This window comes from Colossoma macropomum, unplaced genomic scaffold, assembly GCF_904425465.1.
Source record: "Colossoma macropomum unplaced genomic scaffold, Colossoma_macropomum, whole genome shotgun sequence".
Taxonomy (NCBI): domain Eukaryota; kingdom Metazoa; phylum Chordata; class Actinopteri; order Characiformes; family Serrasalmidae; genus Colossoma; species Colossoma macropomum.
The window spans coordinates 221,124-292,931 of NW_023495312.1; the positions used below are offsets into that span (position 1 = coordinate 221,124).

Genomic DNA, 71,808 nt, shown 5'->3' on the forward strand with positions numbered 1-71,808 from the left:
TGCATTTGCCCTGTCCAATGTAATATAATTGTGGGCAATATACATCCTACCACCTGCAATAGAAATAGTCTCATCAATCATCTGCCACATCATTCACTTTTCCCTTCATATTTGAACTGGAATTTCAATTGGGAGGAAAAAGAAGTTATATACAAAAAGGAAAAAAAAAAGAAAAAAGGGAACATTAGATAAAACATCAAAGAGGGATCTCTCAGTGCCATGACTAAAGAAACTTTTACCATATGAGGCTATGGAGGTGACTGTGGATGGTAGGATAGCCATGAGAGTAAAAGGAGAAAGGTAAGGGGCAAATACTTTGTTGTTGGAGAAGGAGCCTCGGATGTATCACATGTATTTAGACTCATTACTGCTGTTTTAGGAGAGCGGAGGTGAATGCTAACACACTAAAGTTCACACAGATACACCAGAGAATACTCACCTTTCACCTTTATTTCTGTCTCTCAATCCACTCAGAAATAAATTCCTACAAGGCTCTTCGCTTGAACATATAGTTCTAGGGAAAACTAGGAATGCGCTGATATGGGAATTGTGGGCTGATGCCAATATATGATATTTATCAATATTTAATGAGGTATGCTAATGCCGATACATAAACATTTATAAAATATAGAAATCAGGATAAGATAGACCTTGATTAGCATTATGGAGATTTGTTTGTTTGAGGTTACAAATGCAGTAAAATGAATTAAAGGCAGATGTTTTAGCACAGAAGCCCTAAGTCACCTAAACGTCCTGTCTTCTGGAGTACAATAAAGTCATCATTGGTTTAAAATATAGGTCAAATCTAAAAATCTGTCCAATATTGTTTTTTAAGCAAATATCTGCTGATACTGATCTCATAAACGGAACCTTTAACTGGTATAGAACCTTTCCAATATCTAGTTCTTCATACAAAAAGTTTTTCACATTCACACTCATTTACAAAATTGGTTCTTTATAAAGCATTAAGTCAACGCTCCTTCCATAAAGCAAAGAGGCATTTGTGTACAGGGTGTCGGGAAGGATCTCTGAGTTAGCTGAGTGTTTTCACTCAATGATAGGTGATACGAGGGGGAGGTGGAACATGATATTGTTGTTTAATATTATCCTTCCCGTCCTGCTGGTGCACGCTGATGTGATCAAAACTTAGAAAATGTTACCAATGTGGGCAAAGGTCATTACATTTTGATGGAAGATTACAGAGAAAATAAGACTTTTGTTTTTTATATGATATGAGTCATGCTTAAAGGGACATTCCAGCCTAAAACTAGCTTTTAGTGTCATTTAAGTTATGTAACATTCAATAAAGCATTTCATCCCTCAGCCTCATTGGTTTGACAGAATTCAAGGTTTTGTCTTCTCTCACTACATTACCCAACATGCATTATACAACAATTGGGAACTCACAGGCACTCAACAAATCCTGTTTATGAGGCGCAAACTAGCACTGATACAGCACGGACCTCAACTAGTGATCAAACTTCTTTGTTTGTTAAAGGAACAATTCAGTTTAGAAATTTCAAAACAGCCTGAAAGTACCACACCAAAGCACATCATCCTCAGAAGGGGCTTTCCTAGTCTTTAAACCAGAAAATCTCACTTTATAGACTTTACGGGACCACTGTGAGAGGTGAGTAGGCATACCTGCAACAGATGCAGTAATGGATACATTTTTCTTTTTGGCCGGACTGTCCATTTAATATGACCAAGTACATAAAAGTTATAAAGGTAAAAGGTCCATTTTGATTTCAATTTGACTTTAAAAAACAAGCTCTTCACGCTATATGATGCCCTCAAGTTGTGCTTACTCACAAAAAATTACTGTGAAGTACTTTGCCTTACATTTTTTGACTTTTAAAAAAAATAAAAATAAAAAAATAAACAGGGATAGGAACCAGAAGTCGTTATTCTATGGTACAAAACTGCTTTTTTTAACTGCCAAACTGATTCATGGACAATGAACAGAGAACCTTTGCCCCCCACAAGTTTTCTGTCCACAGCTGTTTTAAAATGTATACATGACATATCAGAACAGGGTGTGTGTGTGTGTAAACGTAAGGAGTCAGAGTCTCCACATATTTTGGCACTGCAATGAGAGATTCCTCTACAACACACACACACACACACATACACACACACACACAAATCCATGTACACTGTACGTGTGATACGACCTGCCAAAGCAAGGACAACAGCACCTTCTAGTGTACCTACACTTCAATCTCCCCAGCTAAGGAAAAGTCCTATAGGAGCCCTGAGATGGAACTGGATCTGCAGGTGGCTCAGGCTTGCGGAGGTTTTGTCTTATAGGACGTTTCTCTGGGAGGATGAGAGGTTTTCACAAACCACTTCACGGTGGCCACTGGTAAACATTGCACTGACCAAGGGCCAGTTTTTGCCTTTTACATTAAAACCTCATTTTGAGATGCACTGGCTTCAGCTGAAAACTTTTGTAAAAGACTCTCATTGCAAAAGTGAACAAGACGAATGTTTTTGCTTGTCAGAGGTGATATATTTAGACTATAATAATTATATTAAGGGTGGGCACACCCTCCCCCCGAAGAGCCATGTTCACGCAGATGGCATCGGTGAAAACACCAAGCCAACTGAATCATCTTCAAGTCAGTATTCACCAGAAGTTGCATTCAGTCACCTGAAGTCACATTCGCATACAATGTGCTTGTACACCACCAGTCAAAAGTTTGGGCTAAGTGTTTAACGTTTTTACTATTTTCCACACTTTAAAATAATAGTGATAAGACATCAAAACTATTAAATAAGGAATGATGTAGTGGCTATATTAAGTGTTAAACAAATTTAAATCTACGTTAGACTCTTCACAGTGGCCCCTTTTTTTCTTTAATGTAGCTTTGCAAACTCTAGGCATTCTCTCAAGCAGCAGAGCCAGCATCCTGGGATACCTTTCCAACAGGCTTGAAAAAGGTAGATATATCTAAGGTAGATATATATTTAAAAACTGCTTTGGAAATATAGGTTTACATAGAAATCAACATAACTGTTGATATTTGTCTTTGAAACATTTAAGCATACGATTTAAGACATTTAATCAGACAGGTTAGAACTTTTGAAAGGTACTGTATATAAGCTGAACCTCTGGTGTATACCTCAGGTGGATGATACTTGAAGACTTGCGTGACGCCTGCAAAAAGTCCGACCTCCATGAACGAGGGAGCACAGTCTTTTGTTCCAGCTATAACCAAACAATAAGTCTGATTTAGCTAATCAATACTGATAGTGCTTAGTGACCAACAGAATCAGACGTCTGATTGGTCCTTCTGGAACAAAATCTGGTACTACTCGCTTATGGCTAAAGGTGCCTAAAGGTGTTCTTTGGAGTGATGCAATAGAACATAGGTCTTTGAATTCAGCTTCCAGTCCCAGATTCTTTTAATCATTGGTATGGTATGGCACAGTCAATAGCAGGCCAATCATCAGTTCAATTAATTACCAGTGACTACCAAATCCAGGGCTGGAAGCTGGATTACTATATCAGCAAGCTTATCCACAATGGGACAGTGTGACCGCTGGCTTTCAATCCAATCAAGCACCAACACACCTGATTCCTCTCAAATTAAATCAGCTGGCCTCACTCTTCATACAGTCGATTAGATATATGAGCTGTGTTCCAGCTTGGTTGAAAAGAAAACCTACGGTTACATTGGCTCTTTGTGGGTAAGACTGGTGACCCCTGTTTTACGGCATATTTTCAAAAAACACTTTTGGCACCTATTATTTAAATAGTGTAACGCCCTCTAGGGGTGAAGGGTAGCCTGTACGTGTCAATATGTAATAATACATTCAACCAAAAGCCCTAGAAGAGGAAGTCAAATGCCCTTAAAAGCATGTCCAGCAAAAAAGGGAGGGTTCAGGGGTGTGTTCAGGCAGTTAGGCAGCAAGTGCGTAACACTGAACAAACTCAAGAGAGCCGGTTTTGGGGAGGCGACGAGGGCGGCGGCAAGCTGTGTGTGTACGGCGAACAAACTCCAGGAAGGGGAGGGATAAAAAAGGAGGGAAGGAGTCAAGGAAGGGGGGAAGGGCAAGCGAGATCGGCGATATTCTAGGTGGGGCTCTTGAGCGAAGTCCACATCTGCCAAGCCTAGAGACACTGGACAGACTGACACCCAAGCACTCTTCACCACAGCAACAGCTCCATCCAAACACTTCTTCCATTAAGCACAGTGGTTCCCAATCCTTGTCCTGGAGAACCCCTGCCCTGCACATCTTAGTAGAGCAGTCGCTAAATCTAGTTCTAGAGAGGTACTTTTCTGCGGGGTCCAGTTCCAACCATAATACACGACACCCGCTCAAGCTAATGAATGTTTTCAAATGTCCCCGACTGACTGGTTGAGTTACATTAGTGTTGGGTGAGAAATGGGTCAGCTGTGTGTTGGAACCAAGAGTTTCAAAGCTGGAGGAAAAAAGTGAAAATGTCTACCTAAAGCCCCAGGTAGACAGGGTGTTCAAGGGGCTTTGATGTGCAGACTGCATCTGCACAAGAGCAGGTTTGGTGACCACTATTTTAGTGTTTTCCCTGCTTTTTGACAGTGTTCCCCAACCCAGTCCTTGTGGACCTCCAAAAGGTCGATATCATTGCCTTGTCCAAGCTCTCAACACATTTGACCCAAGAACTAAATATCCAGTTTGGGACCCATATCCATAAGGTTCGTCTGTGCCTGTCGATACAAAAGATCTGATCCTCAATCAGCACTCATACTCTGATAGGCTTTATAAATATGGCCCTGGGGCAAAGCAACAAATCTGGAGGTCTCCAAAGACCAGGTTGGGAAACACTTCTCTTACACAGTGGCTCTCAACTACAGTCCTAGGAACTCACTCTTCTGCACAGAACTATTCCCTGCAATGATGTGATACAGCTCATAAAGGGTCTGACAATTAGCTGATTAACTGGTTCAGAGAATACTTGAAACCTTGCACAACAGTGGGCCCCCAGGACTGGGGGTTAAGAATCCTTCCTAACAACAACACACTCATTTCAACATAAGAGAGGCTCGTTAATGAGCTTATTAGTTGGATCAGATGATTTTGAGCATTGAAAACACCAAAATGTGCAGGGAAGGGAGGGATTCCAAGACAAGGGTTGGGAATTACTGCTTTTTAACACTTCTCACACTCTGGTACCATTGGTTAACTTGCTTATTCCTTCATCCTGGCCCCTCCACACTCACCCTTCACTCACAGCAGCACAAACATCAGCCCAACAGCAGCAGCAGCAGCAGCATCAAACCATCAGCCCCTGCTGTCACTCAAGCTGACGGCACAGCAAAACTGGTCAGTTGTTGTGTTTTTTCGGCAGCAACTTATTGTGGCCACAGAGGAGCCCAGTTGGCTGTGGCAATGTTGACGGTGGAGTGGAGACTAGAGGGGAGGTGGGGTGGTGGGAGAGAAGGGCAGGTGTTCGGTAAAGGCGCAGGCGCTATTGGGTGGACGACAGGAAGAAGGGGGGGCGGGGGGCGAGGCACTGTGCTTTTACCTGGATGGAGAGAGACAGAACTTCCTGTGCATTGCGGGACGCTAAATGTCCTCCCCCCACCAACACCGCATGGTGTCCACCATTCTGTTCCTTTGGGGGACCTAGTTCAGTCGGGACAAGGGAGTCAGAAAGCTTTGCTTTTGGGTTTTGAAATAGGAAAAAAATGTAACATGCACAATAAAAGAGATGTCACAGAAACCAAAGAGAGCTGAATTATCCATGCTCCTCACGCAACTGTTGCCAGGTCAGACAAGCTTTACAGAATATTTGCAAGTTTCCTATCCAACCTAATGAGAAACTCTAGCACAGCTCTTTTTGTAACACCTAAACCTAAAGCGTGTTTTTATTTTCAAATGATGTTTATCATTGTTTGTATCACTATTTCTATGAGTGAGAGGTTATACTGTCTGTGACTTTATGCAGGTTGGTAAATTTGACAGTCATTTCCATCATGCCATATTTCACTTTAGGCTGAACAGCATTTTTTACCACATTCTACAAAACATTCTTGTCCAGCCTTGCAACAAGCATGATGAAATCAAATTAGTGGGTGGAGCATGGACAATTCAAAACTATTGTTAAGCCCCACCAGGGCTGCCAAAAAGACCCTGTGAGGCACAGCATTTAAGAGTGCTGGTGTTTTCCTGGTACGCACAAAGCTTCACCACATCCCAAAACCAGTGCTGTTCACATCTTCACAAAAAAACGAAGTAAATATCTGCCAGTATAGCCAACTCAACACTCATACTGTAGAGGTTTTAATGGGCGGCGCTGGGTAGTTATTTAGTGAAGGGTTTGCAGCATTGGGTAGCGCAGCTCCTTTGGAGCCAGTTGAGTGAATTTTTGGTAAAGCTAAGGGGACAGAGGGAGGGTCACCCCCAACTTACCCCATCCACAGAAACACAGAGGGACATGGGGGCAGTCTCTAGTCCTTTCACTTCCTCTCAGGGCTCCAATTCATTTGAGTCTGGGCGTTTCACAGAAGAAAAACAATCATGAAACATCATCAAAATAAAAAGTGTAAAAATAAATAAATAAAAATAAAATAAATGTTCTCCCTTTACTTTCATAATGATTGAAGACATTCTTTATTTTATGGTTGAATACATTTTTTTCTAAAGGTCATGCATAGACTCTTTTCCTACGAAAACATCTGAAGCAAAAACAGTGCTACCGCGACACAAACTACACAAATGAAGACATTTCTTACAGTCAGTTCCATTAAACATGGCCTCTTCACTGTGTAGGTATGTGTAAGGTACTGAACCACTGATGAGGAGTAGATGATGACACACAGTCAAAGGCAGATGCAAAGAAAGATGGAGTGAGAGAGAGAAAGAGAAAGAGAGAGATAGATGGAGGGGGATAGTCCAGAGAGCCTGAGCAGCGAATGAAAAAGAAGACTGAAAGAAACTGATAGCGATCTCCCAATTCTTTTAATCCCATGCCACAGCACCACATAGCATACAGCACTTTTCCTGCGCACCGTCTTCTATCCAGTTTCACATTTAAGACTACAATCGAGAAATAGCAAACCATGATACATTTCATTTACTAAGGCATAAGAATCATAAGCCACTGGCAAACACGATTTTGGCTGATCTTAAGAAAAGAAAATTTGGCTATAAACATAATCTGTAAAAAGCTACAAGATGGAAAGCTACGTTTTCCTCATTCATGGCTGTAAACAAAATTTATGGAGAGTATTTAACAGTATTCTGTTAAAAAATGATATTTGAGTCCCTTTTACTATAGTTATAAAAACATGATAGGCATCATCAATAAGACACTTGCAAAAATCATCCACTATGCAAAATGGCAGTTCTGTTAGTCAGTGAAGACCAAGCCCCGTTACACAAAGAGGCAGGCCAGAGGACCAATCCCAGCTAATGGCAACTAGCTACAACATTTTTAATTTAAAAAAAAAAAAAAAGTGTTTAAATTGTTTAGTTCCCATTTATCACTGTGGTGATATCTGTAGCTACATTAAAGTAGATAAAAGTAGGAGGGGAGAGAATTCACAGTGTCTTTCAGCTTTCAGGATGGGTGACGTGGGATGGGAGGGTGATAAAGATCCTCACTGACCATTTATTTTTTCTCTTCAATTGGGATGTAACGGGGGGAGGTGTGTGTATGCACCGTGGTAGAAAAATCAAGGCATTTTCCCTAAATACATTTGTGTGTGTGTTTCTGTGTGAATGTCTGTCATTGCAACCAATGGGCCTAACATGAAAAACACATATGCTGCCAAAGTCCCAAAGACAAAAGACAAACACAAACAAACACACACACATAAACATGTAAAAACAGCATCCAACCCTGGTCCTACACTTCACACACCTCCAGAGTAAACATTACATTCAATTTATCAAAGTGTTATCAACCTCTAATCGATAATATGCATGTATACACACACACACACACATATATATATACGTAAACTGGTTAATAGTTCACATAACTATTCCAAGCAAATCTTAAAAATCTCAAGTACAGTATTCATTCATAGGCTACTAACGTATATAAAAAAAGCATTAAAAAAAATAGAACACATGGCTAATGTCTAGCCTACACCTTAAAACTGTCTACAGGTTTAAGGTTTTAGAGACTTTAAACAGAGCGACTACGTGTGTATATTTTATCGTGTATGAATGAAAGCGTGCAGTTTTCTCCCTTTCGCTACCCTGGATCGCTACACTGGGTGTGTGTGTGAACAGAACCAAGGTCAGATATTCCAGTCTTTATAAAATAAAATAAAATGATCAAAGGCGCCCACCCTCTTAGAACCTGCACATAAATGCACATTTACATACATACACCTCTATCTCCCCCATAAACACAAACCACTCACACAGAGACAGACAGACACACACACACCCACACCTACATACACACACACACACACACACACACACACACACACACACACACACACACACACAGTGTCACAGACATGGCGCGAGGTGGGGGCACAGCGGGGGAAGTAAGAGCAGACTATCGGAAGGGCGTTTCAGGGGGGTGCAGGGCGAGTTCGGAGCGGCGGAGGAGGGGCTCCTTGCGCGACGGCGGAATCGGCGGAGGCTCATACACGCGGGGCGTCGCCACGGCGATGGCGGCAGCGGCAGGCACGGGGGCGGCGGGCAGCACTGGCCTGAGGGCGTCCAGCGCGGCCACCGAAGAGGCGGGAACACCGGGGAGGGCAGAAATGGCAGGTACCGCGGCGATGGGGTTAGGGGCCGGGTAAGGGACTGCTGGGTACTGAGGGTACTGAGCAAGCTGCTGGTACTGCTGGTAGTACTCTGCATAGTATCTGAAAGAGGAAGTAATAAGGACACATAGAGACAAACACGGACACAAACCCCCCACAATAAATAAATCAGTACCGAAAAAAACAGTTAGCGTCACTTTGCTTGGTTACATGCAAGACATACACTGTTACATACACAGTCCATCAAAGGTTTTTGGGGACACCCAGCTTTTATAAAAAGATTTTTTGTCAGTTTACAATAGGGCTTTAGTCAAAAACACCTTTGATGTGTCTACTAGTCAAGACAGAGTCTAAAGGAGGCTGAGACCAAGCCAAAAGTCCAAAAGACTATGAGACTGAGTCAAGACCCAAAGAAAAAAAAAATCCACTTCAAGACCAAGCCTTAACTAGTCTTTACCTTCTTCCAGTCCAGATTTCTTGGACTTTTCAAATTTGTTGAGTCATTTAACAATGAATTATACCTCTGCAGTTTCACTTTAGCCAATGGCAATTCAAAATCAAAAAATAAACACAAAAGATTTGTTTTGAGCTGCTTGAGTACGAGTCAGTGTGCGTTGGTAACTGGTAAGGGAAAGAAAATACAAATAAAGTAAAAAGTAAAAATAAATATTTACATAAAGCAGTTGGTTGACTAAAATACATTTAAATAAATGTCTTGATAATGGACTCTAGTACTACAGCACCAGTTCACAATAAGAGTATCAATAGAAGTTATAAATAACTTTTATTATGAAAAAGAAGAAACTACAAAAAAAAAATAATAATTAAAAAAAAAAAACTATATGCCTCAAAATCTCTCCTTTATCAGTAATTTAAGTATCTTAAGTTACTGAAAATCATCTTTTAAAAAATTGCTTATCTGTATTAAAGATACTCGGAAAAGATAGATGTCCCCAAACTTTTTACAAGAACAACGATGTGATCAGAAATATACAATCTAATTGACCCACCTGGCGACAGAATCCTCCTCCTGGCTCGCAGCTTCTTCCCGGCCTGCAGGAGTAGGCAGTAGCGCCCTGCGCTTAGCCCTTTGGTACATGAAGGGCTTCATAACTGGGTCAGGCAGTAGGGGTGCAGATCTTCTGAGAGGGCTCCTGTCCCTCTCTCCAGACTTTGCGCTAGCCTGCTGCTGCTCTGCTAGCACTTGTTGCCCCTGCGCGAAGTAATGTGCCCTTGCTGCTTCAAAAATGGCTGCTGGGTCAGCTGCTCCCAGGGCACTGTAGGCCGGGCTGGCCGTGTAGATGGCCGGAGCTACTGTGTAGGCTGGGTTAACAGCGGCGGCTGCAGCTGCAGGAACCTCCATGCTTGGCGCCGCAGCTAAGAACACAGGGTTAGCGACTGCAGGCGTGTAAACCTGCGGCCCATAGGCGGCACTTGCGGCTGCAGCAGCTGCTACTGCTCCATTTGCCACTTGGCCATAGAGGGCAGGGTTAACAGAGCCGTAAACTTGTGCAGCCGCACTGGCACCGGTGTTGAGTGCTTGATTAGCCACCGTGCCCCCGTAAAGCTGGTTAGCGACCGTTCCGTAAACTTGGCTAGCTAGCGCTCCGTAGACCGCAGGGGCCACTGCAGTTCCACCTTCTGCCCTCGCTCCAGCAGCAGTCAGTCCAGTCAGAGCAGCGTAGGTGGGGTCAAAGGTGGAGGTATTGTAGACTGAGTTGTGAACACTCTGTTGTACCTGTAATGGAAGTCCAGCGGCGGCGGCAGCAGCAGCGGCTAAAACAGCTGCTTGACTCTGATACTGCTCCAGGGCAGGTTTCCCACTCGGGCACTCTCCAGCATAATGACCCTGCTTTCCACAGCTCACGCAAGGGATCTTTCCAGTGGGGGTTTGCTTGCTGGGCTGAACCTTAGAAAGCTCCACAGAGAGTGGACGTCCCTTGAAGGAAGTGCCATGCAAAGCTTCGATGGCCTGCAGTGCGTCTTCCTTGTTCTCCATGTGCACAAAGGCATAGCCTGTAAAAGATTAGTGCCAAGTTGTCATTAAGCAAACATCAGTCACCAAGGTTGTCAAGGTGTGAAATACAGGGGGTCCTATGGGGTCTGGGAGCCCCTAACTGACCTCTTGAATGTCTCAAAATCAAAAGTCTAAGGGGTTCCTGTAAATAGATTTATGACATTATGCGATCCATTAGGGAAAAACAGACACTCAAATACAAATTCAGGGAAAGAACATTGTTCAGCTGCTTCACCCACGAATCTGTGAGCTTCTGTCTTTGGTGTTCTTAACTAACTAGAGATGTAGCACTGGTCTGCCTCAGGGTGGCGCTGTAGCAAATTGGTTCAGCCAGTTAGTACCTCATAGCTTAGCAATTGTAACTATTCCCAAGAAACTTCTGAAAAAGTTTACAATATGTTGTAGCAAGTTTGTAACCTGACAACCTGCCCAATTTCCCCAGACATGTGTGGAATATCACATTACCAAACTAGAAAAGACCATTTCCAAAAGAAGAATCGTTGAACCTTCTGTTGCCATTGTTGCTAGCATCAGTGTGACTATGGTGATTGAGTTAGCAGCCAGCCAACGCTGGAGTAGACAGCAAACATGGGACCTCCTTAATACCAGGAGGTATTTCGTACACTGGATATAGCAAATTGGCTTCTACAGAATTCCTCATCTTTTGTAGCTCTATGACATGCCAGCAGCAGCAGAAGTGACATATTCTTCAATGCCTTCTTTAACTAGTTTAAACCTGACTTAGCAGCTGGCAGCTAGCCTAAACACACAATTTAAATAAACCAAATTACTGCAAAAAAGAGATGTAAAATGGACATGTCCACCAATCCTCATGACATGACAGTGGATGGCAAGACTCTAAAATCTGACAATATCTGTTTGATAATGAAAGCTCAGATAAAATTTATTAATCATTTAATGAAACCAGCAAGAATAAACAAGGAAATAATGAGTAACACTGCGTTTTCTGAACAGATGCAGTCCATCTGTGACATTATTCTCATTCTGACCACATTTCCTAGAGAAATTCCACAACCTGTGTGGATCCTACTCAGGCACAAAATTCCCTGAGGGCAGAAAATGCAGAAAGTGCCTGATTTCTGCACTGGTTGTAGGGTATCCCTCTTGTTTTGACCAAATGGACAGGCTACCAACTACTATCAACAGTCTATTAAAATGCAAGCAATTTATAAATATGCAAGCATACAGAGGAGGGGTGCAAAACTGTCCAAATGTCTTCAAAATTTGATTCTATAATAGGTCTATTAGGGAAATGTGTTTTCATGTGTGAATTGCGGGTGAAGGGACAACATCTTTAAGATAAAGCACTAGATTTGGTCGTATGCAAATGACTGAATATCTGTGGTTAAATTACATGGTTTGTAGATTTTCTAAGTAAAAATAAGTTAACATATCTTCTACAGGGAACAAACTTAAATATGCCATCTTGCAACAAAATTTAGTGCATAACTTACATTTTTTTCCCCAAAACTGAAATTTAGCAGTTGTGCAATGAAATGTGTGTTTGTGTTCTCTGTAAAATACGTTGTGCAATTGCTTTCACTTAGAAACTCAACATAAAATCTCATTTGCCCATGACAGCCTAAATTTGCTTATGGCTAAATGCTTCACTTTGACTTCCAAGCCCACTGGCATGTTTGATAATACTGCATGGCCTTTAGTCCAAAAACACACAGTGCAGTGTCATAAATCGAAGGATTTGCTCGTGAGGTCTGCCATTTAAGGTCAGAGACTCTTAAGACGAGAGAGAGAGAGCGAGAGAGAGAGAGAGCGAGAGAGAGAGAGATTTTTTTAAATTAAAGGGTGCCCAATCCTGGTCCTGAAGAGTTCACAACCAACACACCTGGCTCTAATACTTAAACGCCCCTAAAGGCCTTTATTAGTTACTTTCGGGTTGGAGATAAACTCTGCAGGGTAGTAAATCTCCAGGATCCATAATTGGGCAGCCCTGCTTTTGGGCATTTTATTTTAACGTGTTGGCAACGTCTCGACAAAAATATTGCCTATGCCTTCTTTCAAAAACTTTTCTTACCTTTAACCTTGTCACATTCCAAGACTTTCCCAAAGGTCTGAAAGAGTTCCTTGAGGTCTTCTGTGGTGCACATGCCACTCAAATTACCCACAAACACTTTAGTGGAGTGAAGTGGGCGTCCCCGGGACTCCTCCACTACCAGGTTTCGACCTTTAAATTCGCGGCCATTGAGCTCGCGTATTGCCCGCTCAGCAGCACCCTCTCCCTGCAAGTGAACGAAGGCGAACTGCCTGAGGACGCTGCAACTCACCACCTGGCCATAGGCCTCAAAGATTGCAGAAAGTTCTTCTTGCGTGGTGTCCAGGGCCAGGTTCCCCACAAAGAGCTTCACTGTATGGCCCTTCTCCATCACGCTGGAAAGAGAGGCAGAGGGTCTTGATTAAAGCGAGAACAGTTAACCCCTTAATTTGTAGGTTTAGTATTCAGTTATCAGTCTACAAACTTGTTATTTCAGGAACTACTGTGAACTGTCCAGTAGCTAAGGACTCTCTCACACCTTGTTTGGTACAGACTAACCAAACTTTTTCTTTGGTTTGTTTTAACAGGTGTGAGTACTCCACCTGTACTCAGACCTGCACCACTGGTCTCAGTACACTTTCATGTGAACCCTGGTCCATTCTGCTGCTGGTGGAAATGCAATTTTTACAATAATCCTCAGCAAAAGGGGGAATTCAACACCAGATCATGCTCTTCTCTTCTTCTAAAATCAGGTCAGCACTGTACTGTCCACATAATCTGTCTAATCTAAATCTTTACAGCTCATATCTGTGTTTTTGATGCAGCTAAAGATTAAGCATCTGTATTTTTATGCAACATACAGGTTGGATTATAATGCCTTTTATCAAAAGTTTTTTAGTGGGAAAGATGTGTATTTATACTAAGAAGGGACAGTAAAAGTTGACACAAAAATAGGTTGTTTTCTGGCACTAATGGAGGCAAATGTCTATATAACAGAGTATCCCCACCAAGTTCCTGACCAATCAAAGGTCACCCACATATATTATCACAACAAAAACCCAAACTTTGATGCAGACTTCAGCAAACCAACCAGGTGAGACCACAGTTGTATAGTTATAAGAGTGAGACAATGAAAAGTAGACCCACATCCAGGCCTTTGGGAGGGTTTCCCCAGACACTGGTTAAAACTAGTCTTAGACTAAGTTGCAGCGCCAATGGTGAATCATCACTGAAAATTCGTATTAGTCTAGGCTTAGCTTTAATCTGTGTGTGGGAAACCAGTCCTCAGGGTTTACAGGGGTTAAGGCAAAGAAAGGGAGAATGAAGGAGAGCAGGAGAAAGGGCAGCAGACTGAGACAGTTGTCATATCTTATCAGCTAAAGCAGAGGAAGCCACAAAGTCCATTCTGTTGTGCTGAAACAGGGCTTTCCCAGTACTAACAGGCTGATTTCACTATCTGAAATGCCTGTGGGTGTGTTAATGCAGCACTAATAAAAATGCCCTGCCTGTTCTGTTGCTTTCTGAATTGTACTTTAATTTAAGAAAGCCACAGGTGATACTCATATCAGTGTTTTTATTTTTCAAATCCGTGCTCTGAATATCAAACAAAACTGATGGTAAATCAATATCCGATACTCTTCGTGGTATATTAGTTTTAGCCTAAATAAGATTTCTGGGTCGACCTAATGACCTGTTTATGAACAATTAAAGACTTTTTAACCACAACATAACAGCACTATGGGACAAACGGCTTCTTTTGGACATTTTCCGAGCACAAATCCCCCCACAAAGAAACTGAAGCTGGTCTACTGACGCAGTGGCGCACAGTGTAAACACACTTCGCCACTTCCTCAATGCCTCACGAAAATGGTTCAAAACTCGTCAGAGCTGACCAGCGGTCGCCTTCCTCGACACCAGAGAGTGGAAAAGCTGTGGTTTATACTTGCCATAACACATTAATGTCTGAAAAATGCTTACCAGTCGTTCCCTTTATAGCCAGCTGGCGTCAACAACACACGCCTGGAACGACTAGCATAGCACGAATGGTCAAAGCAACAAGAGGGTTATCTGTGAACGCCGAAAACAATTCTGACACCACACGGGCTGAAAACACACTCCCTCATTACACAGAAGGTGATAATAACTCGACAGGGCATCACTACGAAGATATTAACTGTGTTTTCGTGTCTCGTGTTCGCCGTTTGTCACCAATCCCCTGTAAGGGGAGGATTTTTCGGGTGCCCTCTCCCCCAAACCTCTGCCTTCGCCTCTCTATCTCTCTATTGCCCGTCGCGCTATGAATTCGGCAGCGAACTGTCGCCATGGATACAACAAAACCCGTTCACATCTCATTTGAAACGGCCAGACAGTCGATTAAAAAGCAGATTCGGTAAATCTTTGAATTATAAACACACAGAGAAGCAAAAATCAGAAATCTTCCATCTTACCTAAGCGGTGCAGGGTTTCAAAATGGTCGGTCCACTTCCGTTCTTCAGTAAAGACGGGCATTCTTTCCCAATGAGAGCGAGAGAGAGAGAGAGAGAGAGAGAGAGAGAGAGAGAGAGAGAGAGAGAGAGAGAGAGAGAGAGATGACTAGTCTTGTAATCGCTTTGTCAGTACTTCATGTTAATCAGCCGCCGTGCTAGTAAAACCCTCTCAACTAAATAAACAGTGAAGTGCGACAATGATAGAGGAAAAAAGACAAAGAAAGAAAGAGTGTAAGGGAATATGACTGTCATCTTGTGATTACTCAGCCATATTGGCAGTCGTGCCAACTGAACCGAGAGAGAAAGAAAGAAGAAAGAGTAAGAGAACATGACTGTCACCTTCTAACTGCTCTGGCAATTATACAGTAATGCTGAACTGAACTGAGAGAGTAACAGAAAAAAAACAAAAAAGAAAGAAAGAAAGAATACTCATCTTGTAAATGATTGGGTCGTACTGCATGTTAAGCAGTCATGCCAATAAAGCCCAGTAAACTAAGAGGGAAAAAAGGAAAGAGAAAAAGAAAGAAGAAACATAAAAGAAGAAGAGATATAAAGTGAGAGACAATAAGACTGTCAATTGTAACTGCTTTGGCAATATGGAAAGCAGTAAGGCCAAAAAAGCACACTGAACTGAGACAGAAAGAAGGAAGGAAGGATGAAAGAGAATGAGTCTTATAACTGTCTTGGCAATAATGCAGTCACGCTGAACTGAGTGACAGAAAAGAACAGAAAGAAAGAAAATGACATCTTGTAAAATTTTTCTTTTGAATAAAGAAAAAATGAAAGAAAAATAGATACAAAATGAAAGAGAATAAGTCTGTCATCTTGGTAATGCTTTGGCAATACAGGATGTAAAGCAGTCATACCAAAAAGCACACTGAACTGAGAGAGGAAGGAAGGAAGGAAGGAAGGAAGGAAGAAGGAAGAAGAAGAAGAAGAGAGAGAGAAAATATATCTGATCTTGTAATTGCTTTGGCAATATGTAATGCATGGCATGACAGTAAAGTCCACTAAAATGAAAACTAAACTGAAGAAGAAGAAGAAGGAGAGATAGAGATAGATGGAGATATAGAGAGAGAGGCAAACACACATTCCAAACCATTTTATTCATTAACACAGAAGAATGACAGCTGGACCAGCAAATAAACTAATGCTATTTTTCCTCATATGAGTTCTAAACTTCACCAAAAGGAGTTAAACAAAATACACAACACTGCTTATAACATGTCTATGTTCCTTTAATTATCAAATGATAATGAGATGACAAGAATCTTCATAACAATCACACAGAATATTAAAGCAAGTAAAAAATTAAGACACACTTAAGGGTACAATCATTCTGAAGATGATTCAATCAAACTACAAGGAGGCATTTTAACTTAGACTAAACGTCTTATTTAAAGCTGAAATTCATTTTGATTTAACAAGTAAGTTGAAGAAACTACTGTTTGTTCCCAGCTTAACTCAGTCACATTCCTACTCTATCATTTCAAGGCTAGCTGGCACATTAAACGCTTCCTTGACAAAAACTCTTTATCTGTGCGTGTGATTTCAGCGACTACAAAGTTGCAAAGATACACAAAGAGCAGCGTCAGCTTTCAGCTGCAGAAAACAAAAGTGAACATACAAGCCCATCTGTGGATGGTTAAAACTTTACCTGCTTGGGACAGGAAAACTATTACTGAAACAGACATGATGATTACAAAAAACTACACAGCAGACCTTGACAAAATATTACTAGACCAACAATGTTCTATCTATATCTTTACTTGAGTAGAAGTACAAAAGTACTTGCTTGTGAATGTACTTAATTGCATAAGTAAAATTTACTGTGTAATATTTTTGTGATTTTCAACTCTGTTGTCATATCTGCAGTTACACGCTTCCCTATAGAACTCATCAATCAAAACATATAACAATATCTACACTAACTCACAGTACTCCTGATACAGTGTATTCAATCTAACTTAAGGACAGATATATTACCCTGATATACTGATCATGATCAATTGTCATGATAATGTTTCATGAACGTCCTGTACTTATCAACTGACCAACTGCCTACTTCATTAAAAAGAGATTTAAGTGGCTGAGCTGTGCAGGGTTTCGCCATATGTTTGAAACCCAATGATGCTGGAAGTCCATGAGAGCATAACTAGCTCTGTTTAACTGGATGCATAGAAAGATACAAAGAACAAAAAAAAAGTTAATTATAGATTTGACAGCATTGTTTTAAATGTGGCACTGCTGGCATCTGTCTCACAATGGTGGATCACTTTTATTGGGATACATCAACATAGCAACCTATGCTGCACACCTAACCTGCTCCAGGGCTGGTTCAGTTTGGGATTTTGGATCATAAACAGCTCTTCAACCAATCACCGACTGGCAGAGGTGGATTCCACTGGTACTTTTTTTTATTTGTGACATTTGTGCCATCAAGCACATTTTTTTTTGCAAAAGAAACAAATCATACTACATAGATATGAAGGACTAAAAGAAATTATTACTGCAATACGCAAACACAGTGGCAGTGCTTTTATACTGCTATAAGTGCTTTACTTTTTTTACATATATGCAAATTTCTTCTTGCTTCTTTGAGAAACAAGGTGCTCAATTCCTCCTCATGTTTCTTGTGATTGGTTGTTCATCATAAACGTGATGCTTTCATGTGCACACGCACAAAGATTAATCATAGCTGGAGTATCTAAACCTGAGCTGACAGGGGAGGTTGCTGCCTTCATAAAATGAGTTTAATTTCCATTTTTTAGGTTTTGTGAAGCTGAAACTTAGTCGGGAATCCTGTCTAAGGTTAAACTTGCTTCGTGAGAAAGAACCCTGGAGTACTGTGTCTGTTCCAACTTACAAACCAACAACAAATGAGAGCCAACATTGTAATGGGAATAAAAGAAAAGCATTTCTTTGTATAACAATGATTTCCAAATAGCACTGTGAACTTAACTTCCAGAAGCCACACCAGTAAAACCCCAAGCTTTATATTTGCATGGTCAGAATAAACTCAACTTACATGTACACTCAGAAACTAAGAAACAGCTCAGGTTTTTACATGAATTTGAATGTCACATGTGGCATCTCAGCCAAAGTTTAAGTGAATGAAAACCCTCACTGGTTCCACAGCAGGACAATGTAGAGCATTAGGGTCAAACTGGGTTCCTTCTGGGCCACAGTTCTGCAGAGTTTAGTACTCTGCCTCATTAAACAAAGCCTTCATGACCTTAACTCAAAGGCCCCATATCTAGGGTGAGGCCAAACAGTTCTGAAAACCATTCCAGTGGCACAGTTCAATGACGTAGCTATTCACTGATTTGTTCTATGTTTATGTCGGTATTGTGCCACCACACTCTTTGTTATTCAGGTCTCTTCAGTTTCTCTGTAATCTATTGTTTTTTCTTATTCAATCCATCTAATCTTTTTCAATCCATCATTTATAAATATCATCAATTAACCAACAATTGCTAAACGTTCAACAGTGCTGCTACTACGATAGAGGAGCTGGTTAGCATCGGCGGAGCATGCTAACAGCACTGCTCACTACAGAACAGGTTCAATTCTGGCTACCTGAAGAATCACTGACACAAGTTTAAATGACAGTGAGTCAAATCTGAGGGAGTGATGTTGAACGGCTGGAGCTGCAACGACAGAAAGCTGAAATTAAAAGTGTTCTGTGTGGATCTGTATGTTACGTGGCTCCTCTCCAAGTTAGCAGCACTCCTAATTAGCATTCAAAGGTTTTTCTTGGCTGCATCTTTAGCTTTGAGACACAGCTAGTATCTCTGCAAACCCAGTTCGACACCCCAGATATACAGGGTCCAAGGCAAGGAGATAGTTTGAAGGGTTTCAACAATTCAGCAAGAATTTTTGGTCTCTTCAGTCTGTCTGTACTCTTTTGTTTTCTCTCCTTCTCTAAGTGCACTCTGTGCTCATCATTATTCACAGCTGCTCGTACGGTCATAAATTGGCCGTTGGTGTGTCTGTGACTCTGCGTCCTTTTCCCGCTATAGGCCGATCTCTCTCCTCCCACAGAGTGACCCCGTCACATGCACAGATCTGTTTAGGGTTCTGAAACAGTCCTGCAGAACGAGCGATGATTCCACACGCCAGCCTAAAGACAGAGAGAGAGAGAGATAGGGAGGGAGAGAGAGAGGGAGAGAAAGGGAGAGAGAGAGAGAGAGAGAGAGAGGGAGAGAAAGGGAGAGAGAGAGAGAGAGAGAGAGCACTTATAAATAATGTATAAGTAACCTCTTTTCTTTTTTTTTTTTGTACTCAACCTTTTGTCTTCAAATTGGTCTCCTCATGCACCTGTAACTACTGCTGCAAGGTCGGAAAATTATTAAGGAATGGTGGCAAAAATCCTAGTCAACATAATGAGACACAGTAGCGATCTCTGGAGTCAATACAAAATGGATCCAGTTTAAAATGTTACGCTACTGAGCCAGACTATGTTGGTGTTGCTAATCTAAACAGGTTTGAAAGGGCAACAAGAATTTGCCATTATTGTAATATTAGCTTGATTACATGGCAAAGAACAACATCCGATCTGCCAATGTATATATGCAAAAGTTTGGGCACCCCTGGTCAAATAACATTTTATCATTAGTACACATTGTCTGCAGAAAATACACTTCTGCACTTTTTAATGCACATTTACTGTTTAATTGCTGAATTTAATATATGGGTAAAAACAAGTTATGGCACAATTTATTATTTACGTTTTTTTTCCAACATGTTTAACTTAATAAATAAATAAATAAAAAAAATTACACTGCAATTTGCAGAAAAATACCACATATAAGTGTGTTCTCTGTAGAAGATGTGAACTTTTTTTCACCTAGAAAATAAAAAAAAACATGTCCTTTGGCCAGGGGTGCCCAAACTTTTGCATATGTCTGTAGAAGTGGTGGACAGCTTTCGCCCGCTTGGATAAGATATTAAAAACTATGGATCCTTTAGTGCTGGACAAGACTTTTGAGAGTGTGTTTGAGGGCACAAAAACAAACAAGTGGATTCTTGACCAAATCAAGTCTCACCTCCCACTTGAACCCCAGATAAACAGAGTGACGCTCTAATTTTGGACAGATTCTGAGAAGAACCAATTCACTGGAAAAGACAATTATGCTTGGAACATTTGAATGTAAAAGACAAATAAGACAACCAGCTACAAGATAGATGGAGACAATCAGAGCCAAGCATTTGTAAATGTTATTAAATATTTCAAATTTTGAGTTATTAAATACTATAAATTCTATACTGTAATGATCTATTTATAATACATGTTTGCTGCTGTAATGATCTATTTATAATAACTTTTGTCAAGTTATCTACCTCAAGATGTGATCACCAAATATGAGATATTCTGGTTAAATTATAACTTCATTCTCAATATTTTACAGATTTCTCAGTCATAATGGAATCATTAGCTCAGTTTATCATTTTGGGCATCATTTTGAAAACACTGACAGACACAGATACAGAATCTATAGCCACAAAATTTCATGCAGTTTAGGCAAATGAAAACTGTGGCCTGTGGTCAGCTGAGATTTCACTACACACAACAGTTCATCCACATCATTGCATGTGTCTACAGCGGCTCCACTGCCACGGTGGTGGTTTTACATAAAGAATGAACAGCCACCTTTTGTATCAGTTAAACAGTAGAAATCTAGTCATGGTGGTCGTTGTGTAGGCCTGTGTGCTGTAACTGTTTCAAACTGTTCCTCCCACCTCTGTCCTGAGTTTCCTGTTTGTCTGGACAGCGGGTGATTTCCTCGGCCAAGGTCATCTTCCCCAGAATCCACCACCAGTGAGCGACCAATCACATCCCACACCTGTCAGAGCCAGTGTGAGTGAAAGATGCATGAGACACTGAAGAAAATACTTTTGTATCATCAATGAGGAAAATAGGGCACAGAAGAAGAAAGACTTAAAACAATTTTAATCACAAGGACTTCTGTATTATCCTGCACTCCAACACACCGCACATCAGAGCTGATCTTATCTTCACACTGGGTTAAAGACGACAGCAGGAAATGATGTCATTACGGAATAAAAAGGGTCATGAATGGAGGAAGCAGAGGAAATATCTGTTGTATAATAGGCAATTAAAGAGATATGAGATTCTCAAATAGGGATGAAACGGTTACGTTTTAATGATAGACTACAAAAATTCAGATTATAATCACATTGTTCCAAATGCGAGAGGGTGGCGCTAAACTGCTGTAAGTCGAATAGGCAGATATATGTAAATGGGCTGGTTTTCATGACATAACAAGAACAAAAAAGTCAAGAGTCTGTTTTTTGCAGCTCATTTTCCATATATGGACTGGGGAGTGAATGGTATGATTTAAAACTTTAACAGCATCAAACTCTTTTAGTCAAAAAAGTGAGGAAAATTTGGTTTTCCATGATATGGGCCCTGTAATGTACTTTCAAATATGCATATAAATATGTTCATAAATGTTATGTACTTTGTTCTATTGCTGAACTGTTTAAATAGTTACAATCTGAACAGTAAATGTTAGTAGTGTCTGATCATTTCATATTTATTTAAACTGTAGTTGATGAAGAATTAGGTAACACTTTGTTTGGATAGTCCACTTTAGATGCTTTGTAGATACTTACATTACTTTTAATTTACATTGAATTAAATATCAACTAAATTGACCATAATCTTCTTTAACTCTAAACCTGGCTCTAATCCTAACCCTAACATTAACCTCAACTCAAAACCTAAACCCAACCCTCACCCTGGTCCTAGCCCTAACCCTAGTCCAAATCCTAACCCCAACCCCACCACTGTTTAGAATCAAATGTGTTTCACAGATAGTTTGTTAACAATTTGAACATCTGCAGATAATCTATAGGGGACTATCCAAATAAAATGACAGCAAGAATTATAAAAGGTTCAATAAAAAACCAACATAGTACCAGAGGTGCATTTGATTGAGCTTTTTAGATTATTTTCAGTTTATTTTCTAGTCAACCTGACACTAAAACTGACCTTTGTTAGCCTAGTCATGTCCAAAATTCATGACAAAATTCTTCTTTTCTCATCATCCTCCATCAAAACTTTTGCACTGCCTCTACGTCTTCTGATTTTTAATTTACACCACTGTGTACTAGCGGGTGGGGGAAAAATGATATTAACCAATAGTATCATGTTTCATTTCCACCTCCCACCACCCTGACCTACCCATCATCACGATAAACTCTAACCCTAGCTAGTTCAGAGACCCTCCATGTTAAGAGTTTTTCATGCCAAAATAGATCATGATTAATACCACAGTAATAACAAATACCATGATCCTTCTGGCCACTGATATCATGATGTGAAATCCCTGATCTCAGTGCAGTTGTTTATTTGTATACAGATGACAGCATAAGCTAAAACATGCCTGTCATCAAGAATAAATAATATTCATCTGTAATGAAGTACTGACTTTGAAACCTGTACAGTGCAGACTCAGCTTTATATATAAGTTACCTTTAGCTGGGAGTCTTCCAGTCGGAATGTGGCTCTGCCATCTGATCCTGCCTGGACATTACCCAGGTCACCCACATGCTGCTCAAGAGACACAACACAAGCTATTAGAGCATATATTTATCCATCAATTTATAAGTAATTTCAACATATTTCAAACTGTGTTAACCAATTTCCCACCAACTAGAAACCCTAATATATATGGGGGAATTCCACTTTTAACCCTCAGAAGTTAGAATTTTTGGAGACACTAACCACAACATGTTGTATATTATTTCTCACCTATAACTTCTAGCCTATAATATCTATTCCGATTTTAGATATTTACAACCTAATGCATTACAACCTAATGCATTAGTAGAGATAGTAGAGAAAACTGTACAAAATCATCACTTATAGGGTTTTTTTTTTGTTGGGAGGTGTCTGTCCCAAACTCTAACCCCTAACTTTCAACTTGTGAAAATAACAGTATTTTTAGATATTTTTCAATGTTATTTTTTTAATGTTTAGATTTGTCATTAGTTTAATTTATAAACAAAACATTTTGTTTAAAAATTGCTGTTGCACGATTTCATGCCACTACCAAAACAAGAAGAGTCCACAGGTGGAGCTATATTTCAGCCACACCACTGCATTTTAGAGCAGGAAGTGAGACTGCATCCCTGTCCCTCATGGCCACACAGTGAGAAGTTAGAGCCCATTGTTCTGAAGTAAACGTGTCCCAAAGTCTGAAACTCAATGTGTAACATTAAGAATTGTCTCTACAGAATTGTTTTAATGAAAAATATTATGATTTTATGTGTGTACAGCTGTTCAAATCTGTGTTTATTAGTAATGTACTGGCTAGCATTTTTGAGTTATGCTCAAAATTAGCTAATCGTCTTTAGTAATGATGCTCTTTAAATGTGCCTGAACTCATGACATTAGCAAACAGCACTGCATGAAGTTCTGCTAAAATTTCACTGAGTCAAAAGTAACTATACCCTCTCTGTGTCCTCCGGGCCTCCGTGTTGTTTTCCAAAGGGGTTATAGTGCTCTCCACAGCTGTGGGAGAGAGAGAGAGAGAGAAAGAGAGAGAGAGAGAGAGAGAGAGAGAGAGAGAGAGAGAGAGAGAGAGAGAGAGAGAGAGAGAGAGAGACAAAAAGGACAGAAGGGGACTTGTGTCTTTCTTGCATACATTCTAAAGGCCACTGAGATAATCAGCACAGTTCCAGTTTCCCATCAATGTTCTCAGTCATGCGTGGTCCACATGATGGAATGTTTGCATTCACATGACTTTAGAGAGAGTAACTGTGTCAGATTCTCAGTCATGGCTGAAGAACATGTCGTGCTAATACACTATTTCTAACAAGGGTATTCAAGGACTTCAAATGTATGTATGATTTCCACATGAAAAAAATATCAACATCAACACAAACTTGTTCTTCTCTTACAAACATCAGTCAGTTCAATGGCTAATTATCAAACCCTCAAGACTAGATAACTAAACATAGACTAGATAACTAAACATCAACAGTAAGTGATGACAAGGTAGGACACTTTATCCAATAGTCCTCAGCACTGATGGTTCACTTCTCATTCTCAGTCTAAGATAAAAGCAGTTATTCTACCTCATGCAGTCCTGTGTGAGATCTCCGAGTTCATGTACATGCAGCCCATGTGCTCCGGGCTCCAACCCGTCAATTGTCCCGTCAATCAAACAGCGATCCTTTGACAGCTGCAGGAATCGAACCACACCCTGCACTCGCCCCACCCCACTCAGCATCGCCACAGCAGCGCCCAGATCTGACATGCACACACAGAATACAGTGAGCTTGGTGCCTTGTTCTAACTTCAGGAACAGGAATTTAATTAACAGAACTCTCACCTCAAATGTACTTGATCTGCCAACTAGGCCAGCCACAATCATGAAATTTTTACTGGCAATTAATTGCCATTAAAATAATTGCAATTGCCCAGCTGCCCACTATGTGTCTCAATAAAGGCATTTCATTTACAAGTATTTACTTACTTTGTTTCATTTACATGCATTTGCCTCAACTCCAATGATGAAAACATACCCAGTTCACATAGTTTGCTGCGATGTAAACACATGACAATAAAAGCTAACATACACCGATCAGGCATAACATTATGATCCTTGTTTCTATGCTCATTGTCCATTTTATCAGCTCCACTTACTGTATAGGTGCACTTTGTAGTTCTACAATTACAGACTGTAGTCCATCTGTTTCTCTGCATTTGTGACCCCCATGGACCCTCACAGAGCAGGTACTATTTGGGTGGTGGATCATTCTCAGCACTGTAGTAACACTGATGTGGTGGTGGTGTGTTAGTGTGTGTTGTGCTGGTACGAGTGGATCAGACACAGCAGTGCTGCTGGAGTTTTTAAACACCTCAGTGTCACTGCTGGACTGAGAATAGTCCACCAACCAAAAATATCCAGCCAACAGCTTCCTGTGGGCAGCGTCCTGTGACCACTGATGAAGTACTAGAGGATGACCAACACAACCTGTGCAGCAGCAGATGAGCTATCCTCTCTGACTTTACAAGGTGGACTGACAAGGTAGGAGTGTCTAATAGAGTGGACAGTGAGTGGACACAGTGTTTAAAAACTCCAGCAGCACTGCTGTGTCTGATCCACTCGTACCAGCACAACACACACTAACACACCACCACCACCACGTCAGTGTTACTGCAGTGCTGAGAATGATCCACCACCCAAATAGTACCTGCTCTGTGAGGGTCCATGGGGGTCCTGACCACTGAAGAACAGGGTAAAAGGGGGCTAACAAAGTATGCAGAGAAACAGATGGACTACAGTCTGTAATTGTAGAACTACAAAGTGCATCTATATAGTAAGTGGAGCTGATAAAATGCACAATGAGTGTAGAAACAAGGAGGTGGTCATAATGTTGTGCATGATCAGTGTATGTGGAAAACAATCATCATCAAGCAATTTTGTGACCAGCCTGCTGCCAAGACTGTCCTTTAGTTTTACACTGAAGCTATGAAGCTAAAGTAGCTTACAAGTAATGAAAGCTTACAGCTTCATAAACTGCACAGAGCTGTCTGAGTTGTTAAGTAATCTCAATAATCTTGCTGATGTAGTTTCTGATACTGTATGATATTCTGTTATCTATAAAAGTGGACAAAAGTATAAATCAGTAGCAGCCATACTGAAGTCTGATTTTTTTGTCACTTGTTAGCTAAATCAGCCTCATAACTCCAGTGCAAAACTAAAGAAGGACACTTAAAAAACATTAACATGTCTTAGCTGATCTACTACATTTGGAGTAATGGGGACAATGGCGTAAATGAGGTTTCTAGGTAAACAGAGATGGACCTGGTTCTGATCCGCCCATTCCCTTCAGTACGGCTCTCCTGCCTGTGCTCTCTATCAGCCCTTGAACCTCCTGAGTGCTCAGAGACGTCTCCACCAGGACCTCCTCCCGAGACAGGTCAATCTGTACCGAATGCACTCCTGTAAACACAGACAAACACACACATACACTAACATTCAAAACAGCGAAAGCACCTCACTGTGTATACAATAATAACTTGTAGATTTACATATTATTAGTCACATATTAAAATATATTTTTAAATGACGTATTAAATATTTAAAGTATTCTGGGGAAAAAAATATAAGATATTATATGATTATAAAAACACTGTAATAATATATACAAGACTGTGCAACTGTCAGAGACCATCATTCATTTATTTAACTTCTAGTCAGAAGAACCATTAAGTTATAAATTTTTCAGTGTCAGGAAAAAAGCAGAAAAACTATATTTAACAAAAAAATGAAATAAGATGGCTCAGTAATTATAAATACTATAAATATTATAAATACAGGGTGATTCAAAAGATTCATCCGATTTCAAAGCGCTATATTTTTTACAACCATGAGGCGCCTAGGAACCAATCACATATCAATTGAATGCTCAATCGAGTATGGGATGAATTTGACTATGGCGTTGATGTTGTCTGTACAGCTGGAGGAGGTCATAATGAGCACTTGTAAAATTACATAATAAACTTTATGCTCACTTAAACCATTTACAATTTACTGCATTGTTCTGTAATGATTTACAAGTGAAAAAATCATTTTGAAATCAGAATAATCCTTCTGAATCACCCTGTATTATATTTTTCAGTATTTATTTTTTCCACTCTTTAACTTTATCACAGTTCTAATTTTTTCAACAAAATCTGCAGGGATATTTTTCCACACTTCCAAAGTTCAGTCTTAGAGGTTTGTTGCATTTTCTGCTTCTCACAGTCCAAACAATCCCAAACACATTCAGTGATGTTGAGGTCTGGACTCTGGGGTGGTCAGTCCATTGATCTGAGAACACCAGCAGCTTCTTTGTTTGATTTGCAAATTTTCTTCTTTTTGGTTCTCAGGCTTCTTGACAGCTACACATCCTTTCAGACTCATAATGCTTGTACTGATGACTTTTCTTGCAGTAGAAACATGAGTGGAGCTTGATTTTCTCCTTTCTCTCTAAGATGAAAGCCTCAAGTACTGTTTATCTGATGCTGACCGTCTTGGTGGTCTACCAGGTCATGTGCGGTTGTGAGGAGTCCCATTCTCTCTATATTTTAAAATTTATTTTAGTATTGGAAACTCCTGTTTTTTTTTTGCTTTTCATTTTCTCCTTCTTTACACATGCGTATTTTCTTATATCTTATCTCTTCAGAAACACCTCTTGGAAAATGAGTAACACAATAGCTGTTTTAAATGGAAATTAAATAAATAAAGGATAGCCTCCAGACTTCTGCAAAGTAGTGTACAATAAAATGTTTGTCACCTTATATGCCTTAAGATTTTTCCAGCACTTTTGAACTATGACAGAGGATGATCGTCTTATTACAACTTAACTTTTCATGTTGTACTCCTCACTCAGTCATTTTAGAATCGTCCACAGTTCTGTTCATCATTCTTTAAACATCCATAACTTCTTTCTTTTTTAATCCCTACTAATTATTCAAAACCTATACATTGTACAGCTCGAATATTACACTCATTTTATCAATTTATTTATTGTCAAACTTTTTATTACCATTATAATAATACTTATTATTATTATTATTATTATTATTATTTAAAAGATTTACACCAAACTGTTGAACACCGGTGTGTTATTACATTTGTAAAGCACAGGCATTCGCACAAATGTAAGTGTTTCCAAATCTGTCTAATACATAGCCTAAACCCACAATGACCCAAATACTAATTCTAACACTTGATTCATTCAAGCACTTATTTGGAGCTGTGACTGTGAACATTTGTGACTTGTTTTTGTGCTCATTTGCATATTGCAGGCTTTAGTATTACAAAGGCCAATATTGGCAAATCATACACAAGTTCCAAACAGAAAGCACACAAAAAGAGAGACAATCACTGAATCCCACACGGCTATTTAATTACACTATATTGGTCATGAAATACTGGCCCCTGCACCCAAACCATGTCTGTCATTTGGGGTTCAGTCAGATTCCAACTGGACATATATTCACTGTTTAGGTGTAGAAACCATTGTTTTATGACTTACATAGTGCACTATACAGAGAACAGGGATCCATCTGTTTCCATCCATGTTTCACCCAGCCAGACCTAGCTTTAGTGAACACTCTGCTTACCGGGCTGTTTCTCCAGTGCCCCTTTCACTGCATTAACACAGCTTTCACATGTCATCTGCACCGCAAACTCAAGCTGTGAGGGTGAAAGAATGAGGATAGATTATCAGCAACTGTCCCGCCAGATAGCCGCACTGTGTATTACCAGGTCTGATGTATATGCATGTTGATGACGCACAGCTGGACGTGCCAAAGTAAAGAATATTATCGGTTGAACCAGAGACCAAAACTTATATTCTTGCATGCCAACATGGTGAGGATATATGACGATATCAGAATCCTATCAATATTGGAAGATATTTGTTTAAAAAAACTGTCATGAACAGATGTTTAGATTTAACTGATATTTCAAACTGATATTTGATGATATATTTATTGTACTCCAGAAGAGCAGACTGTTTAGGTGATGCTGAACTGCTGTGTTAAAACATGCATTTTATTCATTTAACCCTGCAGAAAAATTATATTTCTTTGTAATGCTAATCTACGTGGATCCAGTACCAATTTCTGCTTTTTATAAATGAAGGGTTTTGTAATAAAATGTGTTAAATGCCACTTTGAAGATTTTTCTTTCTTTTTTTCCATGATATACATTGCTGGGAGCAGGATTTACATATACAACAAACCTCAATGCTAGACTAAGATTAATACCACCTTTACTGGAGAGTCTAAAATACGTTTCTGTTCAAACCTCTCCTCCCCTTACAGAAGAGTAACTTGCATTTCACATGTTCACAAGTAAACACGTGAAAATGTGAACAGTATGCCATCACGTGACAATGTGAATAACGCAATCACATGTGACAGTGAATAATGCGATCACATCTGACAATGTTATTCAGTTACATTCAGAGGCATCAGAATGTAACTGAATAATATGATCACGTGACATATGAATGCTACCACATGTGACGTGAATAATGTGATCACATGTGACATAATATGAATGCCATCACGTGACACAATGTGAATGTGATCACATCTGATATATGAAAGCTATCACGACATAATGTAAATGTGATCAAATGTGACACAATATGAATGCAGTCACATGACATGAATACATGATCACATGTGACAATGTGAATGTGAACACACGTAAAATAATGTAAATACGTGATCACATGTGACGTGATCACGTGACATTGTGCATAATATGCGCTCACATGTAACAATGTAAATGTGATCACATAGGACATATGAATGCCATCACATGTGACACAATGTGAATAATGTGATCACCTTGACATATGAAAGCTATCACATGACGTGAATGTGATCAAATGTGACACAATATGAATGCAGTCACATGACGTGAATACATGATCACGTGACAATGTGAACGTGATCTCGTAACATAACGTAAATATATGTGATCACGTGACATTGTGCATAATATGCGATCACATGTAACATAATGCAAATGTGATCACACATGACATAATATGAATATGTGATCACATGTGACATAATATGAACATGTGATCGTTCACATTATATCTGAGGTGTCAGAATGTTACCGCTGCACCATTTAAGGTGGAACGGGAAAATTAGAACAAGAAGCGGGGGAACAGGACGCCGATGTCGACGTTGTAGACTAAACTAACTCGCAGCTAATTCAACAAGAGCTCAAAGTCCGGGCTGTGACGCTGCTGCTGTTCTGAAAAGAGTCTCCACAACGTAACGTTAACGTCTTAATCTGATCCGCCTTTTACTGAAAGCCCCGCATTTACACAGCACATTAACCACATCTCTGTTCAACTGACACAGAGAAAGAAAACTCACTTTAGCCGCTCGATCCGTTTCCATCTTTACTGACACACCTGAGGGACACGCTCAGCGCCGTGAAGCAAAGCGCAGCCTGTTTCAAAACAACGCAAACTTTTCGGCTTTCAAAATAAGAGTCTCCACCTAAGAAAGGACCAACTTGCGTCAAAAAAATAATATGAATTTTTTTATATAACAATAATATTACAGATTTTCATTTATTTTAATGTAACAATTACGTATACTAAGAGGGAAGAAGGAATATTTCTGATCATATTTCTTTCTCAGTTCCATTATAGCTTTACTTTCAAATTCTCTTCTTTGTTTCATTTCTGTTCTGCTTTGCTGTTGCTAACAAGCTTCAGCTCGTTTTCATTTTTGAACAACTTCACTTCCGAGCTTTAGCATTTCATTTTAGACCAAAAGAATAAAAAAAAAGAGATGAAGAACACCCACCAATCTTCAGTTTCTATGCTGCTCATAGATGCTGATGGCACTAACAAGTTCTGTACAATGTTTTGAATCTGCTATTTTTGAAACTTTCTAACAAAAGTTTTTTGGTAGCTACTTTTTCTTCTGCTTGAGTCATTCATTCATTTCAGTGACATAACAACACTTTTAATGGAGGATGGTTTTTGGCTCCTTTTGCCACTTCTGCGTTTTACACAAGGGAAATCTCAACCTCAAAACTTTTATTTTAGTTTATTTTATTATAATTATTATTATTAAAATAATCAGATGCACATAAAACATATATACAATAAAAAAGGGCACATTTTTACAGTTTGCACATTTTCACAATTTTACAGTCATGGTGAGTTACTGGCTCAGTTCTTCAGAGGGCTCAGTTGTTAACAGTGAAGGGAAAGGCAGCCCTTTCTCCTGAGCGTGGCGTCCCCACCGCTCATCATCAGACTCGTGAGTGATGTATCGGCGGCCCATTCGCTGCTCAAACTGACGCAGATCACACCACAACTGGAAGTTCTGGAGAGACAAATAAAGGAGGAGTACATGAAATAGTGGTAAGAATTGAAGTAGCCTCGATTTCCAGGTAATAGCCTTGCTTTGACCTTCTAAACTGGAATTAGTCTATTTTATGTCTATTTTTTACATATTGGAACAAATATAAAACACAGAATATAAACTTTTGCACAGGCCACATTAAACTTGCACAGGCGACATTTTTATGTTCCCCCCTCATATGTTAAATTCAGCAAATAAACAGGAATTGTACATTAAAAGTGTGTTCTCTGTAGAGGATGTTCACTTATTTTCAACAAAAAATGTCATTTGATCAGACACCCCAAACTTTTTCATACAAATGTAGTTTATCTAATCAGTCCTTCACTAAATTAAATCAGGTGCTGCTGATGGGATTTAACCATCCAGTGATGGCTGGACTGCAGTGTGAAGTCAGGAACCAAACCTGTGTTCTTCTAACTGTATCCTTTTTTTTTGCCATTTTTCCTATTTTTTCCCCCTAATTTAGTCACGTCCAGTTCCAGCCATTAGCCTTGCCCCACCCAAATCAGACAATACTACCAGCACTGGGACAGTGAAGGCTTGCACGTTTCCTCTGAGGAAAACGGCTGGAAAAACACACTTACTGCTGAGATCCTTTTTTTTCTGGGGTGTGTAAGACTTTTCATAGTACTGAATGTTCAGCGTTGATGCACCAAAACTTCGCAGAGCTCAACACAGCTGGACTGGAAACTAGGATTACACTAGCTGCAAAATTACCTGGAGCCAGGGATGTCCCATAGCTTTACCCACGCTGTACCTGCGCCGGACCACCACCTGCAGCAGGTTATTAATCAGACTCACAGCTGAGAGAGAGAGAGAGAGAGAGAGGAGAGAGAGAGAGAGAGAGAGAGAGAGAGAGAGAACGAGAGAGAGAGAGGATGAGAGAGAAAAATGGGAAGGAATTAAAAATACTGCAATAGATTATTGAGGCAATAGGCTAACGAACTTTTTGTCTGCTCTATGATTAGATAAAAAAAAGAAACAGAAATCCCATTCCCATGACAGTATGTCACAATTTCAAACCACATAATAAAGTCCATTCGAGATTACTTAATGTGGTCTGAGGCAAGTGTGAGTTTTTTTACTCAATGCTAATTGTCAGAGTATAATTAGTTACATCAGTCTTGTATCTTCAACAAACATTAAATGTCTTAGCCTAACAGCTGCATTTGGGGTTGTGAGAAAACATGTTTTTTACGGAACTATTGCTTTAAAATACCCATATCCCACAATTTTCTTTAATTTTATTTGTTCCCCAAATTCATCTCATGACATTTGTACCAAAACAGTCAGAATTAATTTCTACATCACCATTTTCCAACATCTTTATCCACTAGAACTAAACCGGTTGTTCTGTGTGTGTGTGTGTGTGTGTGTGTGTGTGTGTGTGTATATATATATATATATGTATATATATATATATATATATATATATATATATATATATATATATAGATATAGATATAGATATATAGATATATATTTCGCTTGAGGTTGTTTTATACATTTGCTGATTAACAGTAAAACCTCAATATCTTTTTCCTGTCGAATTTTAAAACCAAGGTTGTGCAAAGTAGCAGCCATAAAATATAATAAAACTAAATCAGTTTTCGCTTAATCCAGTCAATAAACGAATCAATCTAAATGAAAAACTACATTTTAACAGTGCAGTCTGTGCTGTGTTCATTCTGAAACTAAACTTTACAATGACAGATCTTCAGTGAAACGGAGTCAGCATCTCTCCGGGCTCCTGTGAGAGTCTCGCTCTCCTCTGAGAGCGGAGATTCACTCCCCGCTGCAGAGAAGACGCGCTCTGATAGAGAAGATGGGAAAGTGGCGAACGTTTGTGGCAAACTTGTCCCCTAAACCGTTAAAATTGAACGATTTTGAAACATTTCATTTCAACGGCAACCCTTCGTCCAGCTGCCCTATATGTTCGTGTAGAACTACCTCCTTAAACTGTTAGCGAGTGGAGCCAAACGTTCGCGAAGAACAGAAACCTGTCTGCCCCCGCAGTTTAGTAATCCGTACTCTCAGTTTATAAACCGTGCCCACGGATTAGTAAACTGTACTCTCGGTTAGCAAAACTGTACCGACGGATTTGTAAACTACTGTACTGAAACGACGCTCACACACGTGATTTCAACGTCGATAGTTCACTGGGCTGTAAATATCCAGCAATTCTTGCATAGTCGGGGTTCAGTGTTATTCCTTTGAACACGCGATGTGCTCTCCGGGCTGAGACTCCGTTCAGCCGTCGCTGGCCGCGTGGTGGGATAATACAGGCAAAAACGAGATTATTTTTGCCTCTTTTTTGAAGTGCATTCACATAATACATTTCTACAAAACACTCCAATTAAGCAGTGAGGCTAAACTGTAATTTAATGAAATGTTAAACTGTAATTTAATGAAATGGTAAAGCCGTTGAAAACGGTGTGTGTGAAAGCCACAGCACAATATCCTACCTACTCTCTAGTAATGTCTGCTTTATCACGTTAACGTTACTTGCTTATATCTATCTTTTCATCGTGAAAGGTCGACACAGTTGTGTCGTCCAATTTCCTGACCTGTTTCAGAAATGTCACAAAATTCTCCAGTTTCTCAAAATATCTCATAAATGTGGCCTGTACCGTAGCTGGGGGAGGCGGTGTGTGCTTGACACAGTTTACAAATCCGTCGGTACAGTTTTGCTAACCGAGAGTACCGTTTACTAATCCGTGAGCACGGTTTACAAACCGAGAGTACGGATTACTAAACTGCGGGGACAGATTTTTCTCCTCACTATTTTTTTCTCTTTAGTGACCCCTATCGGGCTCCGTAGGAAACGCTCTCCTATGTTCGCAGATTTGAACGCACCGGCGGCCTCGACGATGCAGTGTTTAAACCGTGAGCGTTATCTGGAAAGTGAACAGGGTCGCTGTGAAGAACAGTTACTTGCTCCTCTGTTCCAGCTCCATTAACGATACCAGAGAGCAGCATTTCTAAATAGAAGATGTTACAGCTCGGCTCACAGAATGAAGTAAGACGGAATTTAACATGAACATTAGCTAACTAGCTCGCTAGCACAGCATTCGCCGCGTCCCAAACCACACACTTATACACTTCACACACTAACTAATGAGTGCACTTCTAATGGTATATGCGCTGTTTTTACACACTATTTAGGTTGCTAGAATGCGGTTTGGGACGCGACGTATTTTACCGAGAGCCTTTTTATTCAGTGAGCTGACGAGTTTCCTCTTCAGATACTCCAAAAGTTTAAACACCCCTGGAAAAATAACATTTAGCTGATTTTCTAAATGAAAATGAAGACACATCCTCTACCAGGGACATATTTAAGTATGCCATTTTCTGCCTATTTTGGTGCACACTTTCTATTTATTTGATGAATATGTGCCATAACTTTGCCGTAACAGTTTTTTTTCTGTATATAAAATCCAGCAAATAAACATAATCATGCATTTAAATGTGCAGAACTGTGCTGTCCGTAGAGGATGTGTTAACTTATTTTCACTAAGAAATTCAACAAAACGTAATTTGACCAGGGGGTCACAAACATTTCTTATACGACTGTCTGCCCTTTAAGATCATTGCCAAACGTCAGTTTGTTAAAGCGCTGCACGCTCTCTCACCCTCCAGAGAAATGAACGACCACGGCTGACGAGGGAACATGAAGGCAGCGTTGGTGATCTGCTGATGAATGTCCTCGTCCTCGTTAAAGGGAAAGGTACCACTCAGGCTCACGTACAGGATCACCCCCACCGCCCACATGTCCAGAGAGCGGTTGTAGCCATGGTTACTGATGACCTCCGGAGCCAAATACGCAGGGGTGCCTACCACCGAGCGCCGGAAAGACTTCTCACCAATGATGCGGGCGAAACCGAAGTCACACAGCTTCACCTGAGACACAGAAAATATGGAATGGGTTAGACTTTCAGCTGGAGATTGTTGGCTCAGGTCCTGCACGTTTACAGTGGTCCCCAAAAGTATTTGGACAATTAACACTCAACACCTAAACTACTGGTCATTAATGACGTTCTTCAGGGTGCTTCATAAAATGCTTAACAAAATGACATTTGTTTTAGAGAAAAACACTTTTAGCACAACATCAGACTGATGCTGAAAGAATTCCAGTCAGTCTGCACCAAGGGTAATGTTGAGCACAGGGATAGAAAGTCTGGGGCTCTTTCTTCGCAGTGGTGTTCGTGAGCTCGTGTTCACTGATGGTCATGAACTCAAACCTGCAGAAGTCTGCAAAGAAATTGCTCAATCTGAAAAACCACCACCTGCCTTTGGAAGAATACTTTGCCAAAAAGACAAACACAGTCTTGGAATAGTATGTTTAAAATAAATGCTACTTAATTTGATAATTTCTGTCTTAGCTCAGTGAACTTAAAACATTTTAAGTTTGGCACAAATACCCAAATACTTTTTGGAGGCAACGTATGCAAAGTGTTTCAAATAAGAAATTGAGCAGCCCTTCAATCAGGGCTTGAGCTGGATCACACCGTGTTTTTCTTAGTTTTTTTGAAGGCTGCTTTTCGTTGTGCTCCTCCCTGTTGGTGAGCAACTGTCCATCAGTTATGGTTATCTTTTCAGTATGTACAGGCAGACAGCTCTTGTTTGCCTTTCACTGTGTCAGAACTGAAAAGCACTCATAACACACATAGTTGATTGCTTCGACAGCATAACAACAGCTAGCAAAATGCAGCGCAGACCGCCAAAGATGCGTACAATGTAATTCCCCTATCCGAACGTTTGAGTGGGATGTACAGCACATGCAACTGGATAATCACTCTCTTACAAGTTGGGAAGTTCTAGTCATAGAAAACAACATTTTGTTTTAAACATCATGTAACTTAGTTAGTAATATTAAACAAAGTATCACAAAAATGTAATTCAGGCCATGTTTTCAACTAAAGCATTAAAACACATAGATGAAGTGGAATGAATGCTATTTGGATTCTCTTTTAAACAGTTAAAGTAACATACACCAAAGATTCCCAAGTCCAGGTCATTGTGGACCCAGAATAACATATTCTAGCCACCAAAACACCTGATCCAGGTAAAACTCTAAAGCATCTCCTTGCTTATCTGTAACAGTTGGGTAGGAAGTACAAAAGTCAAAAGATGTACTACCACAAACTACAACTACATCTACAAACTTTTGGGAACCCAGGCTTTGGACTGTTAGTAAGTAGTGATCAGAGACAGACCTGAGGGAATGAGTCTGGTGAAGCAATAAGAACATTCTCAGGTTTGAGGTCACAGTGAGCGATGTGCTTCAAATGTAAGTACCGCAGAGCCTCCAGAATCTACAGAAAACATACAGACAGTCATTGATGATGCCAACAGATAAACAAACATGTTTCTAGAAAAAATGTTTTGTTCAAAATGTTCATTTTTGGGAACAATAAGAGGTTGATAAATGATACTGTACCCTAAGCATATAGTTGTTCATTCTTACTTGTTGATGTTAATATCCAGAATGCAGAGAATATTCTGTCTGAAGATTTAACCCCTACTTTTAGATATGATGCTATCTAGATATTCATTTTCTAACATTTTTACAGCTTCTTACAAAACTATTTGAAACTTTAGAGTGTTATAATGCTATCATCATATGTGTACCTGTAACAAAACTGGTTTTACAGTAATAACCCATTAATGTCTATATCTGACAGTTTGCCTGCACACAAATCTGAAGTAATCGTTCAAATCAATCGAACTATGGATAAATTGTGAGTTTTAACCACTTAATTGCATCTAGTTTTAATTCTAGTATTTTGGTCACATGGGACTACTGAATTTTAGCAAAACAGTAGGAAAACTCAAATGTGACCGTGAATAAATGTATAAAAATTATGAAAAGGTATTAAAGTAAAAAAAGGCCCAAAAGAACAAGCTCTGTATTTTTCCTTATGATAATAAAATTTAGTTGTTGGGCACAAATGGGTTAGAAACAGTGATTAATCTGAGGGGCTTAGTGTAGAGGCAGATAAATCTAGTCCTAGTGATTCATAATGCCACAGATTACAGGATGTTCACAGCTCTAACACCTCTCCTAACTGTCAGGGGTTTAGTATATAGCCGGTCAGAGTGGGAAAACAGGGAAAACACTAAACAGGTTTCTTTTAAAGTCGATTGTTTTCATATAAACTGCAGTCAAGAGTGCAGATTTCTCTGAGAGCATTGATGAGTCACCGAAGAGGAGTTTCCATGGTTACCTGCATAACTAGGAAGCGCGTGATGCGTTCAGGCAGTCGTCCATTCTCATTGGATAGAATCATCTCCAGCATGTCGCTATGAAGCTTCTCCATTACGACAAAAGTGCGCTCAGCTGTGTCGAACATACCCTCGAGAACAATGACCCCAGGATGGGATAGATTCTGGACATATCCATACAAAACAAACAAATGTTACTTAACATTGGTCCTGGAGAGAGGTAACGTCATTTTTTTAACGGACAGATTTTAAACGCCAGCAATAGATCACTTATCCTACAAACCTGGAGTATGGAGACCTCGTTTCTGCTCTGAATCTCCTGTTTGGAGGGGAAGCGAGTTTTATCAATGACCTTGATGGCCACCAGCCGGCCTGTCTGTCTGTGAGCACCTTCACACAAACATAACACTGTGTTAGTGCTCAGCCCAGCCAAGGCTAAAGTAACGGCTTATAAGGCACTCAGTGGACTGGAGCTTACCTCCATATACCACTCCAAACTGACCCGATCCCAACACCTCTTCAGAGAAAATCTGATACAGGGCACTAACATCCTGAGAGAAAAAAGAGAGACAGACTCATATGAAGACCAAAAATACAGACGTTAGCCTTGGAATTCCACCTATAATTCAAAGGTTTTGCATAATTCAATCAGTGAGATGTAAACAAAGTCTTCTTAGAGGTTTCATTTGAAACGGTGCACTATAGAAGAACTTCTTTACAGTAATGGTAATAGGAACCAGGGGTCGCAATGACTACAGCACAAATATAGCCACCTTCTTTACCATTAAGATGACCAAATGACTGAATCTATTTGTGTCTTCTGAGTTTTTATATGTAATGCTGATAAAGGTAAAAGAGTGGTAAATCAAAACAAACAGAAAAAAGACATGTTTTATTTTGGTACTATTGTGCCTTACAACAGCCTGATAAATATCTCCACCCTGCATACACTTTAGTCCAAAACCTCCTCTAAAAACAATCCTAAAACAATGTTTCAGACATCGGCCAGCATAATCATAACTGTTTTGTGTAACAACTTTCTGTAAGGGAGCTTTTAGAGGCATGAAACACTTGAGATGTCTGCTTCCCATAACCAGCCTTGTGAGCAATTCTGACTTAGCAAGTTCCTCTAGGATGGAGCTTTGACTAGAATGACTTTGTTTACAACTTCACAATATAATTATACAAAAATACAAAAAAAAAATCCTAGATTTCCTTTTAAGATCACATGTAGTCAAATTCTACAATAACCCCTCCCCCATCTTATCTCTGCAGATTAGAGGTTTTCTTTTATCCTCGTCTATAAAAAGAATTTTGATTTACGTTTATGTATGAAGTGTGCTATAATAAATACATGTGCTTTGTCTTGTCTACAGATAAGAGTATTAGACATGTATTCTAATTCTCACACAGGTACAGTACTCACCTGAATTTCTCCACAAACTGTTCTATCACCTAAAAATACATAAAACATAACAATACATGAAATTTCATGTAGCTTTTTTTTCTGTGCTTCTACTCACAACTTCTTACTTAAGATCCTTTTTTACTGATAAAAGTAGAGTATATTAATATGATATAAGGTAAGTTGTAAAAAATAAATATTAAGTAACCGGTGGAAAGAATAAAGAGAGCTCTATGTGTGTGTAACCTGCTGATTCTGCCCTGGCGTGGCTTCTATCACTGCAGTCTAGTGGCATTAGAGCTAGTCTGATGGTGGCCTCCCAGACCGGTCCCTCTACGTCCGCAAACACATAGTAGACCAAAGAACTCGTCACCAGCTCAAACGATGGGCTGCTGTCGCCTGCCATGAGTGGAACAGTCAGCTGGTCTGACCCCCGAACCTGCAGCACCTCAGAGAGTTGCAGCTCCTGCAGAGCACACAGTAGGCTTATTACAGCTTATCAACACCATAATACAGCACTTGGACACCTTAATACAGAATAGGAATACCTTATTAAAGCTTACAACACATTAATGTAGCTTATAAACCTCTTAATATAGCTTATAAACAACTTATTACAGTTTATTAACACCTTATTACAGCTTATAAATATTTTTGTTGTCTACAAACCTGTTTTATTCAGCTTATGCTTATAAATATTCTACTACATCTTATTAGCCTTATAACACCTTGTGGACACCTTATTAGAGCTTTTGAACATAGCTTACATAGGCCCTGAGCACAGCATTTTAGTTATTAATGGGAACATGAAAAAATATGACAATATTTATGTAATATTTTAAAAATACATTATTTTTAAATCAGACAGCATTGGATAGAGAAATCTGGAGCACCTTGTAGTACTTGGTGCTGTTCTCACTCTGGTACAGTATGATGCTTTTCCCATCTAGAATCCAGTAGTGCCTTTTCCTCTGTGAGACAAAGTGTGTTTACAGGCATTACTTATAACATACAGTGCAAAACTTTCAATATCACAGCTTTACTCAACATGTCTTTTTTAACCAGTGTGTATTCAGTGTGTGTGTGTGTGTGTGTGTGTGTGTTTTCTCACCAGTGTATCTACATTAGTGTGGTGCAGCAGCCAGCCTTTCTTTAATACTCCACTGGATCTCCTCTTGTTGTGCCTGACTGACTGAACCACTCTCATGAGGGGAATATTACTGCTGAAACATGGACTGAGAGAGAGGAGGAGAAAAGGTAAAGCAGAAGGAGGAAGAATGAACAAGGACAAAATGATGACAAAATGAAGAACAAAGAAAATGTAGTAAAATAATGGTATTTATTAGAATAAAACAGCAAAATAGTTCTCTGTAGAGGATGTGTTAACTTATTTTCAATGCCAACAGAACATATCATTTGACTGGGGCGCCCAAACTGTTGTATACGAATCTATACTTTAAATGAACATCCAGCAGTACTCATCTGAATTTTTTTAATGGAATGTAATTTTAATACTGTAATCAAAATTTGATTATCTATTGTTATTTGTTAAAAATCAGTGACCCCCATTTGACCAAAAGACTGAATTTAATATGATACGTTAGGTGATTTGTGCTCAGTTAAACTGAAAGAATTTTAAAGGTGGACACTGGGGTGAAATGGGTTGGATGATTTACCATAATACTGTATGTACACTAATGTAGTACTACCTCATAGTCATTTATCCTAGTATTGTATGTGCACTGATGTAGTGTCAGTACAGAATCATTTTCTGCAGCGTTATACATGCTGGTTACCCGATAGGAGGCTGTGGTGAAGGATCCTCCATCAGGTGTGGGCGGTCTTTAAAGCGATACTCTTCATAAATGGCGTTCACTGCTTCTACAGCCATGTCCTCCTCAGACTCTGCCTCCTGACTCACGGCGCTCTCTGTGTGGGACACGTGGAAGCATCACACAACACGCTACAGCCTGATTACAGAAATTCTCAGTTTGTAAGTGAGGTGTGAAGTCTGCTCTTTTATATACACGGCTTTGACTGGCACTGTGGGTGTGACGCGATAAAGAGACAGCTTTTAATGTGAATTTATTCTCAGTGAGCAATACGGCCGCTCGATAACACCTTAACCACTGCTGCGTCATTTTGGCCATATTTGGGTTTTTTTTTCTTCATTCAGAGGAAGTTTTTGTCATACAGAGAGGGTGATATGGTCTACAGTCCATGACAGCTAATATTAGAGTAGTATACAAAAAAGGGAAAGATGAGAAGCCTCCTTTAAACATTCAAAGTCTAATTATCGCTATTATGTTTGTATACATTAAGTTTGCATCACATAATCAGATTAATAAATGATATAACTGCATGAATTATTTGCTTTAATATGATAATAAAGTAAATTTACTTTGGACTTGGATTTTGTATTGACATGTTTAGGTCTTCTGAATTTGAGCACTTCCATATTTTTATTTTCTTACTTTTTTTAGGAAATATAATTTGGCAAAAATGTAAAAGGACTGTGTCCACAATACCAACATATTTTTAAATCAAATTATAGTAATAATATTGTTGTACATTTGAACATGAAAATGTTATTAATTGAAAGCTTAGTATGGCAAAAAAAAATCTATGCCTGATTTAATAAGCTACAAGTTAGATAAAAATAAACAGAATGTAGCATTTTACAGTGTATATATGCCACGAGAGGCCTAGGAGGCTAAAATCAGACTGTAAGGTGTGTTTCAGTACTGACAGCAGGGCTAATTCCTCCCACTTTTTTGAATGTTTGATGTGCTAACATTTCAAAATGACAATTCATTCACTGTATATATGGTCCAACTGTGAAAATGACTGGTTACTGTACAGGTTTCATATATCCAGCTTCTCAGCCTACAGCAGTTAAGCAAATTTAAATTAAAACTTCCTGCCATCTACTATGATTGTCCATTTCTGTTGTTGCAATATGGCTTTAAATGAATGCCGTAGTGATAAAAATGCTGAGTGGCATGCTGTGATGTGCTGAGAAATTGAACAGTGCTCGACACCGCAGAGTGGAATGTTGATGCTGGTGTGTGTGCCTCCATTAAAAATAATGGTTTTGAAATTTTGGATGCTGCGCAACATGATGCGGTCCATCCAGTGAGCAGTGCCCTTCAGGAAAAGGTTGGAAAATGGTCTAAAAAGGAATTGTGACATTTTTGATACATCATTCTGCTCTTTCATCATTTCCTGTGATTTTTGACTGGTAGGTCTGTGTATGTAGTTTCTATGTGTGTGTGTGTGTGTGTGTGTGTGTGAGTGTGTGTGTGTGTGTGTATACCTTCTCCATTGGCTCTCTCTCCTCTGCAGTCAGGTGGAACCTGAGGCTCACAGCGTCGATGACAGTTAAACTTGCAGTCTGTAAACAGAAAAAGATTCCAAAAAGCCGGTCAGCAAAAAACAACCTCAGTACAAGAACACATACTTCTAAAATTCCAGGACCCCACAGGCACAGCAGTAATATCATCTTAATCAAAGGCAACACAAAACCTCCCACCAGCTATTCCTTCAAAACTGCATTCTTGTACAGTAATGAAGCTTGTCAGTTACTTTTTGACTTATAGGGGCATTCAGGCCTAAAACTAGCAGGTCATGTTATGTAGTATTCTACAGTGTAGCATTACATCACTCAGCCTCCCACATGGTATGGATGGACATGAAGTTACTCTGTGCTCCTTCAAGAAAATTAGACACATGACTTAGCTTTTAAAGGAAGAAGGTTAGTGCAATTATATATTTACAATGATCTTTTTGCTGGAATGCTTTTGATAAACTTCTAAAACCTTTTACCAGAAAGTGCAAACAGTTTTCACTCACCTGAGCACTGCAGACCTTGGCGGAAGAGGCCCTTGAGTAGTTTGTGGCAGTGCTGGCACATAGTGGGCTTGGTGTAGGTGTGGATGTGGAAGGTGTGTGGCACCAGCAGCCTGCTTCCCCTGCCTCCTTCACACACACCCAACCATACCGGCCTATCCGCCCAGGACAGGGGCCGAGACCGAGACGGCTTAGACAGACTGATCTATACAGAGGAGGAGGAAAAATGAGGGAAGAGGAGAGAGAAATATAACATAGGAGAAGGAGAGCACAGTTAAAAGAAAGTGAGGGAGAAAAAGACATGAGGAGTGAAAAACGTTAAGACAAAACGTTCAAAACAGGAGATAAAAGGCCGACAGGATGATTGCTCTTTAATTCCAGTACAGTTTTAAGACTTAAAGCAATGCAACTGTTCAGCTAAATATATGTCAATGGTGCATAACTAAAAACAGAAGCAGTTGCCTCCCGATATTTGGTGTGGGGGGAAAACTATCACTTTAATTTCAGACATGCAGTGGTGGTACCTCCTCCAGGCTGCCTCCTGTGTGGTTGGAGAGTGAGGGTGCACGAGGACGAGAGGGTGGAAACAGGGACAGACTGGGTCCACAAGGCCTGGACACACGTGAGCAGTCGCTCGGCAACATCAAAGCACAGCGTTTATGAAAATCTAAACCACAGCCTATAGAGATAAAGAGATTAATGAAAAAAATTAGAATAATGAATAATCAACTCAGAGAGAGGTGAAAAAAGAAACAAAGCTAACAAATTCTCAAAAAACAAAAAGGTCAGAATAAAGCCGACAGTAATCCATAAGTTAGTCTTTAATTCTAGTTGCAGAAGGCCCAGTGTGATTTTTGTGCCATAAAACATCTACTAAATGTGGTCATTAAGTGCTAAATTAAACCAGAGATATGTTTGAGGAGAAAAGTCAACAAATTGTGTTGGACTAAGACCCTCCAGGAGCAGAAATGGACAAGAATGCCACGTCATGTCATGTCATATGTCACGCATTCAGCAAACTCTGACAAGGAGACAGACTCCATTTCCCAGACTCCTCGGGGAAACACATGACCGAGCAACTTCCCTCTGACTCGGATTCAGACATGGACTCCATTGCCCACAATTCAAGGGGAGATCACATGACTCCTGATTCTCGCTTGCGCTCCAATCAGCACTCAAACACCCCAGAGTACTAACTGGGGACACCTGTGAACTTGGTCATATGACTAGTTAGTTTCCTTTATAAGCCCGGGCTTGAGTCAGGTTCATTGCGAAGTATTGTATCGTTACGACCTACTGAGCGTTTGTATTCCGTTTTGCTGACCTCCATTTTGTTCTTCTCGACTTTGTCTTTTTGCCTGCTCCTTTTGTACTGTTGCCTGATTTTGACTGACCCATGTTTTGTACCTTACTGCCTGTTTTTGACCCTGACTTCAGCCCTTTTTGCTTTGTTTGCTCGACTATATTAAAACTTGTCGTTTTTACATCCGAGAGCGTCTGTATTCTGTTGCCACATCACATCATATATATATATATATATATATCCCTGTATATATGTAACACTGATGTGGTGGTGGTGTGTTAGTGTGAGTTGTACTGGTATGAGTGGATCAGATACAGCAGTGCTGCTGGAGTTTTTAAACACCTCAGTGTCACTGCTGGACTGAGAATAGTCCACCAACCAAAAATATCCAGCCAACAGCGTCCTGTGACCACTGATAAAGGACTAGAGGATGACCAACACAACCTGTGCAGCAGCAGATGAGCTATCATCTCTGACTTTACATCTACAAGGTGGACTGACAAGATAGGAGTGTCTAATGGACAGTGTGTGGACACAGTGTTTAAAAACTCCAGCCACCAGTGTTGCTGCAGTGCTGAGAATGATCCACCACCCAAATAATACCCTGCTCTGTGAGCGTCCATGGGGGTCCTGACCACTGAAGAACAGGGTAAAAGGGCGCTAACAAAGTATGCAGAGCAACAGATGGACTACAGTCTGTAACTGTAGAACTACAAAGTGCACCTATAGAGTAAGTGGAGCTGATAAAATGGACAATTAGTGTAGAAACGGAGGTGGTCATAATGTTATGCCTGATCAGTGTATATACATATACATATACACAGACACAAACACGCACACATATATATATATATATATATATATATACATATATATATATATATACAGGTTACATATGTGTGTGTGTGTGTGTGTGTTTGTGTGTGTATGTAAGCTCCTTATGGTGTATATGTAGGACATACACTTTTTAAATTAGAATTTAATTAAACTTCAATTAACTTCCCCAAACATTGCATTTTGTGTCCATATTGTGTAGCCTAAGTGGAATGAACAAAAACAATTGGATGCTCAGTTGTTTCTTGGCCAGTTGTGTGTTATTATAATAGTTCGCACACAAGAAAGACAACAAAAAATCTAATTCAGGATGTAGCATTGGGGCATTTACAGTTGGAGCTCATTCAACATGAGGACAAACAAGTGTTAAGGTCATTAATTAAACCAGAGCATCAAAAAGCTGGAAAATCAGAATAGAGCACAGCCAATGACACAGCCAAAAAATGTGGTGTATTTAGCAGCGTAACTACGCAGATGACCAAAGAACACTAAGAAAACCCCCTTGAATAGATCAAGAACAGCATCCAGGATGTAGGCACTACTGTAGGCATTAAGTGGGCAAAGAAGACATAAATAGAAGGCTATACCAGCACAGCCTCAAGAGTGTTCACCACAAGATCTAAACTACTGGCTACCCTGCAGAACAGAAAGACCAAAAAGACTGACAGAGCATTTCCAACAACAAGGCGTCAAGGGCTTAAAAACCCACTGATGACAGTGTTTGCAACATTGCAGTTATGTTAAAGACTGTGTTCTTAAAAACAGATATCCAACTACCTTAAATCCCCCGAAAAGGTGAGCAACATGTAAAGCCTGTGATTCCTTTATGGTTTAATCAATCTAGAGATCAATACTCTTACTCTCAAATTAAGGCATAAATAACACAATTTAAACTCAGCCAGCTCCAGGCTTCCCATCCTCACTCCTGTAACACAAGAATAACTTAAGAATGCATTGCTTTCAATGTAGTTACTGAATAATAAGCCTTAGAAAGTAAACTATTCATAGCTATTATATACTTGCTTTTTTTTTATTTTGCACTTTTGGTGCTTTTGTAATTTTGTATTTTTTGCCTTTTTCTTAAAGAAAAAGTTAGACTAGGACTAGGTTTCTCAGTCATTAACACATTATTCCAATCAGAATTTATTGCTTCCTATATAGTCATCCCAATATCCAACAGCTTTATTGAACACTGTGTCATCTCAACATGAGGACAAACCAGTTAAATCACTTAAATCAACAGCAAACTCCAGGCTTCCAATCCTCACTCCTATAATACATGAATAACGTAAGAATGCACCGCTTTGCATGTACTTACTGAATAATAAGTCTTAGAATGTAAAAAAATCAGAGAATTTAAAGGGTTAACCCCTTAAGTTTTAATACACATTTCTATAACCTAAGAATAGCTCCATTAGTTGCATTGAAGTCCTTGTAGTTACTGAATAATAAGCCTTTATATGAAATAAACCTGGGACATAAAGGGGTTTAAAGCGCTGATATTCTCTTTGATTCGCAAGTATTCACACTCATTGTGCTGCAATACAGAACCAAGACAACAAAAACTGAGCCACTATCAAAATACGTAGAGACTGCACTCTATTTAAAATGTAGTGGATTGTTGTATATTGCAGTTTTGATATGCTTGTAAGGGACTAAATGTCTGAACACCACCATTAACACTCAACAATGATAACACTAGAGGAGCATTTTGCAGAAAAAGAACATTTTCTTTGGCCTGGCTGAGGTTAATGTTAGAACTAGGCTTAAAGTCAGACTTAGGGTTGTGGTTATGGTTAAGTTTGAGGCACAGTAATGGTTAAGTTTAGGCACTTGGTTAGGTAAGGTTAAGGTTAGCAAAGGTTAACAGAAGTTCATAGCTTATTCACAAACACCACAACTGCACTCTTCAAAATAAAGGCTCCCTACTGGCGCTGGCTTGGATATGCAGTTCTAAGAAAACCTTTAACTGGTACAGAAGAAGACTGTTCTTTATAAGGTTCATTTATAAAATGTTTTCTAAAGAACCATCCACTGAAATGTTCTTTAAGGAACCTAAAGGATGAAACGTTCCAAAGAACCATCTTTTGGGCCTTTACTTTAAAGAGTCTATAGCTAAATGCATGTGTGTGGGTGTGAGAGAGTTACCTTCACATTTTAAGCCCTGCCGGACGAGCCCCCACAACATTTCCCCACAGTGGTGGCAAAACGTAGGCGTGCGATATGACTGGACCACCAAAGAATGGGGACGGAACTTCACCTCCGTTACTGAAGCAGAAGCTGAAGGGATGGAATTGATTGACAGACGTCTGTGGAAACTTTTACTGACAGCGCATTTTGATATTCAAGGGAAAAAAATTGCTAAATGTATGAGACTCAGGGTGCAGGTGTATACAGTACTGTGCAAAAGTCAGAGACCACTCTCTCATTTGTTTCATATCCAGTCAAAACGGCCATTAAGGACAAGTTATTCACTTCCAGTGTCCAAAAAACAGAAAACAAATATTTAACAGAAAATTACACAGAAGCCTCAACACTTAAATATAATGTTAAGTTTTATATGATTTTTTTGTATTCCCTGTGTCCATCATCTACCTTCTCTGTCAACAGGTGTTTTTCCAGATGCTTTCAAAACTGCCCTGGTGAAGCCTCTGCTAAAAAAGAGTAGCATGGATCCTTCCACACTGAATAATTTTAGACCGATTTCAAACCTACCTTTTCTAAGTCTTAGAAAAAGTTGTTTTCAAACAACTCAATAAAAATCTAATATCAAACAATTTATATGAGAAGTTTCAGTCAGGTTTTCATTCTAACCATAGTACAGAGACAGCATTGGTTTTATTAGATCTTAGTGTAGCCTTTGATACCATTGACCACAAGATTTTACTCCAGCGTCTTGAATGCTGGGTTGGCCTCTCAGGCACAGTTTTAGAATGGTTTAAATCATATTTAAGTAATAGGCAGTTCATGGTTTCACTTGGAAATCATTCATCAAAACGATTTGCCGTTTCTTGTGAAGTCCCCCAAGGTTCAGTCTTAGGGCCTTTGCTTTTCTCTTTGTACATGCTACTTCTAGGTGATGTTATTAGGAAACATAGTATACATTTTCATAGCTATGCTGATGACACCTAGCTATACATTTCTATTCCTTCTGAAGATCAAGACTCTGTAGACAGACTAACCAGCTGTGTGTCAGATATTTCTCAGTGGATGTCGCAAAATTTTCTACAATTAAATCATGAAAAAACTGAATTACTGATTGTTGGTACAGAAACTCAGAGAAAAATGATTTTTGAGAAACTTGGTTCTTTAGCTTCATCTACCAAACCTGAAGTACGAAACCTGGGTGTGATCTTAGACTCTGAGCTCTGTTTTACCCAACATGTAAACACGGTCACTAAAGTAGCTTTTTATCATTTAAGAAATATCGCTAAAGTTCGGCCTTTTCTATCTCAGAGCGACGCAGAGAAACTTGTTCATGCATTTGTTACAAGCAGACTTGACTACTGTAATGCTCTTCTTGCTGGACTTCCTAAGAAAACTACACATCCCTTACAACTTGTACAAAATGCAGCAGCGCGCATCTTAACAAAAACAAAAAAAGAGAGATCACATCACTCCCGTTTTGAAAGAACTGCACTGGCTGCCTGTATCATTCAGGATAGATTTCAAGGTTCTGCTACTAGTCTTTAAAGCTCAAAACAACCTAGCACCTGCTTACATCACAGAGTGTCTGTCTGTTTATGTTCCGGCACGCGATCTAAGATCTGCAGATATTGGCCTTCTACAGATACCCTCTGCAAAATACAGAAAACATGGAGAGGCCTCTTTCAGTTATTATGCTTCTAAACTGGGGAACTCAATTCCACCTTTTATTAGACAGTCAAGCTCAGTGTTCACTTTTAAGAAGCACCCTAAAACGTATCCCTTTAAATTAGCATTTAATTAAAACTGAATGTCTCGTGGTGTTTATCTTGTAATTTAATCTTCTACATTTTCTTCTGATTCTAATTAAGTACTAATGATCTCTTCTATAACTATGTTTTATCACCTGTCTGTAAAGCACTTTGAGCTGCCACCAGCATGAAAAGTGCTATATAAATAAAATTATTATTATAATTATTATTATTACAGCTTCTATTCTTTTCAGGAGACTCACTTTCAAATGTTTCATAGAAATCTGCAGGGATATTTTCCACACCTCCAAAGTTCAGTCTTAGAAGTTGTTTGCATTTTCTGCTTCTTATGATCCAAATAAGCCCAAACACATTTAGCGGTGTTCAGGTCTGGACTCTGGGGTGGTCAGTCTTCTTTGATTTGCAAATGTTCTTCTTTTTGCCTATTTCTTTTTTCAGTGAGGGCTTCTTCACAGCTACTCATTCTTTCAGACTTGTAGTGTTGAGTTGTCTTCTCACAATGGAAGGATGGACAGAAACACTTGCGGATTTATTTCAGATCTAAAGCAAGAGAGGAGCTTGATTTTCTCCTCTCTCTCAAAGATGAAAGCTTTACTGTTAATCTGATGGTGACGGTTACAGTGGTCTTCCAGGTATTACACGGTTGTTAGGGGTCCATTTTCTCTATAACTTTTAATACTTTTTTTGGACTACAGTTTTGGAAACGTCTTCCTTTGTCTTATATCTAACCTCCTTTCATTTAATCTAATGTGTTTTATATCTAATCCCCTTTTACCTCACCTAACACATTTTACATATAATCTCCTTTTATTTAATCAAAGGTTTTATAGCTAATCTCCTTATATCTAATCTATTGCATCTCATATCTAATCTCCTTATATCTAATCTATTGCATCTCATATCTAATCTCCTTTTATCTCATCTAACACATTTTACAGCTATTCTCCTTTTATCTAATATAATGAATCCTATAGCTAATCTCCTTTTATTTTATCTAATGTATCTTATAGCTAATCTCCTTTCATCTAATCTAATGCATCTCATATCTGATCTCCTCCAGAAAAATGCATAAGTTTAAATTAAGGGCTGTATGACTGTATAAGTGTTGTCTCTGTGTTTTGCACAATACTATATGTTTAATGCATAAATATAAGCATACATGCTTGAGTGTGTGCGTGCGTGCGTGTGTATACACTGACCAGCGAGTACCACCTCCACCAGGTCTCCGTCTTGCAAGTAGTGTTGCTCTGTAAGTCTGTGTAAGATCTGTTCTGAGTTGGGGTCATGTTTGAACAGCAGCAGCTTTTCACCAACACCTATTACACTCCAGTCAGGAGCCTGGACCACCAGAGAGAAATGCATACACATTAGTCATATGAACTGAAAAGTAACAAAAGGAAAAGAAAAAACTCCGGACTTAGACAGACTGAACATCCGAACCCTTTTATAATACACTCTTTTATAGTACAGTTTGCCACAAAGGAAGCCGTACTGCATATCAGAGATGACATGATACTACTTTGCTTTTCCGTTATTGATAATGAAACCTCATCTGATTTTTATTCTCTAAAAACTGTTTAAACTGAAGCATTTGACTTAGGATGAGCGTCTAAAGATGTCAAGTTCAAAACACTCTACAGTAAGAAATACACAGCTAACAACATGACATCACACAGTGTGAGTGTGAGCTATTTCAGAATAGATCTGTTACAGGACTGCTTTTCTGCTAATACTGGCTCAATAGGGATGTAAAGGACCAACTGATTCACTCTTTACCATCAAAGAAACAATTGGTTGATTAATATTACTGTTAAAAAAAAACTTTAATTTCATTTGATTTAATTTCCAAAAACAGTTCTTATTTGAATAGGTAGTTTTGATTGTATATTGTTTTTGAATTGTTTAGGAGGATGCACAAGGCAATTGTTTCTGCTTGATAGGCCTACTAGCGTGTAGCTAAAAATAATGATGTTCGGGACACTTTTTGAGCAGCCGATAATTCAACCACAACAGTATCAAAAGCAAAGATCCACAAGGGATAAAACAGAAAACTGATTTGTCCATGTTCTCAGAGAGAAAGTCTGATGATAGACGGCAGTGGCTTTCCAGAGCTACTGAGCTACACTGACCTACAGCTTGTCCCAGTCATGATATTTGTGTTCATTTCAACAGGGCGTAGTAATGACTGATAATTATAGCTTTAGACATAGAACTTTAAAGGTGAACCGATTTTTCAAAAGTTCAGCATCATTTAGTTGTTGAGATGTAAACAGTCATTCAGAGCGATTTGATGTGAAATGGTCCATTTTAGAGAAATTTACAGACTGGTGAGTTTCTCTGGAAGTAAATATGAAAGAATGAGCTTTCTTTGGGGGCAATTTTGCCTTGCAATGTCATGCATGTACCCCTCCACCATTCGCCTTAGTCTCAACTATTGTGTAGTCTGTTTCTTACCAATTTTAGTAATAACATTCTGGGAGGGAGAACCTGCACACTCTGGTGGTTTACCTACTTAAATCAACTAAGCAGCAAATTGCCAGATTTAGTAGATGTGTTAACTGCAGGAAAATCACCAAATAGTGCTGGACTCTGGCCCTCTAGGACTGTAGTTCACCACCCCTTTTTTAGAGGCGTTCAAATCTTGAGATGTCTGGTTCCTATCACCAATTCTAGCTCTGTAAGTTTCTCTAGAATTGTGCAGTTCACGTCAAAGAAGTCTGAATTACTTTATTTACACTTTAACAATTTAATTAAGCAGAAATTTTGAAAAAAGTATCATCCTTAGGGAATCAAAAGAGGTTCTTCTATAAAGTCATTTCATCAGTTTTTTAGTTTTTGGTCATGCAATCATGGACATATCATAGTTATCAGCCCCTCAGTTTAAACAAAGTGAGGTTCTTACACAGGGTCTGTTTAATATGGTTTCTGGCCATTTGCTTCATATACAGGCTGATTTCTGGCCCCATATATCAGTATTACCAAAGTACATTTTTTATTATCTCAGGGCACTAATACAGAATTTAGTTGATGTTTGTACTCATAAGTGTGTACATATTAAGTATTTTACAATAGCTTTGAACTATCTGTTTCATAATTGATATGTTGATGAGTCGCGTCCTAGATTTAAGACTTGTCTGTTAACAAGCAATTGTAGACTAAAGGTCAACGGTCAAAAGAATTAGCCAAAATTAGCATCCCTTACTAATACACATGAATATCAACTTGACATCTCTGTATGATTGGAAAATATGATGCTATTGGTGGTGTACCATTAAAAAAATTTTAGACTTTAACTTGGTCTGGGAAATCAGCCAAAAAGTGTTTGTGGCCAACACTTCAGTTCCTCACACTTATTACTAAATAAATCAAAATGCAAAATAGTGATCTAATCAAGTGTAACAGCACTATAACCAATACAAAACCTGAACTGTGCCATATACATTTTTAACGCCACAAAAGCACAATTAAAAAATGTGCAAAGTTTTTATCAAGTCTTACGTTAGAAATTAATTATAACTACAGTTGGCACAAACCACTTTTTAACACTGAAACCTTGAATATCGGCCTTGAGCATTTTTACCTAAGGCATATCACTGAAGACGATCATCTAACAGCAGGTTATCATGATCAATCTACTCAAAGACTCTACTACCCCTCCAGCAGAACTACACAGCTAAAAACATCACATAGTGTGAGTGTGTGATACTTTAGGATAGATTTGTTAGGATTGGATCAGATTCATTCTTCCTTCCCCTCAATGCCCATCAATACCATTAGGCCATCTCAAATTATAAAGTATAATTATAAGTTAACTGATCAGTGGATTCCACAAAAGATGGCACATGAGAGAACGTGGTAGGAAAGTGAGGTTTAATACGGTTTTAAATTTTGATTTTTCACACACAGAGACAGCTTAGCGAAGTCAGATAATCATCAGCCTTTGATCTGCGCTGCAGCGAGCTGAGGGCGTGTAAGCAGGTCAGAGAGTGTGTACAGAGCCGTGCTGGAGGTGGAGACACACTCAGGCCTTTAAATGTCAAATCTAGAGGAAATGACTCAAAAGCAGAGAAAGAGAGTGGCAGACAAAAGAAAGAAAGAAAAAGAAGAGTGACAGACCAGAGAGCGAGAGAGAGAGAGAGAGTGTGACACAGTGGGGAGAGAGAGCGCAGACAGGGAAAGGATGAGGCTGTTCAGACTGTGGAGGAGGATAACTTCCTAATTTCACTCCACTTGCCGGGAATGAGTCAATAAATGGTTAAATACATGCTGGGTGTAGGAGACTAATAACAGACTTTCGGGGAACTGAATGTCGTCAGCAGAGGCACGAGGATGTGTATTTGTTTTTGTTGACGCCCAAGATGCCTACTACACTCGGAAATGAGCAATGAATTCGACTCAGTGCATCATTGCTCATTGTGTGCTGTGCTGTATTCACAGACAAAAAAAAAATTCTCAAATTGTAACAGATAATTGCACATAAACAGCTGCATAGAAAAGCACTGTCAAATTGAATGGGATGCTCTGTAGCAGCTGTACATGGGCTTAAGGTCACCATGCTCAAGGCTGAGTGTCAGCTAAAGGGATATGAAGCCCCCCAGCAGCAGCAGACTGTGAAGCAGTGGAACTATGTTCTCTGGAGTGATGGAGCTCCATCCAATATCTTGGGATGAGCTAAAGTGGAGCTTGATCAGTACCTGACCTCACTAATTGTGTCTAAATGCACTGTCAAATTGAATGGGACGCTCTGTAGCAGCTGTACATGGGCTTAAGGTCTCCATGCTCAATGCTGAGTGCACTGTCAAATTGAATGGGACGCATATATATATAAATACATGCTCATTTCAATGGCACAATTCAGTATAATCTGTGTAATTCAGAAGTTTAGATGTGAACAAAGTCATTCAAAGTGGTTTAATGTGAAGTGGTTCATTGCAGAAATTGCAGTAGTCGTGACAGAAACCAGGGAGCGTGATGACTACAACACAAACCTAGCCATTTTTTTTGCATTAACCATTGTATTCGTGAACATTCAATAACTTTCTGTGAGGGAGCTTTCAGAGGCATTAAACTCTTCACGTCTGGATACTATCACCAGCACAAAAATTCTGACTTGGTAAATTTCTTTAAAATGCAGCATTGTACAGCAAACCAGTCTGAATGAACAAGGTAACCAACACAGGGAATGCAGACCGATGCCTCACAGGCTGAGTAAATAGTTAGCAATGACTTTGAGATTCATTGCATCGCTACAGCATTATCTCGAGCTACATCAGCATCTCAGAAGTCAGCTCTAAACAGCGATAAAAACAGTCCGCAGTAAGCTGCTGACAGGTGTGCAGTCCTAGCAGTTAGTTTAGAATTACATCTCGGATGCTTTCTCATCTGTAAACATGAACGACACCTCATCACAAGCGATGCATACGGAAATATGGTATTTCTCTGCAGGCTGTGTGTGGAGTCCCCTAATCACTATTCCCTTCACTGGAGCACCATTCTGAACACTATTATAGAGAACAGAAGTAATGGTTCAAGCAGTGTTCTCTGTGACAGAAGGCTAAACTCACAAAACGCCATACCATCAGTCAACCAAACCAAAGAACGCAGTGCATTTTACATTTAAAATAAATAGCCTAAGAACTGGATACCAAGAATGCAGAGGGATATCAGAATCATATCAATGTCAGCAGATCATTTAAAAGAAAAACAATTATCGACATCAGACAGGTGATTAGATTTGACTGATATTTCTGACTGATATCTGATGTATTTATTGTACTCTGGAAGAGCAGAACGTTTACTTGATGCTGGGTTACTGTGCTAAAATTTCCACATATTACTTATTTTACTGCATCCGTAACTCTACAGAGATAAACGGTATATTTCTCTGTAATGCTGATCCGGGTGTTGGTCCCAATTTCTACATTTTATAATTGTGTATGTATCAGCATAGGATTTCTTTTCTTTGTTTTTTTGCTAATGTACATCAGCATCAGACAATAAGCGCATTTACATGCATAATAACTGCATTTGCATGCAGTTAAATGATTATTCAGATGGTCATGTAAACAACATACTCCGATTTCTTAGATAGGAGTAAATTCTAGAAATCCAATTAAGAAATCCAATAAAGAGAACTGGATTTTAGCTCAGTAATCAGATTTCTGAGTGCATGTAAACTCTTACCCGGATTTCTTTTGGATTTCTCAGTCTGCGCATGTGCGAAGCAGACCGCGATACCGGAAATAAGAAAGCAGTGTTACCGCAAGATGCAGCAAAACACTTTTGGAGAGACACTGAAACCAAATACATGCTTGACGAAATGAAGGATTTTGATATTCTTCATCTTCTAGATGATGTATGTTCATATTTTCAGGTAAAGTGACGCAATGTTTTAAAAAAAGCCGCAACATGAAGTTTGAGTTTTACATCACGTCTTCTTCTGTGAGTTTATTGGCTGGTTGCGAAGCAGAAATCCGATTACTGCCTGACTCATGAAGTCCCAGAGTTTCCCTATTTTCTGATTACCAAAGCGCATGTAAACGCGTTGATCGGATTACTGACAAAATCTGATTTTCTGCAGTTATCGGATTATTAAATGCATGTAAATGCACCCACTCTGTCACTAAATCTCATGTGCGATAATAAGGCAAAAGATGACAATACATACATAAAACTGACACATCATTCATTGTGAACACATAACATTGCTGACACCAAATCACTGACACACATCATCACTGCTCTTTTATGCAAGATGAACTTTGTGCTAATGAGCTGAGTGGTGACCAATCAGATTGTTGATATGTGGCGCGGTAACTGATTATGTCACGTGTGCAGTCACACAGTGAAATTTAACACTGGAACACACAGAGCGGGAAACATAACGGTTGATAAAATCTTCATAATTATGCTAGATGATTAAAGTTTAAAAGTAATATTCGGCTGCTTCGTGGCTTAGAACTGGCTGATAACTCTGCATAGACTGTCCGTCTTTGTATCTCAACCTGTGTGTCTTTTGTCGGCTCACTGTAATGAAAATACCTCATTCACTTACACACACACATACACACACGTTTTCAAAGCCGCTTATCCTTGCAGCACCCTCCACACCGCCTACTTCCTGCGTCACTGGGTATTAATTTATTAAAGGGGTACTCCACTCATTTTTCCACCATAATTAAATCATTAAGCTGTAAATATAGTCATTCAAAGTGGAATGATCCATTTTAGAAAAACTGAGTCAGAACTTTTCACAGTGGTGGTGATAGGAAGCAGACGTGAAGAGTTTAATGCTTTTAAAAGCTCCCTCACTCAAAGTTCTTACAGGAAATGGCAATGTATACACTGCACATGCCAGAGACACTGTATTATGAAAAGTTTGGAGTTCAGCTTTTGGCCTAAAGCATTTTTTAATAAGGCAGGGAAGTACACGCAGGGTGTTATAAGGCAATTTACTTTTTAAAACACTACCATCATCAGCATTACATGTAAAAACTCAGAAAACTTGTAGATCCTTGGTTTTGGGTAGGAAATACATCTGTGTTGTATGCACTCCTGGTTCCCATCACCCCCACTGTAAAGAAATCACCAAAACCCTCTGAATGACTTTGTTTATACCTGATTTATGCAGGAATTTTCAAAAACAGGCGGAATTCCCCTTTAAGATTACCGCTGGCTGATGCTCAGCATAGAGAATAAGCCACTTGGCTTAAAGGCAGAAGGTCTAGCACAGAGTTCAAGAATGAAATGTGAAATTAACCTGAGAGCATGTGTGCATATACATTAAATGTCTCCGAAATGTGTGTCCGGCAGTGGAAAGCCTGCAGAGATGAAGCAGAGGAGAGGAAGAGAAAGGCGAGTGTGTGTTTGAGTGGTGGAGAGGCGTCTGTGGTCGGAAAGTTAGCTACAAAGCCTTCAAACCACACCGGTCATGCTGAGAGCAGCACACTTACATAGGTGAACTACTGTGTGCGAGTTTGTGCGTCTGCCTGCACGTATTAAAGAAACATTCTGTGGATCATCAGTCAGAAGGACAACAGAGCAACACAGTAACCTCCACAGAATATGGTCACACCCTAGAGCATATAACACAGTTTACGGGGTCCATAAGCCACTAAGCCTCAAACCTATGGGTGTGAAAATGGTGTGATGTATTGATCTAAAGACAATGATTCAGCTGCATTGACTTTGAAATGTTCAGTAAAATACATGGATCAGACATAATATTATGACCACCGCCTTGTTTCTACGCTCATTGTGCATTTTATCAGCTCCACTTACTATATAGGTGCACTTTGTAGTTCTACAATTACAGACTGTAGTCCATCTGTTTCTGTGCATACTTTGTTAGCCCCCTTTTACCCTGTTCTTCAGTGGTCAGGACCCCCATGGACCACCACAGAGCAGGTACTATTTGGGTGGTGGATCATTCTCAGCACCGCAGTAACACTGATGTGGTGGTGGTGTGCTGAGAATAGTCCACCAACCAAATATATCCAGCCAACAGCGTCCTGTGGGCAGCGTCCTGTGATCACTGATGAAGGACTAGAGGATGACCAACACAAACTGTACAGCAGCAGTAAAGTCGTCTCTGACTTTACATCTACAAGGTGGACTGACAAGGTAGGAGTGTCTAATAGAGTGGACAGTGAGTGGACACAGTGTTTAAAAACTCCAGCAGCACTGCTGTGTCTGATCCACTCGGACCAGCACAACACACACTAACACACTAACACACCACCACCACATCAGTGTTACTGCAGTGCTGAGAATGATCTACCACCCAAATAATACCTGCTCTGTGAGGGTCCATGGGGGTCCTGACCACTGAAGAACAGGGTAAAAGGGGGCTAATAAAGTATGCAGAGAAACAGATGGACTACAGTCTGTAATTGTAGAACTACAAAGTGTATCTATATAGTATGTGGAGCTGATAAAATGGACAATGAGTGTAGAAACAAGGCGGTGGTCATAATGTTATGCCTGATCAGTGTATGTGCTCATGGTTTGGCCAAAATATTTTCAAACGTGAAAAAAAAAAATGTAAAAAGCATGCTGCATTGTTTTTATAGTGCATATTCCACTACTGTGTAAACAGACATACTAAGCCTGTTACGATCAGTGAATTTGAGCTGATGATTAATTGTGATGAACAGTTGTCTTTGTTTGTTCAATGTATACATCTATTAAAGGGCCCATATCCTTAATGATATAGGGCAGCCAGTCAGAACAGATCTCATTTACATATATCAGTCTTAAAGGCACAGTAACAAAAAAAAAAGCCTGTTTAATTCTAAGGGATAAAGAGAGGTTATGTACGAGACATACCGTGCATGAAAGATTGGAATCAGACAATATAAAACCACTGAATTTTTTGCTCCGAACACGCAATTTTTAAATTTTGTGTAAATTTGCAATATCATGACATCATGCAAGTGCACTCATGCTTTATTTGAATGCTGCTGTACACCACAATATATATGTATACCAAATACGTATACCAAAATGTCGTAGCATAGTTATGCATGAGTCATTGTCCTAAATGGTCAGTTACACTTTACTTTCAATGTAGCACTTAATTTGGTTTGTGTTATTTAAATAGGCAACTGATTTTTCATTTAAGAATGAAAGTTTAAAAATTTTTAAATGCCAGTTTGGCCAATTAAAGAACAAATAATGCTATTTATATATTTAATTTGGCTAATAGAAAGTACAAGAAATGTGCTGTATGATTGATATATTCAGTCAGCCCACACAGCGTGAGCCTCAAGTTTAAAAAAGGCTAACAGAAATCCATCATCAGCCAGTTTTTCTTTAAAGAAACAGGAATCGACCATTAAAATTCATGATCGGTGCATCCCGAGTCCTCCCTTGCCCGCTTAACTGGTTGAAGACCAGTTGCTACATCTCTTATAACAGTGGCATGAAGTAGCAAGTTTCTACAACTGTTTAGTGCAGCAGCCTAATCTCAGAGGCCATAAATCTATATAGAAGTCTAATATGAAATTGAATGGCGTTTAAATGAATTTATCACAAAAACCTTACTCCATCAAACCCAAGCTTTTGATCTACTAAAGGAAGGCAATCCATGATGCCACCATCTCTGTTAAAATCAGACCAAATCTACTTATTCCATCTTTGAAAAAGGTGTGAAAATATTAAATCACAAAAGACGTTTTACCAAAGCGCCTTTGAAACATTAAATGACGAAAAATGACGACAAAAAAAAATACAAATGATCAATCTAGTAAAGGACAACAGCTTGGAAAATAACCAGATGGAATAAGGGCCACAGCCTTTGGAACACGGACAAAGAGAAAACCCAGACTTTGTAATATTTTGCATACAATTGCATGACTACCACAAGTGCAGTTGGGGGTCCTGGGGCAACCAGGGCACCTTACATCCGTACTAGACCCCTTATACTGCTACTTATACAAATTAACACCCATTACTTGTAGGTAACTATGGTAATTTAATAATATAATTCAAACACCAGGCTACAGGATTGTCATATTGTGCACTGCTTGTATAATAAGATAATCACTAATCATGTTTAATAGTCCTACCTTCTTCTCGATGATGTCTGCTGCCAGTTTCTTCGCGCTTCTGAAACTCAGCCGGCCCTCAGGCACTTTGACTCCCTCTTTGAACAGGCCAATCTGGAAGACGACACAGATGGGACCTCGATGGACCGACTCTGTCCCCATGGACATCTCAGAGAAACAACCTTAAGAGACAGGTAAGATATATTTAGGTCAATTCTGAACCTTCCTAAGAAGTAGCAGGTAATTCTGCATTTTGCCTGTGGAAAAACTGAAGACGACTCAGTCGTCTCTCAGTGTGGACAGCCAGACAGTGCTACATACTGTTATCTTTAAATAAGGCTGCGCTGTAGTGGCTGTAGTGAGGGCATGAGAACAAAGTCTGCAGTACGGCTAGGCAAGCAGAGCAAGCATGAAAAGATGTCAACCAAGAGTAAAACAAAAATAAATGAACAGAAATGTCCTCTAATTTCCTATTGCCTTAGACTCTCAGTATAGATTTCTGAAATGCAGGCCATCAAACAGGCCATGTACGCACACAGAGGAAGCTGTGACTGTCAGAGAAGACTTACTGAAGTGTGAGGCATCCCAGATGTGGGCAAAGGCAGAAGTGTGCAAAAGACGCTACATGATGTAGGAGAAGACACTTACTGGAAATACCGGAGTCCAGCGAGTCCAGCTCCACCCTCGCAGGCTGGTGGTTCACACTGGCGGCCATTTTCTCTCACCTTGGTGAGGGAGAAACAACACCTCTCTGCAGCTTGCTTTGTTTTCTGCTGCTTCTCATCTCACACTGGCTTCCTTTTCGTGAGGCGCGTTTAGCTAATGAGACGCTGGCAGCAGAGACAGGAAACTCTTGCACACAGACCATTTTCTTTCTCTAGGCCACAAGCTAGAGAAAGAGGCAAGCCTTTTCATCCGCCCATTTTTTTAAATACAAACATTACCATTCTCTGCATTTTTCAAAACCAACACCCACAGGGAAATTTTGAAACCCTAAAAAGATGAAAAAGGGGAATTCCATTTATTTTTCAAATTATCTGCATAAATTAGTGGTTAAGATGTAAACAAAGTCATTCAGAGAGGGCTGATGTTAAATGCTCCATTGTTGAAAAACCTATCAATTCAGATTTTCTGTACAGTGGTGGTGATGGGAACCAGGAATTGTAATGTCTACAACACAAATCTAGCCATTTTAATAATTTTACAAAATGACCAGTGAACCTACACATTTTATATGTATATGTATAGACATCAACATTTATATTTAATGTTGATGATGACATAATAGTGGTAAAAAAAATGGTAAATAGTGGTAAAACTATAGTAAACAAAGTCTCAGGCTTCAGACAACAATATGTAACTCTTTGTTGTAATGGCTGTCTATAAAGTAGCTTTTACAAGTATTAAATGCTTCAGACGTCTGGTTCCCATCACCACCACTGTCAACAATCCAGTCAGTAAGTTTCTCTGGAAAGGAGCATTTCATATGAGACCACTCTGAATGACATCATTTATATCTTAACAATATAAATATTCAGACTTTTTAAGAAATCAGTGTAATTTCCTTTTAAGGTAAGCACCACTGCGATATAATGTTTTGTGAGGTCAATTATGTGATATGATGTATAGTTATCAATGAAAAAATCTGTGTGAATTGTGTGTGAATAAATAATGCACACACACACATATTCTACCCATCAAAAGTTTTCAAAATGATTAACAAATGTTTTCTTTGTCAGTTTACAATAACTTATTAAAGTATTGTTTAAAGTAATAAAAAGCTGTTTAAATCAGCCAGTCCTCTTCCTGGAGATCTACTTTCCTGTATACATTTCAGTCTTCTGACCTTACCATAGTACTGAAACTGCTCTTATAAAAGTGTTAAATGATATACGACTGAACACTGACTCGGCAAAATATCCATTCTGGTTTTACTAGATGTAAGTGCTGCATTTGATACTGTAGATCATAGAATACTGATCGACAGGTTGGAAAATTGGGTAAGACTTTCCGGAACAGTCCATAATAGGTTCAGGTCTTATTTAGAAGGCCGGATTTACTTTTTCACCATTGGCAGTTATGAATCCAATAGAGTGGCTATGAAATGCGGAGTCCCTCAGGGCTCAGTTCTCGGCCGTGTTCTATTCAATCTCTATATGCTGCTTTGGGCCTAATTCTACAGAACAACAACACTGATTGCCATAGTTATGTAGACATGGCCGTAACTAGCTATGTGGACACCGAGGTCCGGACCTCGGAAGGTTTTTTTTTTTTTTAACTTTTCTCTATTCATGAGATTAAACGTAGAAACAGCGCCATTATAATACAGTCTACTTAGAGGGGCAGCCACGGTGCCACAGGCCCACCCAGAATATTTACAATGAGTCATATTTTATGATCATGAACTTTGATTTGTTCTCTGTGAGCGCTGTCATTGTATTATGGCCAATCAAACTCTGTCAAGCTCCGCCTTATTTTCCTCAACCCTCCAATCACTGCTTAGCAACCGCGGCTAACCCCAATTACCTCAGTATTCAGCACCTGTGTTGTTCGTGACTAGCGTTAGGAGACCGGGGTCCTCTGAAGTTTCTAAAGGGTTTTGTTAGATTCAGTGTGGAAAAAAGCGACGTAACTACCCAATAAGCAGTGACTGATTCTCAGCTGACCTCAGTACAGCTGTGGCTCGGCCATAGACTGAACTGCCCACTCGGTGCATCTCTGTACGAGACGCTACAGCCCTGAGTACCAGAGTGACTTTGACTTCTTGAGATGTTCAGGTATGCAGCACACATACTATAGGCTAACATATAACGTCGCTGTGGTAAAAATGTAGCTAGCTAACAGTTTATGAGCACAATCAACATATTAAGATTGTAAAATGAAAACCCCATGTTTCATTTTTTGTTTGGACTGCTCGTTATATTGCTGGCTAAATCAGCGAGCTGTAGTCTACCTCCGGTAACTGCTCAGTTTAGCCTACAGGCTCCGTAGTTGGCTAACGCTATATTAGTGATGAGAAATTAAAGCTGTACTGTGTTGCCCACTCATGACATACTACCGCCAGCACGAGAAAGTTCAGTGTTGACCAGCATATTGATGGTATAGCATCATGTAGCTAACATTAATAAATAATAAAAAAAATAAGCACATTAGACTGTATTTTGTCTCATTCGCTCCCATTTTCTGGAGTTTGGTGTAGCCAGCCTTTTGTAATGTGTTTAATGTGTGCTTTTTCAGTAATTACGGAAATAAAATCAATTTGAAACAATCACTTGATTTAGTGTAGGTTTCAACACAGTTTAAAATAGACATATAAATAGTTAGATGATTAAATAAATAAACAGGGTAGGAGTCAAATTAGTGTATGAAATAGTAATAGCAGTTTATGGAAAAATGGAGGGACAGGGAAGGAACAAATGAAAGGAAAAGGTACATAGTAGTTATGGATGGGCAAATAAAGGAGTAACAATTTGGTAAAGGAGAAACTTGCGGTTGGTTTAACACTCATATACGGTGCTTATTTTATTCAGTATGAGCTGTAGGTCACATTTTTTCAAAATGGACCTCACAAAAATTTTGATCCTAGTTACGGCCCTGTATGCAGGTGATACAAAGTTATGTCTTGCTCTCACACCAGATGATTACAGCCCAGTAGACTCACTGTGTCAACGTTTGAAACATGTAAATATTTGGATGAGCCACAGTTTCCTTCAATTAAATAAGGACAAAACCATCCATGTTTTTTGCACTCATGTAATGGTCTCTTAACTGGACTTCCCAAAAAGACCATTAAACAGCTGCAGCTCATTCAGAAGGCTGCTGCTAGAGTTTTAACCAGGAGAACAAAGCACATTACTCCAGTTCTAAAATCTTTACACTGGCTTCCAGTTAGTTAAAGAATATAGTTTAAAGTGCTGCTACTAGTCTATGAATCACTGAATGGTTTAGGTCCACAATACAGCTCTGATATGTCTAAAGAATACAAACCAAGTAAATCTCTTCGATTCATAGACTCAGGTCAGCTAGTTGAGTCCAGAGTCCAAACTAAACACAGTGAAGCAGCATTTAGCTGTTATTCTGCATAAAAGTGAAACAAACTGCCAGAAGATCGTCGACGCGTTCCCTAGTTTAACGATTTTTAAGTCCGGATTAAAAACATTTATCTTTTCATGTGCCTATGGTTAAGCTCTATAACTTGCACTTTAGTTTTACTGCACCTGGCCTTCATTGTAATCTCCTTTTATGTTTTACCATATTTTACCTGCACTTTACCTTTTATAAGCTAAATTTATGGTTTTAATGTTTTACTTTACACTTCAATTCCATTTTATAACTTGTATGTCCTTTGTTTTAATTTCCTGTTCTTAGTTTTTAATTTAAAGTTTTGATTGATAAGACATTCATAAATGTTTTCTTAAGCTTTATCAACTCTTTGTAAGTTTTTAAAAGTTTGCTAGCACATCTGCTGCTATTCGGTGGGTGAAAGTGTTAACTTTTGTTGTTCTTCCTCACTCAGGGTGCTGCAAATGACTCGAGTAAGTACGCAGTTGCATTTGTCTTTTGCAACTTTCTTTAAAATGTAACTACCCTACGAAAGCCTCTCTGAGGTGCTAGATCTCAGGAATGTTAAGCACTTTGAATTGCCAATGTGTATGAAAGGTGCTATACAAATAAACTTGCCTTGCCTAGCTTAGTTCCTGCGTCTAATATAGTGTTGATAAAGTGTTGCAAAACATACCCAGTGCTAGTGAACAGTAGAAATGTAACAACACAATGTATCGAATTACATCAAATCGTAAAGCAGCATATTGTATCATATTATACTGTGACCTGCATTCTCACTTTGGGCTATGTTAGTTTATGGCTAGAGCATTAGATCAGGACAGATAATATACTTTTATGATACTGAATGCTCAAATTGAAAGTGGAAACATAACACAAAAACATAACACAAGTCACATTTCAGCCACTCTTTATTTTTGCTGTATCAAAAAAATGTATCTAATTAAAAGCACTGTATCATAATGAATCAAATTCTCAAGTGTGTGATTTGTTACCCCCCTAGATTAATTAGATGTTTTAAGTTAACATAACTTTTGCAGGTATTCTTTGGGTCGTAACTGGAAAAATTAACAATGAAAATCAAACATTACCCAGATAATGACAATAATAACCACATGGAATTGGTTTGAAAAGTGAAAATTTTTATTTATTACTTTTGACCCTTTTATATGAAATATACATGAAGTTGGCCCCTTCACAAACTAAATCCATCTTTAAAGTAGAGCACAACAGCTACTTAGCCCCCCAAACCACTGAAAACCTGCATGGGTTGCATTCTAAGGTTTCTGGAAAAAAGCTGCATGCTGCAGGTGATGTGGTACTAGTGTTGTGGTAAATACGATAAACACTATCACTGGAAACTGGGTAGAGAATGCAGTTCTCAGAATGAGGCCTAAAGCTGTTTTACCCCCAGTACACATCGCAGGCCTCCTGCATTGAAAAGCACAGCGTTTTCCCTTTAACACGAACTCAACTCCTTAAGAGTTTGATAATCTAATGCATTAAAGGACCAGCAGAAATCTGTAGAGTGCAGCAAAGTCTATTACACAACTAAACCCAGTGAGATACAGGTCAGTAATAGGTCCTGTGTAGGAAGGGGCTAAAGCGGCTTTTCATTATTGAAGTGTAAATACAGAATTTATTCTACAGAGTCGACAGACCTGCCTGAGCTAAGACCCAAACAGTTACAAAGCAAGAGGCATTTACACAAACATGAGAGTAAATATATGAGAGAGACAGTGTATGAAAGACAAACAAGTGTCTACCATCAGCTATGATTCTTTTTCATACATTAGAGCCTGAAAGCTTTTCTTTCCTCTCCCCACTACCACTGTTTATCCTTCTTTCCTTTTCCTTCAACAACCAACATCACACAAACTTGACTTGCATTTTTAAACACATTCGGCTGTCCTCCTAATTAAACCTCACCTCTACCTCTTTCACCTTCCAGCATTTTCTAAGACCACTCCTTCTGTTTAGGTTGCACTATTATTATCCAGCACAATCAGAATAATTCTATCAGTAAAGCTTGCCCCTGCTGTACATAATACAGTATGGCTAGGTACAACAAGTAATTTCTTTTTCTCCCATACAGTCACAACTGCTCGCATTTTAATGAGCACAGTGCAATTTAAAGGAATGGTTCACCTAAGAAACAAACGTATGCAAATTTCCCCACAGAGAATGTTTACACCTTGCAACAAAATGCGTTTTGGTTGATCGGATTATGTTCAGATTTCACTTGACTGCATGAAAAGTCAGCTGTAATACAACTAAGATGCACTGTAATTGGATTACGATCGGATTACTTGAACTACATACTGGGGTGGTCAGAGATGCATCTTGAACACAATCAATGACCATTTAAAATGGAATACATTTTCTGCAGCTGCAGGCAATTACATAAGTGGTAACATATCTAGTAAGTGAGAAGATAAACAAAGAAAACTCAGAATGGAGGATACGCGATGCTGGAGTTATCCCCAAACCAAACGCCTTTGTCCCCTTTGGGCTGATGGAAGCATCCAACAGGTGACAGATATGAAAATTCTTGGCCGAAAACTAAACCAAACCTTCAAGTTGAAAAAAACTTCACAATAGACAAAAAATAAAATAAAATAAAACCAAGGCAAAGAATTCCACTACATGTGGTCATACACTGTTCTTTGGCGCTGTTGTTTGTGAGCTGTTCCGTCATCTCAAAAACTGAGGCTATGGATGGCATTTGACATACTAACAGAGACTTCCTTTTCTTCTGTTATTCTGCTGTATTCTGCATATTGAGCAGGATGTTGTGTTTTCAAGTGGTATTAAACTTGTACTGGAGCAGTTCTTGGGCGTTATAACCAGTCTTGATGCTCGGCATGAACTGATTACAAAACGCTTGTCTAATGTCCCACATAGAAATCATGAAACTGTTCCACATGGCTTTTCACTGATATTTTCACTGTTGATCTGCTGCCACTCAAACTGTTTGAACATGTATGTATTAACTAGTGCAAAAAAAAACAAAACACCATTCACTATTTCTAATTTTTGTTTCTGTTAAAAGCATTTGTAAATTCTTGTAGGCCTATTTAATCTTTGTTTTGTCGGCGGCTGAAATTTCAGTGAATCCCTGGTAGTAACAAGTGAGAAACAGTGTTTACAGAAACAACATGCGTGTTGATGTATTCTCATCTTGCGGCACAATAAAATCGGATCTTGTCTGTTCTTTTGTAGACATTCTCCATCAACAGCAGAGTTCAGGGGATACATTTTAGTGAACAGTATAATTGTAATCTTGCTAAATTATATCCAGATATGATCCGCATATGCAACACATGTTAATGCAAGGTGGAAAAAGGTCTTAGTCAGTCAGACAGAACATGTTTGCTGTCTAAAGTTTAGAGTAAAACTATTAAGCTAATGTAATATGTCTGTCGTCTACAACAAAAAGCATCCTTGACTTGTTAGCTACATTAGCTTCATTTCTCCAGTGCAAAACACTTCACACCAAACATGTCTTGTGTGCAGGACTACATTTTTGGTGAACCATTCCTTTAATAGTGCGCTAACTTCCCCACAGACAATGCCAAACACATTCAATCTTCAGTCAGTCCAATCCAGTAATATATCAGTTGCATTTTAACACTGCTAGCCACATCACAACCAGAAGCCAAATAAACACTAGAGTCCATTTCCAGACTGTGGATGTGGAATTGCTCATTCCACATAATTCCAAATAATTTAGTGAACCCATAATAACAAATCAACAACTTTAACTGAACCAATGGAGATTAATCATAGAGATTTGTGTGACCCACTAACTGGATTACATAGATAAGTCTGGTCCTAACCAATCCTGCATTAGAAGAAAATTCAACTAATCGAGAGGTAAAAACATGCCGGACGGCGCCGGACACTAAACTCTGGGCTGCAAATAAATAGAAGACACAACCATACACAAAGTCCAGTTTTATAACATGATTTTGGACATTAGCCAGTACCAAGGAATCAAAGGATAAAAACACCAAAAGCAATAGGTAAACACAACATGCCTCTCGGCCTTTTATCCAGTTTCAACCTTCTAATTTACCCTTTGCAGCCAGTAAAGATCATGTGCAGGACACAGTGTCCTGAACAAAACAGCATTTTGAGCAAAAACAGCTTTTCTTGTTTCAACGCAATCTTCCTGCAATAAAGATTTGCTGTCCAGTCACTTCCAGTGAGAACCGTTTACTCGCTACTGTGTAAACAAAACCCCCAGGTGCTATTTACAAAGAAGGAAAACAAACACAAACAATATAAATAATTTAAACCTGTATATACATAAAAATCAGAAGGCAAAAGTGAGGTTTTACAAGTCAGCACTAGTTTTTTTTTTTTCCCCCATTCTTTTTCATTCAATAAGTCTTGCTCTTCAGTTAAGTCAATTCTTTTGTGTGTCTGTGATGAAAGTAAGAGCTTTCGTACCACTACCATTGTGATTTGTGTGTGGAGTTAGCATTCACGGCATTCATGCTACTAGTGCACACACGCAACATATTTAGGTTTCTTTTTCCTCTCTAAATAGCATATCTGAGCTCAGATAATTAAGGTAAAATTACATACAGTATGCTTCTTGTACGATTCATTGTTGTATGATATGCTAGTCTACCTTTTATTTTTTGTTCGTTTTTCTTTTTTAAAATATGCCACGACTCTGTGAGGCTACTAGGTGTCTCCGATGCAGACAGACGTCCAGTGTTGAAAGCAGCATGCTGTATTGCATCAACTATGTGGCTTGTTTTCCAGGACACAGATCGAAGCCTGGTCTAGCACTGAAAGAATTTATTTTATAGACATGACCCATCAGCAGTGCAGCTCCAGGCTTAATCTATGTGCAGAAAAATGGTCCTCTATCTGTTTTTGAGTGTTAATAATTTGATGTTAGCATAATTTTACAGCAAAGCGGGACAGCTACTTGGTACTACTGAGCCGTGTCAAATGAAAGACATATTTTTGCTCTTAACATGTTTTCCTTATGAAAATGTTCCGAACAAGAATGACTTAGTGATGAAATGTTGTGATTCAATTCCACAAGGCAATCAGCCTCTCCTCTTAGGTCCGCCCCCTTTTCATAGCCCAACACCAGCCTCACTCTCTAGCCAATCAGGGAGCTGCGTCTTGAAAGGTCAACGTTGCTAGCGCTCAGGCCTCTACATTCTGATAGGCCACTGTTTGCCTCCTGAAAATACAACAGAAAAATACAAAAAGATTTCAGATTTGAAATATACAACAAAAGACTGTGTACTGCATTGTAGGGTTGTAAATCTCTGATTTTACTGTGATTAAATTTAATTTGATTACATAAAAAATAAACCAAGCTGTTAGGTTTAAAAATAGCCAAACAATTTTATTTTAGCCAAATATCAATTCAACCGAATCTCCACCTTCAGATCGAAGCATCATAATATATTTTTTACTGAAGAAAATTTTGGAATATAAACTTTTGGAGTATTTACGCAGTTGTGCGGAGAATCTGAACAACCACCGTCCAATGATATGTTTTGTTGATTTTACAAGGGAAAATATATACACATTCTCTACAAGGAGCACACTTAAACATGCCATTGTTTTGCAAATTTTGTGCACAACTTCTATTTATTCACTGGGTTTAATATATTGGGGAAAAATAAAACAAATAAAAATTAAATATAAAAAGGTGTCATAACTTATGTTTAATAAACAAACATTTAATGTTTTAATTTTTATCTCCTAATACGTTAAAAGTTCCACCAAATAATAGTATTGAGTTTTTAAATTTTCAGACGTGTGTTCTCTGTAGAGGATGTCGACTTATTTCAAAACATGATGTAATTTGACCAGGGGCACTTAACGTTTGCATGTGACTGTGTGTACGTGTGTGTGTGTGTGTGTGTGTGTGTGTGTGTGTATCAGTTTTTCTGCACACCTGTGAGGTCTCCTCTGCACTCTTGTTGAGGAAGTTCAGAGAACTTGCTCTCTTCATCCTTAAACACAAACACAGACCTTTTAGTCATTTCTACTAAACTAAACAAAATCAGACAGAGCTCATCTGCAGTACTTCAGCCCTGATCTGTAATTTGGTCACTCTTAGTTACACTCTTCTGTAGTTCATCAGCTCTGATCTGTAGTGTTCCCTCACCCTGGGTTGCGTGGCTCCTGTGAGCCGCTTCCCTGCAGTTTCTTCACCAGCATCTCACTGCTGCGCCTCAGAGCGTCTCGGATCTTCCCGAAGGAGCCGCTCCGACGCAGAGACCCATTGCCATCCTGCAGGGGGCAGTAAGGGCTAACATTACATTTCAAACTTAACGTGAAACCTCACTGCGTGTTCCTCCAACCCAGTCTTCAGCAGATAAATATCCAGCCTTTAAGAAAACAGCAGGTTCCACACTCTGCAGGTGAGCAGAGCTTTAGACATCTAGAACTGCATTGGAGGAGGACTGACAACGGTACCAGAAGCCAAATAAGTCTACTTGAGATGTGCTTTGATGCAAGTGTGGTGTATAAGCCTCCATTACTTAATTGCTGCATTACCCCTCATCCTTTAATCCTTTAGCTTTGACTGTCAAAATCTTCCCACAGCACATAGATGTGTAAAGTCTGTGTATACTACAAGCAAATAGTAGATGTCCCAACCCCATTCCATTCAGCCTCATCTGCCTCAGAGTCCCCTCGTGGACCACCAGGACCATTCAAGCCATCTCGGTTCTGTCGTCTGTCTCCGCCAGCAACGCCATCCTTCAGCAATTCCACCACTTTACTCTGGTTAATTGCATCTATACCCTATACAGAAAGAATGGAGGGTTTTTAGCATCATTTACATGACTGATTTTATGGGTGTTATTGTTATTATTAGTAGTATTTGTGTGACTGATTTGCTTAAAAAATGCTCAGATAAACATAACGCAGTTCTGGTGTGCTACCTGTTTCCGATTCTTTGTAGCGCACTCTTCAAGAGTCTCAGCAGCTTCCAGCTTGCCCTGTCTGCGGTAAAGCGCCCCCAGGCTCTTAAGTGTGTTAGTGACTGTAGGACTGCACACAGCAGAAAGAGGAGCCATCAACATGCACACAGTTTCTCCTCTCATCCAACATAAAAGAAACATTTCACTTTGGCTTGTGAATGATACTTTTAGCAGGACAGAATACCAACCAAGTCAAAACAGGTACTGATACATTAGAGTGGACTTCTCTTTCTGGACTGCACTCACCTGTCTACTTTGCAGGCTTTGTACCAGCTGCCATACTCGCCATAGGGACCAGAGTCCTTCTTCTTACCCTGTTATATCAACAAGAACAGTCACAATCTCTGTCTCGTGGGTCTATTGCGTAACAGTCACGTGAGCAGAGGTCTGGAAAATTCAGTCAGCTTTATTGTACAGAGAGTTTCCAACTGTAGCACTGAGAGGCAAAAGCATTGCAAAGGTTTTTTTCCCCCCAGTACACAACTCCATTCAAAAGCGCACAGGACAGGACAATACCTTCAGATACTGGCGATGACCGACCAATAAGCTGATGACGTTGCTTCAAAGGCAATAATCGCATTTTGAGAAAGAAAACTGACAAAGCTAGGGAGCTTTCTAAAGGAAATTCAACCTCAGAGCATGCTCTTCTCTTCTACTAGCAGCCTGTCAACACTGTGCTATCTGCATAATTTGCCCATTTTAACACCTGACTCTTTATAGACATACACATCATTCTTGCAGGATGAGCTGCTGCTAATAACAGCAGATGAGCACTAAAATAGTAATGAAGCAATGCATTTGATTTTAACACATGGACCACAGAAAGTGTTTCTGGGTATGCTTCAGTGACATGTTTCAAACATGGTTAAATTCAAGGTGAATTCATGGTTGAATTTACTTTCAAATATGAAAGTAAAAGGTTTATTTTTATTTCATTGATTTTAATATTCTAGATCTTAGGCACCTGTGTTTTTTTATAAAAAGCAGGGGTAGGATAATTTATTTTAAGTCTAGATCACGATTTCACACAGTGATAAGGTAATAAAAAGGTTGTTTTTTGGCTCTTTTAACAAAGGCAACTGTAAAAGTAACAGATGCTTGTATTCACACCAACTTTCTGACCAATCAAAGATCACCCATATGAGTAACTTGCTTTAGCCGTAGCACTGTGAAACAAAGCAAACCAAACAAAAAGATACAATGTCACCAAAATACAAACTGTGGTGCCAACTTTTGCCAACAAACTGGGTGTGAGACATAATATATAGTACTTTATGGCTTCCAACAGGCATTTATTATTATCAGTAATCCAATTTTTAACAGTAAAACAGGAACCTAATTAGTTTCAGTTTTTCTGTAAAAATCGCCCAGTACTAGTGGTAACAGCCTCAAAGGGCTGGATGGACTGTGCACATACCTTGCTCTCTTCTCTCTCCTCTGCATGCATCCAGATTGGCTTGTTGTCATCTGAAAAAAAGAACAAGCAACAAATTTGCTAGGTTGTGTTGCTGTGCTTTCATTTCAACC

At 39.3% G+C, this 71,808-nt stretch overlaps 4 protein-coding genes and 1 long non-coding RNA gene across 8 annotated transcripts in view; 1 reads left to right on the forward strand and 4 right to left on the reverse strand.

Moving 5' to 3' along the window:
* Positions 1-8,261: 8,261 nt before the first annotated feature.
* On the reverse strand, positions 8,262-15,293 carry rbm14b (RNA binding motif protein 14b). 2 transcript variants are annotated; one of them, XM_036562094.1, is made up of 4 exons: positions 15,196-15,293; positions 12,791-13,143; positions 9,731-10,736; positions 8,262-8,822 (listed from the first exon to the last, which is right to left on the reverse strand). In XM_036562094.1, exons 2-4 carry the CDS (start codon positions 13,137-13,139, stop codon positions 8,507-8,509), a joined length of 1,671 nt encoding a protein of 556 aa, XP_036417987.1. In that variant the 5' UTR covers positions 13,140-13,143; positions 15,196-15,293; the 3' UTR covers positions 8,262-8,506. The 2 variants fall into 2 exon arrangements, with proteins under 2 accessions (XP_036417987.1, XP_036417988.1); XM_036562095.1 differs by lacking the exon at positions 15,196-15,293 and adding an exon at positions 14,726-15,186.
* A 1,484-nt stretch (positions 15,294-16,777) lies between these two features.
* LOC118801733 (copper chaperone for superoxide dismutase) lies at positions 16,778-30,262 on the reverse strand. Its single transcript, XM_036562096.1, has 8 exons — positions 30,167-30,262; positions 28,385-28,457; positions 26,079-26,216; positions 24,343-24,517; positions 23,716-23,776; positions 22,736-22,813; positions 20,977-21,080; positions 16,778-19,357 (listed from the first exon to the last, which is right to left on the reverse strand). The coding sequence occupies exons 1-8, from the start codon at positions 30,188-30,190 to the stop codon at positions 19,204-19,206; spliced, it is 807 nt and encodes a 268-aa protein (XP_036417989.1). The 5' UTR covers positions 30,191-30,262; the 3' UTR covers positions 16,778-19,203.
* A 612-nt stretch (positions 30,263-30,874) lies between these two features.
* Positions 30,875-60,204, reverse strand: prkd4 (protein kinase D4). Of its 2 annotated transcripts, none has more exons than XM_036562089.1 (19): positions 59,900-60,204; positions 59,273-59,433; positions 49,904-50,042; positions 46,936-47,067; positions 43,175-43,329; positions 42,654-42,855; positions 42,118-42,195; positions 40,598-40,730; positions 39,913-40,036; positions 39,695-39,772; positions 39,048-39,267; positions 38,823-38,851; positions 37,875-37,947; positions 37,680-37,786; positions 37,399-37,560; positions 36,388-36,486; positions 34,804-35,071; positions 31,889-31,974; positions 30,875-31,132 (listed from the first exon to the last, which is right to left on the reverse strand). In XM_036562089.1, exons 1-19 carry the CDS (start codon positions 59,964-59,966, stop codon positions 30,968-30,970), a joined length of 2,478 nt encoding a protein of 825 aa, XP_036417982.1. In that variant the 5' UTR covers positions 59,967-60,204; the 3' UTR covers positions 30,875-30,967. The 2 variants fall into 2 exon arrangements, with proteins under 2 accessions (XP_036417982.1, XP_036417983.1); XM_036562090.1 differs by having other exon boundaries at positions 59,821-59,902.
* Positions 60,205-61,895: 1,691 nt separating this feature from the next.
* The window catches only part of LOC118801729, an 11,192-nt gene continuing 1,279 nt past the window's right edge, over positions 61,896-71,808 (forward strand). Inside the window, exons 1-2 of the long non-coding RNA XR_005006570.1 lie at positions 61,896-62,028; positions 63,768-63,786. This is a non-coding gene — a long non-coding RNA (uncharacterized LOC118801729). The remainder of the gene's footprint in view (positions 62,029-63,767; positions 63,787-71,808) is intronic.
* The window catches only part of klc2 (kinesin light chain 2), an 11,656-nt gene continuing 7,554 nt past the window's right edge, over positions 67,707-71,808 (reverse strand). For both annotated transcript variants that reach the window (XM_036562091.1, XM_036562092.1), the window contains exons 8-14: positions 71,699-71,748; positions 70,528-70,595; positions 70,243-70,351; positions 69,956-70,102; positions 69,462-69,586; positions 69,249-69,306; positions 67,707-68,522 (exon numbers count right to left, since the gene is read on the reverse strand). In XM_036562091.1, coding sequence (XP_036417984.1) covers positions 68,439-68,522; positions 69,249-69,306; positions 69,462-69,586; positions 69,956-70,102; positions 70,243-70,351; positions 70,528-70,595; positions 71,699-71,748 — 641 coding nt within the window. In that variant the 3' untranslated portion in view covers positions 67,707-68,438. The remainder of the gene's footprint in view (positions 68,523-69,248; positions 69,307-69,461; positions 69,587-69,955; positions 70,103-70,242; positions 70,352-70,527; positions 70,596-71,698; positions 71,749-71,808) is intronic.

What these genes read in the sequence shown, in the direction of transcription:
- prkd4 (XM_036562089.1), bottom strand. Translation starts at nt 59,966, where the DNA reads ATGGCCGCCAGTGTGAACCACCAGCCTGCGAGGGTGGAGCTGGACTCG. An exon ending in CGCCAGGGCAGAATCAGCAG is followed by an intron (nt 38,852 to 39,047) that starts GTTACACACACA and finishes ATGTATTTTTAG; the next exon opens with GTGATAGAACAGTTTGTGGA. An exon ending in ACGAGGTCTCCATACTCCAG is followed by an intron (nt 37,561 to 37,679) that starts GTTTGTAGGATA and finishes GGATATGTCCAG; the next exon opens with AATCTATCCCATCCTGGGGT.
- rbm14b (XM_036562094.1), bottom strand. Translation starts at nt 13,139, where the DNA reads ATGGAGAAGGGCCATACAGTGAAGCTCTTTGTGGGGAACCTGGCCCTG. An exon ending in GGAATGTGACAAGGTTAAAG is followed by an intron (nt 10,737 to 12,790) that starts GTAAGAAAAGTT and finishes AATCTTTTACAG; the next exon opens with GCTATGCCTTTGTGCACATG. An exon ending in GAGGAGGATTCTGTCGCCAG is followed by an intron (nt 8,823 to 9,730) that starts GTGGGTCAATTA and finishes TTCCTCTTTCAG; the next exon opens with ATACTATGCAGAGTACTACC.
- LOC118801733 (XM_036562096.1), bottom strand. Translation starts at nt 30,190, where the DNA reads ATGGAAACGGATCGAGCGGCTAAA. An exon ending in AATGGGCGGATCAGAACCAG is followed by an intron (nt 24,518 to 26,078) that starts GTCCATCTCTGT and finishes TGTGCATGTCAG; the next exon opens with ATCTGGGCGCTGCTGTGGCG. An exon ending in CTCACACAGGACTGCATGAG is followed by an intron (nt 23,777 to 24,342) that starts GTAGAATAACTG and finishes TCTCTCCCACAG; the next exon opens with CTGTGGAGAGCACTATAACC.